Here is a 65,521-nt window from a genome sequence, read left to right as displayed (position 1 = left end):
CTTGGCTCGAGCTGCAGGGTCCTGGAGGCTGAGAGGGGCCACAGAGCTGTTCCCTGTGGGATAAACTGGGAATGAACCCACAGCCACGGCTGGAGTGGGATTCCCCAGCTGTGGAGCCTGGAGCTGTCCTTGCCCAGAGCTGTCCCTAGGGCCAGGAGTGCCCAATCCTGCAGATTTTCCATTAAATCCAACATTTCCCAGTTCTCTGTGCTGTGCTGAGCTCCCAGAGCTGTCCCTGGGGCCAGGAGAGCCCAATCCTGCAGATTTTCCATTCAATCCAACATTTCCCTGTTCTCTGTGCTCTGCTGAGCTCCCAGAGCTGTCCCTGGGGTCAGGAGAGCCCAATCCTGCAGATTTTCCATTCAATCCAACATTTCCCTGTTCTCTGTGGCAGGAGCTGCTCCAGGGAGTTCAGGGCTCGTCCAGGGAGCTTTGGGAGCTCCTCCAGGAGGCTGCACTTAATTAAAACTGCAGAAGGGAGCAATTAATTCGCCCGGGCTGGGCAGTCCTGCAGAGTGGAGCAGCTCCCCAATCTCCCTTTTATCTCGTCGCTGATCCAGAGCCATCAGCTCCGATCATTCTCCCGGCTTTGATGGGTTCATTTGGAAACCACCCCGACAACAACGGGATCGTTTCACTTTTCATTTAATTCGCCTCCCCTTCCCTCTCAGCGCTGCGGGAGTTGATGCTCCGACCTCGGAGGGTGCGGGTTGGGCACCAAGGCCGGGGAAAGGATGATTTGGGATGATTTGGGATGATTTGGGATGATTTGGGATGATTTGGGATGATTTGGGATGATTTGGGATGATTTGGGATGATTTAGGAGGATTTGGGATGATTTAGGAGGATTTGTGGCATTTCCAGGTGCTGCGGTGTGTCCCAGCCGTGCTGGTCGTTCCAGCACAGCAGAGTTTGGGGCCGGGAAAAGAAAAATGATGGATTTGTGGCTAGGTGGGAACTCCCTCAGCAATATTTCCTGGGCTGGCAGCGGCTTCTCGTGAAACATCCGCCACCTCCCGTGCTGTAAATCACCTTAGCAGGGGGAGCTGCCCTGATTTACACCAGATCCGGCCTTTATTCATTATTGAGGGCTGGAATGAATCCCCGCGGAGAAATCAGAGCAGTTCGGGAGGCTGGGATGGTTCCCTGCGAGTGTTTATCCGGCCCAGACAACTTCCAGAACTCGGAGAGACGAAAACATCGGGCTGAGGCGAGCGTGAGTAATTGAGGCTGGGGACGAGGAGGTGTAATTACAATTAGCTGCACAAGAGCGTTAATCACGGCGATAATCGCGCGTCAGCGCTTTCCAAAAGGGAAGGGAGCAGTGATGAAGTGGCCCCAGAACCGCTTTTGTGACAAAAACCCCGCGGGGGAGAGCAGGGGGGGACAGGAGGCGCAGTCCGGGTGTTTGGCACTGCTGTGCTCGGCCCCTCTCAGCCGGGAGCTCACCCTGGGTGAGTGTTTGACATTCCCACCCCGAATTCCCCTCCGTCCCAGAGCCCAGCTCCCAGGAAAGCCAGGGATGGGCTGTGGAACAACTTTTATCCGAGCTCCTCCAGACCTGGAGCCTCTCTGAGGGCCTGAGAGTGGAGAAAACACATTTGGGGAGCGGTGAAACCACCCGGGGACAGCGTGGGTGTCCCAGAGGATTTGGGAGCAGGGAAGGGAGGAGCTCTCGGAATCCTTCAGCTCTCAGAATCCTTCAGCCCCTCCCTCGAACGAGATATTTGGATGTGTTTCCATGGCAGCAGTCGAAGAGGGGTCCTTGTGGGGGTGTCTGAGCATTCCCAAGGGGACCTTTCCCTTTCCCTGGGAGCAGCCGCAGCTTTTTCACCGGGGCTTCAAAATGGGGAGAAAGGAAAAAGGGAGCGGCTGCCAGAACATCGGATAAAAGAGGAGGGAAAATAAAAAAACCCAACCCGGCTCACATGAAACAAGGTGGAGAGGGAGAAAGGGAAATCAAAAGAATAAATTTACTGTAACTGAAAGATTTACTGGAGGATTCATTAGGGTTACACCGAAGCTGGGCTCAGTTCCCCTCCTACTGACAGGAGGGAGTTTGGTGGTGGTGCAGCCTGGAAGGAGCGAGGACATCCCTCCCTTTCCCCTCTCCCTTTTCCCTCTCCCTTTCCCCTCTCCCTGTTCCCCTCTCCCTGTTCCCCTCTCCCTTTTCCCTCTCCCTTTCCCCTCTCCCTGTTCCCCTCTCCCTTTCCCCTCTCCCTGTTCCCTCTCCCTTTCCCCTCTCCCTTTCCCCTCTCCCTTTTCCCCTCTCCCTTTTCCCCTCTCCCTTCCCCTCTCCCTTTCCCCTCTCCCTTTTCCCCTCTCCCTTTTCCCCTCTCCCTTTTCCCCTCTCCCTTTTCCCCTCTCCCTTTTCCCCTCTCCCTTTTCCTCTCTCCCTTTCCTCTCTCCCTTTCCTCTCTCCCTTTCCCCTTCTCGCTTTCCCCTCTCCCTTTTCCCCTCTCCCTTTCCCCTCTCCCTTTCCTCTCTCCCTTTCCCCTCTCCCTTTCCCCTCTCCCTCTCCCCCAGCCCGGTGTGACCCTGCAGGTCTGGCTCTGTTAAACCCGGCTTAGCAGGGCCGAGCTGTGCCCTGCTGTGTCCCAGGGGACGGGGACATTCCAGCCCGGGGGCTCCCAGTGCAGATCCCGGGGAGAAGGGCAGGGTGGGGAAGAGGGGACAGCAAATTTGGGAAGAGGAGTCCCTGGCAGGAGGCTGAGCCTGAGGATTCCTGCTTTGCAGCAGCCACCAGGTGCTTTAATTTTCTCTCCTGTTTCTCAGCATAATTTCTATTATTTTCTGTCTGATCTACGCAAGGCAGGCCCCAGGATGGATTTCGGTGCCTGCGCTCTGTGACTGAACATTTCCCCGTGCCACGGGACGCTGATTTCATTTGGATTTCTAATTTATTTCACAACGCCGTGGAATAATTAGAATTATTAAAGCCAAACTGCTCTCTGCTGCCTGTTTCCATTAGGCAAAGCAGCTCAGGCTGTCAGGGCTGTGGGGGGCAGCAGAAGGTTTGGATTTTATCACCTCCCAACCTTTTGTCCTCCGTGACCTTTTCCTCTTTTTTTTTAGCTAAAATTAATATTGGTGCAGAAAACCAGAGGGTTTCTCACCACAGCAGCAAATTCCTGCTGGGGGAAGGATTTTCCTTTGGGAGGGTTTGGGGGATGCTCTGGCCGCCCTTTCCCAGCTAAATCAGTGGCTCTGCTGGGTTCTCCTTCCTGCCACAGCAGAATTTCCATGCTGGCAGCAGATGGAAAACCGGGCTGGAAGCCCAAGCCCTGTTCCCACCGAGGGCCAGGAGCTCTGGTCCCAATGGAACCAGAGCTGTTCCTCAACAAAAAATGGTAAAATCCAGCGCAAATGGTAAAAAACCATTTAAAAAACCATCCCGAGGCACAGCAGGGTGTGCTGGTGAAATCCTGACCTGGAGACGTGGAGGGTTCTACAAAGGGCTGGGATGGAACCGGGAAATTCCAGGGTTTTGTTGGAATAGATCGACAGATCCAAGTGAGAGCCTTCAGGGGAGGAGCAGGGAAGGATTCCCGGCCTGGGGAATCACGCAGGTGGATTTTCAGGGGGAGAACAATTCCTGGAATGGGATTGGGAAAATCAAAATCATGGTGGGGTCTGATCAGCTTCAAAACAGAAACATGGAGCCAGGGAAAATGGGAATTCCAAGGGAAGGGAATTCCTGGGGAAGGTTTGGGAAGGGAAGGTTTGGGAAGGTTTGGGAAGGTTTGGGAAGGGTCTTCTGGGTATTTTGGTATTAAAATTAAAAATTAATTTTGAGTTTAAAGCCGGCCAAGAGCGGCTCTGGAGCTCCCCTGCCCTTCCCGCCTTGGGCCGAGCCGCAGTGTGACAGAGCTCAGAGGTGATTTATGTATGACCAGAGCAGCCTCCAGTGGCTGCATCCGGGAACTTTTCCAGCCGCGCTCCCATCCCAGTGATCCCATCCCAGTGATCCCATCCCAGTGATCCCATCCCATCCCATTATCCCATCCCATCCCATCCCAGTCATCCCATCCCATTCCATTATCCCATCCCATTATCCCATCCCATCCCATCCCAGTGATCCCATCCCATCCCATCCCATCCCATCCCATCCCATCCCAGTGATCCCATCCCATCCCAGTGATCCCATCCCATCCCATCCCATCCCATCCCATCCCAGTGATCCCATCCCATCCCAGTGATCCCAGCCCAGCCCATTACCCCAGCCCACTGATCCCATCCCATCCCAAATTCCCATCCCATCCCATCCCATCCCATCCCATCCCATCCCATCCCATCCCATCCCATCCCATCCCATCCCATCCCATCCCATCCCATCCCATCCCATCCCATCCCATCCCATCCCATCCCATCCCATTATCCCATCCCACTGATCCCATCCCATCCCAAATTCCCATCCCAATCCCATCCCAGGGACTCCTGCAGCCCTGGCCCTGCTCTCAGGTCCCTGCCCAGCCCCTGCTCCCAAATCCTTTGGGTGTACCATGGAGCACCGGCGGTGACACAGCGGGCACAGCCAGGGGGTGACAGGACACAGAGCTGTCCTGTCCTGCAGCTGGCAGGGACAGGAGGTGGCAGGGCCCCTGGACATTCCTGTGACCTGTCCTGCAGCTGGCAGGGACAGGAGGTGACAGGGCCCCTGGACATTCCTGTGACCTGTCCTGCAGCTTCCCCGAGGGAACAGCTCCGAGGAAACGCTGCCAGGAGGAGGCAGAGATCTGGGCTGGCCTTTAAATCCTTCCCTGTGCCTCAGGGATTTGTTCTCGGGGGGGATTTTCCTTGCCAGGCCCTTCAGGAGCTGCTCAGGGGCACAGCAGGGAGGAGGTGACAGTGACACAGAGCCCAGGGGCTGGGACAGAGCAGGGAGCAGGGGACAGTGACACCGAGCCCAGGGGCTGGGAGCAGGTGACAGTGACACAGAGCCCAGGGGCTGGGACAGAGTAGGGAGCAGGTGACAGTGACACCGAGCCCAGGGGCTGGGAGCAGGTGACAGTGACACAGAGCCCCGGGGCTGGCCCAGCTCCAGGCTCTGCCTCGTGACTCCAAGGGCAGCAGCTCCAGGAGCTTCTCCGAGCGGATAAATCGGGGAACGGGGGGAGCAGAGGGCTCTGGGCCGTGCCTGAGCACAGAAATCCCCGATCTTTTCCTGGGTGCAGCTGAAATTTATCCGAGGAGCCCTCGTGGCTGTGCCGGGCCCTCCTGGCAGCTCCTCGGAGCGATCCTGGCGTTGTCACTGGAGGCAACGCTCTGCAGAACACTCATCCACCTCCTTTTCTGCCGTGTTGTGGGTTTTTTCTTTTATTTTAAATTCACATTTAACCTCCTGTGCCGGGGCTTGCAGGTGTTTGTGTTCAGAGACGTTTTCCACCCTGCTGGGCAGGCGATTCCCTGCGGAGGGCCGGGGCTCTGCTGGCTGCGCTGAAGTGTCTGACAGAGCTCAGGGATTCCCACCCAGCGCCCGATTTTTGGGGAGTGTGGCCGGGCAGGAGTGAAAACTCGGTTTTTCTGCAGGTAGGGATCACCAGCCGCATTTCCCAGCGTTCAGGACGGGTTTTTCCCAAGCTGGAAAATCCCACGGGCTCAGTGAGGACGGAGAAGCAGCCCCCGCCCAGGAACCCCCTGCTCAATCCTGGGATAATCCCGGGATTATATCCCAGGATAAACACGGGTCAACTGCAAAAAAAACCACAAACAAACAAAAACAAAAGGAGAAATTGCCGGGCTTCAATCGAGCAGGACTGGGGGAGGGCCCGCCGTAAATCCGGGGATGTTCAGCCTGAATAATTCATTTCCATTCTCCCTCGGTTGTTTTTCCCACCACACTCCCACTTCCCGATCTGAGTCAAACTTTTCTCCGGGAAGGCAGCGCTTCAAAGGGAAAGGGAGCAGATTCCGCCTGGAAAATGTTTAACTGAAACATTGCAGCACTTGTGAAACGAATGGTGGCGTTTAGAAGCTGTCAAAACAACAACAAAAAAGCTTCAGTCGTGAGCGAGTCCCCTCTTTTTTTCTTTTTTTTTTTTTTTTTTTTTTTTTTTTTTTTTTTTTTTTAATTTTTTTTTTATGTAGGGTTTTTTTCCCCCAGGGGAAAAAAAATATTCCCTGACTTCGACAGGAAATTGTAAATTGTCTTAATTTGGAATGGAACCATGGAACCACAGAACGAGGTGATCTTTAAGGTCCTTTCCGAGCCAAGCCACTCTGATTTGACATCCCCACATCAGCCCAAGGTTTATTTTCTTTGCAAACGGAGAAAACCTCAGCGAGCCCTGGATGCACAAAGGGAGGGGGAGGACGAGGCCAGCTGGAAAAAAATAAAAACCACAGAAAAACCTCGCCTGGAGACGGCTGCAGCTCCCCGGGGAGGGAATTCACGTTCTCAGCGCCGCTTTGGCAGCGTTTCCTCCTCTCGGCGGCTCCGGGAGGAGCGGAGGGGGACGGGCGCTGCCCGCGCTCTGGGGACGCTGCTGTTGTCGCTGTCGCTGCCGCGCGTGTCCCGCGGTCCCCTCCGCGCCCAGCCTGGCATAAACAACGCTGCCTCTGGCCATGTCATGCCTTAAAATAGATGTTCCTACATCAGCCTCTCTCCAGCGGCGGCGGCAGCAGCGAGACGCGGACATGGCCGACTGGAGCTGATCCCGCTCCGATCCTGCCCCGGCTCCCGGCGCTCGCCAAGGTACGCGCGGGGCTGGCCCGGCGCTCCCCGCCCTCCCGGGCTGGCCCGGAGCCTCGGCTCGGCTCCCTCCTGCGTCCCATGGGACCATCCCTGCATCCCGCACCGCTCCCTGCATCCCATGGGATCATTCCCTGCATCCTGCACCTCTCCTGCATCCCATGGGATCGGTTCTGCATCCCCCGGGGTCATCCCTGCATCCTGCACCTCTCCCTGCATCCCCCGGGGTCATCCCTGAATCCTGCACTGCTCCCCGCTCCCCCCGGGCCCTTCCCCCACCCCAGAGGACAATCCCCCCACCCCCCGGGTCCTTCCCCTCCTTCCCCTCCCTCCGGGCCGGGCTCAGGGCGGGGGGAGCAGCACGCAGCCCCCGGCTCTGCCCCCAGCCAGGGCCCGGGAGGGGCCAGGGGCGCTCGGGGGCTGCTCCAGCCCCGGTGTGGGGCAGAGGCTCCTCCCTGAGCCCCCCGGGGCTGGCAGGGGGGTTCCAAGGGCTGTTCCAGCCCCGGTGTGGGTCACAGCCTCTCCCCCGAGCCCCCCGGGGCTGGGGGCGGCCGCAGCCCGGGCCGGGGGATTTGTGTTTTTCCAGCCCAGCCGTGGTAAGAGGGGCTGGAATTCCGCCCCTCCAGCCCTCCCCACGCTCCAGCCGCTCCCCAGCCCCGGCCAAGGTCACCCAGCGCCCGAGGGGCCGGGGGGGCTCTGCGGGGCCGGGGGGCTCTGCCGGGCCAGGGGGGCTCTGCCGGGCCGGGGGGGCTCTGCCGGGCCGGGGGGCTCTGCCGGACCGGGGGGACTCTGCCGGGCCGGGGGGCTCTGCCGGGCCCGGGTTCCCAGCCCGGAGGAGCCCAGGGGGGGTCGGAGCAGGGAGGACGCCCCGGCCCTGGGCTGAGCTGTGCTGGGGACAGCGGTGACACCCGGGCAGGGCTGGCAGCGCCCCGGGGTGCCCGGCAGGGTCTGACCGCCCCCCCGGGCAGGGAAGGGACAGGGGGACATCGCTGGGTCCCTCTGGGCTCCCCCCGAGCTCCCCCCTGCCCTTGCCTGTCTTGTCCTCCGCGGTGCCAAGAAATGCCCGGAGGCTCCGGGGGCTCCTTCCTCCCAGGAGGAGGGAGCCGAGGAGGGACAGGAGCCTCGGGGCTGTCCCCGAGGAGGAACAGGAGCCTCGGGGGTGTCCCCGAGGAGGGACAGGAGCCTCGGGGGTGTCCCCGAGGAGGGACAGGCGGTGCCCGGCCGGGCCGGTCCGAGGTCGCTGCGCCCCCCCAGCCCCAGCCGGGCTCCAGGGCGGCAGCAGCGGGGTGAGAAGGAGAATTCGTCCTCCCGAGGGAGGGGCAGCAGCGAAGGCAGAGCAAAAAGGCCTCTCGGGGCACATCTGGCAGCAGGAGCTGCGCGGGGGAGGGTCCTTGCAGATGTGCGACAGCAGTGCCAAGGTTTGGGAGCGGTGCCAAGGTTTGGGAGCGGGGCTGTGCCCTGCAGGACCTTCCTTATGCCCCCAGTTAACCCTTCCCCAGCCAGAGCAGCCGTAGGTGCCCCGGGGCAGCTGCAGGCCGGTGCCCACGGAGGGTTAACCCTGCCCCGCCCTCCCTGCAGGGTTTTGTGCCGCCCTGGAGGCGCTGGGCCCCGGCCAGGCTGCCTGGTGCCATCTGGAATCCTCCACCTGCTCGGGGCTTTTCCTCCCCGCTGCTGGGGCCGTGCCCGGGCCTGGCCGCCGCTCCTGGCAGCGCCAGCTCCGAGCTGGCACCGTCCCCTGGCAGCAGAGGTGGCCCCAGTGCAGGGCAGCATCTCCTGCCAAGGCGGCCTCGGCCCAAGGTGGCGGGGCTGGAGCGAGAGCCGGGCCCGTGGGGACGCGGGGCTCTGGCACAGCCGGAGCCTCTCCCCAGCCCCGGCACAGCCGGAGCCTCTCCCCAGCCCTGGCACAGCCGGAGCCTCTCCCCAGCCCTGGCACAGCCGGAGCCTCTCCCCAGCCCTGGCACAGCCGGAGCCTCTCCCCAGCCCTGGCACAGCCGGAGCCTCTCCCCAGCAGTTTTCCTTTTCCCTCCTGGGGGGGCTTTGGGGAATGCTGGGCTGGTGCTGGGCTGGCGCTGGGTGGGCAGCCCGGCACCAGCAGGGTGAGACCCAGCTGCTCTGGGCTGTGTCTGCAGCAGAGACCCCAAACTGCAGCTCCAGAGAACCCCAAAATCCCCGAGGCTGGGAAGGCCCTCCAGGACCATCGAACCCGAGCTGTGCCCGGTGCCCTCCTTGTCCCCAGCCCCGAGCACCGAGTGCCACCTCCAGCTGTTCCTTGGTGACTCCAACCCCCCTGGGCACTTCCAAGGCCTGAACATCCTTTCCATGGAGAAATTCCTGCTGCTGTCCCCCCCTGCCCCTCCCCTGGCCCAGCCTGGGGCCGTTCCCTCTCCTCCTGTCCCTGTTCCTGGAGCAGATCCCAAATCCCCCCGGCTGTCCCCTCCTGGCAGGGGCTGTGCAGAGCCACAGGGTCCCCCCTGAGCCTCCTTTGCTCCAGGCTGAGCCCCTTCCCAGCTCCCTCAGGAATTCTCCAGCCCCTTCCCAGCTCCCTCAGGAATTCTCCAGCCCCTTCCCAGCTCCCTCAGGAATTCTCCAGCCCCTTTCCAGCTCCCCCAGCCCCTCCTGGTGCTCCAGCCCCTTTCCCATCCCCATCCCTCCCCCGGACGCCCCCAGCCCCCGGTGAGGAGCCGTTTTCTCCTGACAGCCTCTCCCCTCCTTCCCCACAGGACCGTGGGTGGCAGCAGCAGCAGGAGCGACCCCCAGCCCCCCGCCCGGCCCCCGCCGCCCCCCCAGGCATGCCGTGTGGCTCTGGGCGGCTCCCATGGCGTTCCTGTCCAGGCTCTACAGGAACAGCGGCCGCTCCCCGAGCCGCGCCCCGCGGGACGAGCGCGGGGGCCGCCCCATCCTCAGCGTGTTCGAGCTGGAGCGGCTGCTCTACACCGGCAAAACCGCCTGCAACCACGCCGACGAGGTGTGGCCCGGCCTCTACCTGGGCGACCAGTGAGTGTGGCTGGGCCAGCGCCGGCCCCTCCGGCCCTGCCGGGGTCGGAGGTGACACATGGAGGTCGCGGGTCGTGTCCGGATTTGGGCGTTTGTCATTTCTTACCTCCTTACACACTCAGAGCCGTGAGCTCTGAGTAGCAAGGTAGAGAAAGGGGGTAAAATGGAGCGCCTCTGACTCTTTGCAGGGTTATTTAAGTGTTAATCACCCAATAACGAGGTGACACCCGTATTATTTGTATTTCTGACCCGATAATGACCGCCCAAGGCCCGCAATGCAGGCATTTTTCACCCGGTTACAAAAAACCACCCAAACCCATGAAAGGGAAGGAGGAGGCAGGGAGGTCACAGCTGGGCACAGCTGGGTTGTCCTCGAGCTCTGAAATTGCCTTAAATCCCCAAATCCTCAAAGATCCACCAGGTTTTTACACCCAGCTCTCTCAGCCAGAAACCCCCTCCCCAGAGGAACAGGCTGGATGAGAGCACTGTCCCCTCAGGTCACAGCTCCAGCCTGTGTCCCGAGCTCCTTCTGTTCATCCAGGACGGCCTTTCCACCGTGCTGGGACACTTCTGGCGGTCTGAGGTGTCCCCTCTGTGCTGTGCCCGTGTCCCTGCAGAGACTGAGCTGGGACAGAGGGGGAGGAGGTGACAGGGCTGTGCAGGGAGGGCGTGCACGGAGCCAGGGCCGTGAGATCTCCATAAACCCCAACAACCCCAAAAATCCTGCCGGGTTTTCACACCCAGCCCTCTCATCCTGAAACCCCCATCCAGGACGGCCTTCCTGGGTGTGCTGGGACACTTCTGGTGCCCTGAGGTGTCCCCTCCCCGCTGTGCCCGCAGGGACATCGCGTCCAACCGGCGGGAGCTGCTGGCGCTGCGCATCACCCACGTGCTGAACGCCTCGCACTGCCGCTGGCGCGGCGGCGCCGAGCTCTACGAGGGCACGGGCATCCGCTACCTGGGCATCGAGGCGCACGACTCGCCCTCCTTCGACATGAGCCCCTACTTCTACCCCGCCGCTGACTTCATCCACCAGGCCCTCAACGAAGGTCCCCGGGAGGAGACGGAGGAGGGGCAGGGGGAGCTGCCCTGGGGAGGAGGGGAGATGAGGGGGTGAAGGGTGCTGGGAAAGGAAGGTGGGGATGGTGTCACCTCGTGGGATCAGCTTGAGGGTGTCCCATGGATGGGATCACCCCAGTGGTGTCCCCTGGATGGGATCACCTCGAGGGTGACCCCTCATGGGATCACCCTGATGGTGTCCCCTGGATGGGATGACTCCAATGATGTCCCCTCACAGGATGACCCCAATAATGTCCCCTCACAGGATGACCCCAGTGGTGTCCCCTCACAGGATGACCCCAGTGGTGTCCCCTGATGTCATCACCCCCTCCCCAGAGGACCAGGCTGCATGAGAGCACTGTCCCCTCAGGCCACACCCCCAGCCTGTGTCCCGAGCTCCTTCTGGCCCTCTCCTGTCCCTTTTGGGCCACCAGGACACGCTGACCCCTTTGCCACGGGGTGACCTCGGTGCCTCACAGCCCCTCCTGCCCCGCCAGGTGCTGCCCACCTGAGCCCTGGCCCCGGGTGCTGGGTGGGTTTGGAATTTGGGTTTTCCCGGCCGTGACACCGCCGCTGTGTCCCCGCAGGGAGGATCCTGGTGCACTGCGCCGTCGGGGTCAGCAGGTCGGCCACCCTGGTCCTCGCCTACCTCATGATCCGCCACCACATGCCCCTGGTGGAAGCCATAAAGACGGTCAAGGACCACCGCGGGATCATCCCCAACCGCGGCTTCCTGCGCCAGCTGGTGGCCCTGGACAACGCCCTGCGCCTCAAGAGGAGCTCCTGAGGGGCTCCTGGGGGTCACCCGCAGTCCCCCCAGCTCCGGGGGTCCCCCGTGGGCCAGGCCAGGCCCCCCACCCTCAGTTCTGCCCCGGGGAGGCCCAGCCATGGCCCCTCCCCGCCCGCTCGCCCCGCGCCGCCTCCGGAGGGACCCGGCCCCGCGTCCTCCGTCACCCTGCGGCCTCCAGGGAGCCTTCAAGGCTTTGTCACCCGCCCTGGCCTCTGTGTCCCCCCCTGCCAGGACACTGCAGCTCTGTGTGTCCCCCGTGGTGTGTCCCGTGTGCTCGTGGTGAGGTCTGGGCTCAGGCCAGCTCCTGTCCTTGTGTTTGGGTGTTGTCCGTGCCTCGTGTCCCCCTGTGAAAATAAAGGCAGTGCTAAGGAAGAGCCTGGGCACGCCTCGTGGGCTTGGGGACAGCCCAGGCTGGCATCTGCCACAGCCCTGGGGGACAGAGCGGCACCCGAGCGCTCGGGGTCGAGATGGAGCCGAGTGCCCCCAAATTCTCAGTCCAGGGGTCAAACCTGAGCCCCCAATCTGTGCCCAAACCTGAGCCCCCACTCAGTGCCCAACCTCCAAAGTGGAGCCCCCAATCTGTGCCCAAAGCTGAGCCCCTGCTCACGTCCTGTCCTGGGGTTGCCCCCTCTTTTTCCCAGCAGTGGGGACAAAGGGGGGCTCCTGGCTGGATCAGAGCTGGGCTGGCAGTGGCAGGGTCACCCAGCCTGGCTGGCACAGGCTGGGATGAACTGGGATAACCCTGGGGACATCCCGGGGCTGGCACAGGCTGGGATGAACCAGGATAACCCTGGGGACATCCTGGGATTGGCACAGGCTGGGATGAACCGGGATAACCCTCGGGACACACCCCAGGCTGAGATGGAGCTGGGATGAACCGGGATAACCCTCGGGACACACCCCAGGCCCGGGACAGGTTGGGGATTCGATGTGGGGATGTGTGGGCCCGGATCAGGAGGAATCCCCGTCTCCACGGGTGTTTTGGGGACTGGGCTGAGCTCCCGGCTGTTTCCAGGCAGGATTTCCCAGCCGTGGCATTTCACAGCCGCCCTCAGGCTCGGTGTCACCTCCCACGGCAGCCCCGCGCCGTCTGCCTGCAGCAATTCCGGCTGCAGGAGGAGCCGGGGGTGCCGCTGTGCCTTCCACAGACCGTGAGTGCGGCCGGGAGAGCGGGCGGGATTGGGGAATTCCCGGCGGGACTGGAGAATTCCCGGTGGGATTGGAGGATTCCCGGTGGGATTGGAGGATTCCCGGCAGGATTGGAGAATTCCCGGTGGGATTGGAGGATTCCCGGTGGGATTGGGCATTCCCGCATTCCCTCCGCCCGCAGGTGCCCGCTGAAGGGCTGGGTGTGCCCTGCGTGTGCCCCGTGTGCAGCAAAGCCGCGGCGGGGCCGGGGCAGCCCCGAGCCGGCATCGGGATCCTCCTGGAGCCGCACACCCAGCAGGATCCAGAGGGATCCACTGGGATCCACTGGGATGTTCCCAGCCTAGGAATTACTCTGCTTTTAACGTGTGGCAGAGAAGATGACGTCAGCAGTGACATCACACATCCACGGCCCATTTCCGGGTTTGCATTTTTCGCTGTTTTTGACGTGTGACAAAGAGTATGACATCAGCAGTGACATCCCACACCCGTGGCCCATTTTCGGGTTTGCGTTTCCCGCTGTTTTTGACGTCTGACGTTAAAGATGACGTCGCGGTGACGTCAGGACCCCCCGGCGGTCAGATGGGGCTGTGCCGTGTCGTAACGCAGGGCGCACACGTCACGCAGCCGCGTGAGCTCCCATTCATCATCTCCATGAACCGGAAGGATCGCGGCACCGCTCCCCGCGCCCCGCCCTACCCCCGCGCCACCGCTCTGCCGCTCACGGCGACACCGCTGTCCCCACCGAGCCGTGCCCGTGCCGTGTGTCACCGCCCCGCCGAACCGCTCCGCCCGTTCCTCCCGGCCCCGTTCTCCTTCTTTCCGCCCCGCACCGCCGCTCCGCCGCGCACCGGGGCCCGTAATTAGCCATGCTAATTTATGCACACAAAGCCACGCCCCCGCCGCTGCCGGCTTTACGGCAACCGGGAGGATTTGCGACAGCGCGTGGTGCGGGTGACGGGACCGGGGGAGCGCGGGGGTCCCTGAGGGGGACCCGAGGGTCTTTGAGGTGTCCCGGTGGCGCTCCGGGGTCCCTGAGAGGGTCCCGGGTGTCCCTGAGGGGGTCCCGGGGGAGCGCGGGGGTCCCTGAGAGGTCCCGGGGGTCCCTGAGGGGGTCCCGGGTGTGCTCCGGGGTCCCTGCGGGGGTCCCTGCGGTGTCCCGGGGCTGCCCGGCGCTCCCCGCTGCCCGCAGGGCGCTGCTGCCCCCGGCCATGTGTCGGTAGCGCGGTTCTGGCGGAGCTCCCTTTCCATGGAGGGCAGCGGCCCCAGCCCGGAGCCCTGGGCCGGGCGGGCGCTGCCGGAGCCCGCGGCGCTGGCGGCGCTGCTGGACGCGGCCGATCCGCGCTGCCCGCCCGGGCCCGCGGCGCTGGCGGAGCTGGCGGCGGCTCTGGGCGCCTCGGCGGCCCCGCCGCGCCGGGAGCGGGACGGAGCCGAGCCCCGCGGGCAGGACGCGGCGGGGGCAGCCGCGGCGGAGCGGGCGGAGCGCGCTGGGTCCCTGTTCCTGCTGCTGCTGCAGAAGCTGGAGGCTGCCCGGGGCTGCCCCGTGCCCCGCACCGTGCTGGGACACGCGTTCATCTTCGCCGTCACGCACAAGGACGAGCGGCCCTGGAGCACGGCGAGGAGCCGGGCAGTGGCCCGGGAGCTGCTGGAGCGCCTGGTCCGGGCTGCGGGCTGCGCGTCCGTGGAGGAGTTCCTGCAGGGAAAGGACGAGGATGAGCAAGGAGGATTCGGAGCGGTGATGGGGCTGCTGAAGCAGGAGTTAACCAAGTGAGTGGGGAGTGAGGAGTGTTGGGAGGGTCCCTGTTGGAAATATTGGGACGCTCAGGAGATGATAAATGCAAAGCCTGGAGCTTTACAGATGCCCAGCAGTGAAGGGTGTTGGGGGATGACTGTCAGTGTTTGCTGCCAGCTGAGAGCCTGGAGCGCAGGGGGAATGAGCATTCCGCCTTCCCTGAGCCGTGTTTGTCCCTGCAGGGACACCTGGAAGTGCAATCCCGCCTCCAAAGTCGTGTTCAGCTGGGCGCTGCTGCGTGTCCGCCGGCCCTGGCTGTGCCCGCACCTGGAGCGGGTCCTGCCGCCCGCGCTGCTCCTCTCCGACGACTTCCAGGAGGAGAACAAAGTGCTGGGCGTGCGCTGCCTGCACCACATCGTCCTCAACGTGGTGAGGGGCAGGGCAGGGCAGTGTGTGAAGGGAGGGTCAATCACAGAACTGAGCTGGGAGGGACCTGCGGGGATCCGGGTCGCTCCCCTGGCCCTGCACAGACCCCCGGTCTCATCCATGAGAGCGTTCCTGGAGCTCCGGCACCCTCGGGGGGAAGAACCTTTCCCTAAAACCCAACCTGACCCTGCCCTGACCCTGCTCCAGCCGTTCCCTCCTGTGGGTCAGGTTCCTAACTTCTTCCTGGTGCAGGGCAGGGTTTAACCTGCATTTACAGCAGCTCCTCACCCGTCCCAGGCCGTGCTTTCCTCGGGTTTTTGTGCTGCCCGGGGTAACTGTGGGTCTGTGTCCCAGCTTTGGGAAGGACATGCTTTCCTCGGGTTTTTGTGCTGCCCAGGGTAACTGTGGGTCCATATCCCAGGCTTTGGGAAGGCCGTGCTTTCCTCGGGTTTTTGTGCTGCCCGGGGTAACTGTGGGTCCATGTCCCAGGCTTTAGGAAGGCCGTGCTTTCCTCAGGTTTTTGTGCTGCCCAGGGTAACTGTGGGTCTGTGTCCCAGGCTTTGGGAAGGCCGTGCTTTCCTCGGGTTTTTGTGCTGCCCAGGGTAACTGTGTCCTGCTGTCTGTTGTCGCAGCCAGGGGCGGATCTGTGCCAGTTCAACAGGGCCCAGGTGGTGTTCCACGCCCTCTACAACCACCTCTACTCCCGGGAGGCTCCTCTCATCCAGGTGGGACAGCTGCACTCGGTTCTGGGGCCCTGGGGCAGTGGCAGCCCCTCGGTTTGAGGCGGGAGGCTGAGCCTGGGCCCTGTCACAGCCCAGCCAGGCTGTCACCAGCCTGTGGGACAAAGTAACTGGGTAGATTCCAGAAAACATCCCAGAGGGAAGAGCTCTTACCTCCTGCCCCATTCCAGGTGGGCAGGGAGGAGCTTTGAAGCACTCAGCCCAGCCGTGGGTGGCCACAGGGTGGGATTTGCTGTTTTTTGGAGAGAACACGGGCTCAGATTCCCCCTCTGTCCCCCATCCAGGCAGTGCTGCTGTGCCTGCTGGACCTGCTGCCCGTCATGGAGCGATGCCAGCGGCACCAGGGCCACGGCAGAGCCACGGGCCCCTGGGACCAGGTGCTGCAGCTGGTGCTGACCCACATGGAGGCCGAGCATCGGCTGGCACTGCGCAGGGTGTACGCAGGGACCCTGCCAGCCTTCGTCACCAGGTGGGACTGAGGGGACACCGGGGGGTGTCACCTTCCTGAGGGGGTGAGAGCTGTGCCCACCTTCCTGAGGGGGTGAGAGCTGTGCCTGGGGCTGTGCCCACCTTCCTGAGGGGTGAGAGCTGTACCTGGAGCTGTGCCCACCTTCCTGAGGGGTGAGAGCTGTGCCTGGGGCTGTGCCCACCTTCCTGAGGGGTGAGAGCTGTGCCTGGGGCTGTGCCCACCTTCCTAAGGGGGTGAGAGCACAGGGACAGGCCCTGGGTGTCCAAGGGTGAGCTCTCCCTCCTCAAGCTGTTTTTGGGATCCAGGGGTACCTGTCCTCCCTCCTCAGGACGTGTTTGTGCCTCCAGGCTCGGCATCCTCATCGTGAGGCACCTGAAGAGGCTGGAGCGAGTCATCCTGGGCTACCTGGAGGTCTCTGATGGCCCCGAGGAGGAGGCCAGGCTGGGAATCCTGGAGACTCTGCAGCGCACCATAGAGCACGCCTGGCCCAGGTACCTCTCTGGGGGGATTACACCCACAAAAACTCTCTTGGAAGCCTGTCCTGACATGGATGTTTCATTCCTATTCTAAATGTTTCCACTTTAAGACCCAAAGTTACTTTTTGTTAAGGAAAAAGGCCCTGAAATCCCAAGGGAAAATCTGTCCTGGGAAGTCCTCAGTGTTAAAATCTGTCCTCACTCACTATTACTGAAAAAGCTGGCTCCAGAATGAAGCTGGGCCTTATTTTGATCCGACTTAAGCATGAATTAAATCCAAGTGGAGTGAATCCTGTGCTGTGGCCTGGGCCGTGCACATTCCCTCCACCCTCCCGAGCTTCCCGCGTGCCCGGGGCTGTCCTGGCACCGATCCCGCCCCACGCCAGCCCAGGCCGTGCTGTCCCCGTGCCAGGGAAGGGTTTGGAACGAGGTTTTTCCCTTTCAGGATGCCCTGCAGGCTGCCCGTGCTGCTGCAGGCGCTGCTGAGGCTGATCTGGGACGTGCACACGGAGCGGGGCCCGACCCCCGAGCCCGTCAGAGCCGCGCTGCTGCAGGGAGCCACGCAGAGCCTGATCCTGCTGGACCGCTGCTGCCACGGGCAGGTAAAGGTGAGCCAGGGCAGGTAAAGGTGAGACAGGGCAGGTAAAGGTGAGCCAGGGCTCCCTGCTGCTGCCACGGCCACGTCAAGGTGAGGCAGGGCAGGTAAAGGTGAGGCAGGGCAGGTAAAGGTGAGACAGGGATGGGTGAAGGTGAGCCAGGGCTCCCTGCTGCTGCCACGGCCGCGTCAAGGTGAGACAGGGCAGGTAAAGGTGAGCCAGGGCAGGTAAAGGTGAGACAGGGATGGGTCCAGGTGAGCCAGGGCAGGTAAAGGTGAGACAGGGATGGGTCCAGGTGAGCCAGGGCAGGTAAAGGTGAGACAGGGATGGGTCCAGGTGAGCCAGGGCAGGTAAAGGTGAGACAGGGATGGGTGAAGGGGAGCCAGGGCTCCCTGCCAGGGCCAGGTCAAGGTGAGGCAAGACCGGGTGAAGGTGAGATAGCGATGGGCGAAGGAGAGCCGAGGCCAGGCAAAGGTGAGCCAGGGCTCCCTGCTGCCTACCAGCACCCTCCTCCCTCTCAGTCCAGCAGGAATTTGAATTTCCCCCCTCCCCAGCACCAGCAATAAGTGACTCCATAGCTGTGGAGGGGGCTCAGCCCGGGCTCTGCTCTGCAGAGGGCAGGGGACACCAGGGCTGCGTGCAGGGCACTGGGGACGTGCTGTTCTCGCTGCAGGTGCTGCTGCAGGGGCTGCAGGGCAGCTGCCAGGAGAGCCGGGTGCAGGAGTGCCTCAGGAAGGTGCAGGAGAGCACCTGACGTGCCTGATGCTGCTCATCCCTTTTGTACAATAAAATCCTTGTATTTATTGAAGAGTTCTGTCGTTCTTGTCCCACCTGTGAGCCCTACACGCCCCCCAGACACGTCCAAGGGCCCCCAGGGCCACGTGAGGTTTCTCAGCCTTCCAGCAGAGCCCCCAGGCCCCTCCTGGAGCAGGGTGTGGGCTGAGCTCTTTGTGCTTGCAGGGGAGGTGGGGATGTTCCTTCCGCTGTACAAACTCCCTGCATTGCCTGGGCTCGGGCAGAACCCCCCTGCTCCTGCAGGAAATGTGCAGTGCAAAACTCCTGTGCAGGGGTGGCAGGTGGGGACAGATCCTGGAGCCTGGGGACACCTGAGTGCTGGCAGTCAGTACAGAACGGGAGCAGGGAGGGCTCAGGCTGCTTTTGTCTTGGTGCTGGGCTCTGTTTCCTCCTCGTACTCTATCTCAATGTGGGGACGTTTCCTCCTGGCTGGGCCCTTCAGGGGCGTTTTCCCTTTGGATTTGGAGTGGGAGGCTTTCTTCTCCACTTCCTCCTCCTGCTCCTCTTCACTGCTTGTCTCCAACTTATCCATGTCCTGAGGAAGGATTGGGTGAGCAGAGGTGTCAGGGCAGGGTGTGTAACTGAACCTCCTCTCCCCCACACCCCCTCCAGCACGGTCCCATTCCACAACCCCTGGCTCCAGAGCAGCCGGGCTGGGCTCCCACTGCACAATTCCCTCCCACAGCTCTGATTTTACTCCTCTTTCCCATCCCCACAGGCACCCAAGGGTGCCCGGGCAGCTCAGGCTCAGTTTGTGCCTGTGCTTCACCCACCTCGAAGTCGCTGAGCTCGCTGTCCTCTGCTTCCACAAACTCCCTTTTATCCTGCAAGGAACAGGCAGGGCTGAGCACAGCAGTGTCACAAAGAGCCACCAAGGCCACCACAGGCTGCTTCTGAGCTGGCCTGAGTTGTTCTCAGCCAGCAGGAAGCACAGCCCAGCTCAGGGCTGGAAGCTTTACCTCATCATCATCATCTTCCTCCTCCCCCTCTGCCTCAGACTCGCTCTCGCTCTCCGCATCCTGCTGCTGCAGGGCCTTGTCAAAGGCGTGGATGGGGAAGTTGTAAATGTCTCCATACTGAAAGGAAAAATGGGATTTTCTGTAAATCATAGAAAAAAGAAGGACTTTGGGCTGGGGGGCACTGACAGCCCGCACGGGCAGCACCAGCCTGAGGCGTGGATCAGCCCCTTCCTGCAGGGATGAGGGGAGCCCCGGAGTTTTGGGGCTCCCCGGAGTTCTGGGCACCCCCAGAGCCCCCGTGAGCCCCGTGTGGCCCTCACCGTGTCCTGCTTCAGCCTCTCCAGCAGCTCCTTCTCGATGGCGTTGTCCAGCTGGGCAGCGATCAGGGCTTTCTCCTGAACACAGAGCAGAGGGGTGAGGACAGGGCAGCGGGGACAGGGGCACGAGGGGACAGGGGCACGAGGGGACAGGGGCAGTGACAGGAAGGGACAGGGGCAGTCACTGGGGACAGGAGCAGTCACTGGGACAGGAGCAGTCACTGGGACAGGGGCAGTCACTGGGGACAGGAGCAGTGGCAGGAGGGGACAGGAGCAGTCACTGGGACAGGAGCAGTGACGGGAGGTGACAGGAGCAGTCATTAGGGACAGGAGCAATCACTGGGGACAGCAACAGTGGCAGGAGGTGACAGGAGCAGTAGCAGGAGGTGACACAGACCAGTCCCTGGGGACAGGAGCAGTCACTGGGGACAGGAGGTGACACAGAGCAGTCATTGGGACAGGAGGTGACACAGAGCAGTCCCTGGGGACAGGAGCAGTCCCTGGGACAGGAGCAGGCCTCACCTCTCGCCTGTTCTCGCGCCTCTCGATCTTCCTGCGCAGCGGGACCAGCTTCCTCCTGCAGGGAACAGGCACTGGTGTGTCCCACCTCTGGCAGCAGCAGCCAGCAGCTGGAGCACCCCAGATGTGTGCAATGCCCTGGGGGCACCCCTGGGTGCCTCAGGATGAGGAAGATCTAAAGCTGTGGGCGTCCAAAGGGTGGGGAAGGGTCTGGAGGGGCCACAGGAGGAGCAGCTCCCCCGAGGGACAGCTCTGCTCTCTGGGACAGGGACAGGGACAGGGGATGGCTGAGCTGTGCCAGGGCAGGCTCAGGCTGGAATTCAGGGCAAGGTTCTTCCCCACAGGGTGCTGGGCACAGCCCCGAGGCTGCCGGAGCTCCCAGATGGACACTGCTCCCTGTGGGGCTGCTGGGGGGTCTGTGCAGGGCCAGGATTTGGGATCAGTGACCCCTGAGGGTCCCTCCCAGCTCAGGACATTCCCCCAGTGCATTCACACAGGGGAATCCTGCAGCTTATCCACACCAGAGCCATCTAAAGCACATTCACAACCAGAGCCATCTAAAGCACATTCACACGGGATTCCTGCAGCTCATCCACCTAAAGCCCCTCAGGAAAACGGGACCAGCTCCGTGTGCCAGCAGTGCCAGTGGCTCAGCAGAGGGGCAGAAGGTCCCTGTGGTCCCTGCCGTGCCCTGCCCGTGTCCCTTCCTGTCCCTTACTGTCTCTTACTGTCCCTTCCTGTCCCTTACTGTCTCTTGAGGGTCAGCTTGCGGATGCGGATCAGGTACTGTGTGATCTTGGTGAACCTCTGCTTGCACTTGTGGCGCAGGAAGCGGGGCCAGTAGATGAGGTTCTCGTCGATCTCCTCCAGAGCCTTCTCGTAGTTCTTGCTCAGCAGCACCTGCGGGGACCGGGGAAGGGGTGGGTGACAGGGCAGGACAGAAAAGGGACATTTGGGAGCGGCTGCATCGCTCCCAGAGTCACGGAACCATTAAGGAAAAGCCCTCCAAGGTCCTTTGTCCCCAGCCCTGAGCACTGAGTGCCACCTCCTGTCCTTCCCTGAGCAGCCTCTCCATGGAGAAATTCCTGCTGCTGTCCGACCTGAGCCTCCCCTGGCCCAGTTCCCTCTCCCAGGACACCTTCCCTGCCCTCTGTGGGGACACCAGAGCTGCTGGCACCGCTGTGTCCCCACTGGCACTGCCCTGTCCCCGCTGTCACTGCCCTGTCCCTGTTGTCACCCCTGTGTCCCCGCTGTCACTGCCCTGTCCCCGCTGGCACTGCCATGTCCCCGCTGTCCCCGCCCTGTCCCCGCTGTCCCCACCCTGTCCCCGAGCTCACCCGCTCCCAGAGGCGCCGCGGGAACGCCGCCCTCTCGATGGTTTTCATGTAGAGGTAGCAGCGACCTGGCAAAGGGAACAAACAACCCCTGAGCCCTGCCCAGAGCCGGGCTGTCCCCGCAGTGCCACCCACGCAGTGCCACCCACGCAGTGCCACCCACGCAGTGCCACCCACGGGCTGGCCGGACCCCAGACCCACCCAGGGTGGGCAGGCCCTCCCAGACCAAACCCAGCCCTTGATCCCCACCCAGAGCACCGAGGGCACAGCCGGGCACTGCCGAGGGCACAGCCGGGCACCGCCGAGGGGCAGAGCCGGGCACTGCCGAGGGGCACAGCCGGGCACTGCCGAGGGCACAGCCGGGCAATGCCGAGGGCACAGCCGGGCACTGCCGAGGGGCACAGCCGGGCACTGCCGAGGGGCACAGCCGGGCACTGCCGAGGGCACAGCCGGGCACTGCCGAGGGGCACAGCCGGGCACTGCCGAGGGGCACAGCCGGGCACTGCTGAGGGGCACAGCCGGGCACTGCCGAGGGGCACAGCCGGGCACTGCCGAGGGGCACAGCCGGGCACTGCTGAGGGGCACAGCCGGGCACTGCCGAGGGGCACAGCCGGGCACTGCCGAGGGGCACATGCAGGCACTGCCGAGGGCACAGCCGGGCACTGCCGAGGGGCACACGCGGGCACTGCCGAGGGCACAGCCGGGCACTGCCGTGTCACCCGCGGGGACGGGGACCCCCAGCCCCTTCCCCAGCCCCTCTCCCCGAGGGCAGCCCCTGCTCCCACCTCTCTCCTCGCGGACCGTGGCGTACTGGCTGTTGGCCAGCGGGCAGGAGGAGCGGTTGCACAGCCCGGTGAGGTTGAACTCGTTCCGGCAGAAGTTCTGAGTCTTGGTGCTGCACAAACGGGCGGGGGAATCAGTGAGGGCAGGGCGGGAGGAGCTCGCTGCTCCCGCAGCTCAGCCCATCCCCTGTGGCTCTCACACGCGGCCGGGGGGCGCAGAGGTGGCGCTGGGGGGTTTGGGGGTACCCGAGCGTGTCCCCCCCGCTCCTTCCCCTTTGGGACCCTCCCAAACTCCCCCAAACTCCCCCAAACTCACGTCATCTTGTAGGAGCAGAACTGCCTGTTCCCCAGCATGCTCCACACCACCTGCGGGGACACATAGCGCCTGAGCCTCCGTGACACCGCTCACGGGCCCCTGTCCCCCCTGTCCCCTCTGTCCCCTCCGGCGCGGCTGTGGCGGGGCAGACCCCGCAAACAGCGGGGAGGGAGATCCCTCCATCGGGGAGGAGATCGGGGCATCTGCCGTGCCCCGAGAGGCGCAGGCACAGCAGAACCGCTGCTGCCAAGGCCCCATTGTCACCCCCCGGTCCTTGTGCCCCCCCCAGCCACAGGGACAGGGACAGGGACAGCGACCCCCGGCCACGTGGGGCGGGCGCGCGGCCGGGCGCTCGACACGGCGCCGAAAGAACGCTCGGACTCACATCGTCCGAATGCATGGTGGCGGTGATGACAGAGGTGGCAGCGGTGACACAGAGGACAGTGGCGGTGACAGCGGTGGCGGTGACAGCGGGGACTGACGGTGCTGAGGGACTCGGCCGCGCGGTCTAGGGCGCCGCCATTACAGGAAAGGGCGGGGCTCGCGAAGTCTCGCGAGAGCGGCGGCCCCGGGGGCGGGGAAAAGGGCGGGGAATGGAGCGGAGAAATGGCGGGAAAAGGGCGGGGAAAGGGCGGGAAAGGGCGGGGAAAGGGCGGGGAAAGGGCGGGAAAAGGGCGGGAAAAGGGCGGGAAAGGGCGGGAAAGGGCGGGAAAGGGCGGGAAAGGGCGGGAAGGAGAGAAGGAGAGAAGGAGAGAAGGAGAGAAGGAGAGAAGGAGAGAAGGAGAGAAGGAGAGAAGGAGAGAAGGAGAGAAGGAGAGAAGGAGAGAAGGAGAGAAGGAGAGAAGGAGAGAAGGGGAGAAGGGAAGGGCAGGGGAGGGCAGGGGAGAGCAGGGGAGTGTCCCCGGTCCCTGCAGCTCTCTCTGGAGCCTCTCGGGAGTGTCCTGGAGCTCTCCCTGCGTCAGCAGGGGTGGGCTGAGGGCTGCCAGGGAGGTTTGTCCTCACCGCCAGCTCCCAGCAGGGCTGATCCCTCCTCGAGCACCGGGATTCCTGCCTGGATCAGGGCACTGGACTGGGATTTCGGAGCTCTGGGATTTCAGAGCTCTGGGATTCTGGAACACCCAGATTTCAGAGCACCAGGATTTCAGAGCTCTGGTATTCCTGCTGGATTGGGGCAGTGGCCTGGGAATTTGGAGCTCTGGGATTTCAGGGCACAGGGATTTCAGAGCTCTGGGATTCTGGAGCACCAGGATTTCTGCCTGGGTCAGGGCACCTGGCTCAGGATTCTGGAGCTCTGGGATTCCTGCCCGGATCGAGGCACCTGGCCCAGGAGCTCTGGGGGATGTTGGGACCAACAGGTTGTGCTCCCTCCTCAGCTCAGGGCTGCCTCCTGCTCTCCGTGGCTTTTCCCGGTGCTGTTCTCCTCCTCCAGGGGCCAGGGGACATTCCCAGCCAGGCTGGTTCCCCCCAGGCAGAGCTGGGTGGGAAATCCCCCCATGCCTGGCGAGGTTTTGCCGTGGGGGCTCTCCCTTTCCTCCCATCATTTCTGTTCTCCTTAACTTCTGACTCTGGACTCCGTGATTTCCCTTTTAAACCCCAACCCGACGCCATCCTTCATCCAGGACATGGAGATTTACTGCAGGGAGAGGGAATAAATCCTGAATTTATTCACCTTTCCTCCTCTGGCACATAAATCTGCCGCTGGGGCCGTTTATCTGCCTCCTGCAGGCCCCAACCCCACCACCAATAACGGCGGATGAGAATATCCCGCCCGGGAATTCCCTGGGGAGCGTTCGAGCGGGAGCTGGAGCCTCTAAATGGATTTCAGGAGCGGAGAATCGAAGGGTCGGGGCTGGAATTTGCTCTCCCGGTGTCGGAGCCGAGGCGGGGCCTGAGCGGTGCAGCAGCACCATCTGCTGCGGGCGCCCGGGGCTGCGGGGCCGGGAGAGATCCCAGCTCTCCTTCAGCCTGCGGAGACCTTCCCCTTTGTTCTTTCCTCCCCGTTTTTCTTAATTTAATCCTTTCTCTGGAGTTATCTGTTCTGTTTGCTCCCTCCTTGGGAGGTTTCCTTTCCCTCTGCCTCGTTGCTCCCCAGGCAGCTCAGGATCACCCAGATCTCTCTGCAGACGCTTTCCCCAAAATATTTCCAGTTCTGAGCCAGCAGGAGGGAGGGGATCGATTTTAATCCCCAACCCGTTCTGGCTCGCTGCTCTGTCTTTCTCGCTTTCTTTCCCTTGGATTTTTATCCTTCTTTTTCTCTGTTTTCCCATCTCTCATTACTTTTATCTTTTTCTCTTTTTTCTTTCCTTTTCCTTATTTTCTTCTTCCTCTTTTCTCTTGCCCTTTCTCCTCACCCCTTTCCTCTTTTGACTTTTCAATTTTTGAGTTCTTATCCACTAACCCCCTTCCTCTTCCCCTTCCTCTTCCCCTTCCTCTTCCCCTTCCTCTTCCCCTTCCTCTTCCCCTTCCTCTTCCCCTTCCTCTTCCCCTTCCTCTTCCCCTTCCTCTTCCCCTTCCTCTTCCCCTTCCTCTTCCCCTTCCTCTTTTTCTTCCCCTTCCTCTTTCTCATCCTCTTCCCCTTCCCCTTCCCCTTCCCAATTTCCTTTTCCCTTTCAGGACCTGGGACAGCTCCGGCTCCGCCCCCGCCGCCGGTGGGCGTGTCCCGTGCGTCCCTGGGCGTGTCCCATGCGTCCCTGGGCGTGTCCCGTGCGTCCCTGGGCGTGTCCCGTGCGTCCCTGGGCGTGGTCCGTGCGTCCCTGGGCGTGTCCCGTGCGTCCCTGGGCGTGTCCCCGTCCCCGCTATAACCGCGCATGCGCGGCCGCCCCCTCACAGCCGGTCCAACATGGCGGCGGTGCGGGCGCTGCGCGGGGCCGTGAACGGCGCCGGGCCCGGCGGGCCCCGCGAGCAGGCGGCGGCGCTGACCCGCGATTTCCTGTCCCAGCCGCGCCTCAGTGAGTGCGGGCCCCGCGGGGGACCCGGGGGGCTGCGGGGAGGGGGAGCGGCCCCGCTCGGCCGCCGCAGCCCCGCGCTGGCCCAGCCGCTCAGAGCAGCCTGGGCTCGGGCTGTAATTAACCACCGTAATTAACGCCGGGAGAGGGGGGATTGGGCAGCGCGCTGGTGACACGGCCTGTCCCATGCCGTCCTGAAGAGCCGGGGTTTGTACCGGGAGCTGGAGGTGGTGGGGCTGGGCTGGAATCTGTGCTTGAACGCTGAATTGAGAAATCGGGTGAAAAAAGGGAAACGCGGGGCGTTGGTAAAATCCCTTTGTGGATTTCTCCTTTGGGAGAAATCAGGGTGTGTGGAGGTGTTTTTTTCTGGCAGCAGTTACATAAAATGGCTTTAGCTGTGCCCTCGATAGCCGCAGGAGCTGCAGGGGTCACGGATCCTTGGGCAATACCCGTCAGGTTTGGGAGCCAAATCCATCCCTGCAGTTCCTGCTCTGAGCACAGGCTCCTGTCGGGGTCGCAGCCAAGGTGACCCCGGGATTTTCCATGTGCATTCCGCTTTTCCCTGAGCTGCCATCGGGCTGGGGCTGCAGAACGTTCCGGGATGGGTTTGGTGTGTCCTGGAGCTGGTGTGGGAGGAGGATTGAGGAAGGAGAGCTCATGAGGCAGTCACGGGGTGAGAGGCCTCACTCAGGGTCAGCTTTTCCATGGCCTGTGGGCTGCAAACCCCGGGGGGAGGCTCTGGGTGGGTGCAGCCCCTCGGGGGCGGCTCTGGGCTGATCCAGACCCCTCAGGGGGGGCTCTGGGCTGATCCAGACCCCTCAGGGGGGGCTCTGGGCTGATCCAGACCCCTCAGGGGGGGCTCTGGGCTGATCCAGACCCCTCAGGGGGGGCTCTGGGCTGATCCAGACCCCTCAGGGGGGGCTCTGGGCTGATCCAGACCCCTCAGGGGGGGCTCTGGGCTGATCCAGACCCCTCAGGGGGGGCTCTGGGCTGATCCAGACCCCTCAGGGGGGCTCTGGGCTGATTCCCGAGCTGATTCCTCTCCTGGATAATCCTGGCTGCCTCTCCCTGCCCAAGGGGCAGTGAAGGGGCAGGGCTCTGTCTCAGGATTTTAGAAGGATTTCAGGAGCAAACCTGAGGGGTTGAGTTTAACCCCAGCCCCCTGAGCCCGGAGCAGTTTGTTTATTGCCTTTAAGAGCTCACATTGTAACAGTTTCAGCCTTTTTATTGCAGGGTAAACACGGGGCTGTTGACAGTGCACACAGCACCGGGGCAGCTGCCAGGCCTGGGGTGGAAGGGAGGCCCTGGTGATTCCCTGGTGATCCCTGCTGGGATTTCTGATCCTCCCTGGGCTCTGCCAGGCCCTGGTGATTCCCTGGTGATCCCTGCTGGGCTCTGTGCTCCTGCCTGGGCTCTGGGTGCCCCCACACTCTGATTTCCCCCCTGGCACAGCCGTGGCTGCTCCTCGTGACCCTGAGGCAGCTCTGACTCAGGATCTCCTCCCTCTGCGGGTCAGGCGATGCCTTTTCCCTGAGCTGACGGCAAAATCCTCACTTGGAGTCACAGAACCATGGAAGGGTTTGGGCTGGAGGGGACTGGGAGCCCGTCCAGTGCCACCCCTGCCTTGGGGACACCTCCTGCTGTCCCGGGGTGTTCCAGCCTGAGCAGGGAACTCCTGTCACGGAGGAGAAAACCCCAGGATCCCGTCAGTGTCACCTCCAGGCAGCAGGAGAAGTGCTGGACACCAAATCCTGTCCCTAATAAACAGAAATGAGCCCCAAATCTGAGCCTGGTGATGGGAATGGGGTGGAAATCAGGCTGTGGGATATTCCTGAGGCAGTGCCTGACTCCTGCCTGGTGCTTTTTGCAGCTTACAAAACCGTGTCGGGTGTGAACGGGCCCCTGGTCATCCTGGACCAGGTCAAGGTAAATTCTCTGCTGTGCATGAAGCTCTGGGGAGGGAGAAGGTGGGAAAGGTGAAATCCTGACTGCTGGGAAACCCCCCAGAGCCATTCTGGAACAATCCTGACTGCTGGAAATCCCTCAGAGCCATTCTAGAACAATCCTGACTGCTGGGAAACCCCCCAGAGCCATTCTGGAACAATCCTGACTGCTGGGAAATCCCTCAGAGCCATTCTGGAACAATCCTGACTGCTGGGAAACCCCCCAGAGCCATTCCAGTACAATCCTGACTGCTGGGAAACCCCCCAGAGCCATTCTGGAACAATCCTGACTGCTGGGAAACCCCCCAGAGCCATTCTAGAACAATCCTGACTGCTGGGATAAAGGGGATTCCTCTGGGAAGGAAAGGAAACAGAGTCTGGTTTTACCAACCCCTGGAACATTGATTAAATCCCAGTGAAAGGAGCCTGTTTGCTTTGTTCCCAACCCCTCTGTTTCCACACCAGTGCTCTGGAAGAGGAAGCTGTGCACACCCCTGGCTTCTTTTCAGGCTGCTCTTAAAGGGCAAAGCTGCTGCAGGTTTTTCTTCTTCTCAGAGGCTGCACTGGGGCTTTCTGCCACTGTTGGGAACTAGAACTGATTCTGGCAGCTCCAACCATGCAAATATTGATTATATTCCTATAAAAATATTGATTATTCCCATAAAAACAGCTTTAACCTGGGGGGTTTCACACCCTGGGGAGGAGTTTGGTTCTGATATTCAATTATCCATAAAACCCGAGTGTTTTCTGTGGTTGGGGGTGTTGATTTTTGTTTTCTGGCCGGGGTTTGATGCCTGTGCCCCCCCAGTTCCCCAGGTACGCTGAGATCGTGCACCTGACCCTGCCCGACGGCACCCGGCGCAGCGGGCAGGTCCTGGAGGTCAGCGGCTCCAAGGCTGTGGTTCAGGTAGGAGCACAGGCTCTTTCCTCATCGTTTGTTCATCAGGATGAGCCCTGAACCGAACCAGACCTGTCTGGAGATGCGTTCTCTTTGAAAGAAAACAACAAATCGCCTGCTTGTTCCAAGTGCAGGTGGCGTCAGTAATTTGAGGAGATTTCTGATAGTGCAATGTGACATTTTCATTCCCCCCTCCCTGGGTCCCTTTCCGCCCTCCCTGGGTCCATTCTCATCCCCACTGGATTTATTTCCACCCTCCCTGGGTTCCTTTGCTGTTGGATTAAAGGAATTCCCTTTATTAAATCCCCTTTATTAAAAAGGAATCCCCAAATTAAAGGAATTTGCAGTATTGGATTCCAGATCAGCCCTGTGCTGGTGTTTCTCCTAAAAAGCTGTTTCCTGTTCATGTTATTTTATGTGAAGAGCTTGGCAGGGGAAAACACTTGAGATCAAAGGAGTTGCACCAGGTTTGGTGGCTGCTGCTGATACAATTCATGAATTTCTTTAAAAGCAGAGTTCTGTGGTGTTTTCTACGCTCTTGGAGCCCTTCACAGAGCAGCTGCTGTTGGTGCCCTGGGGCTGCAGCAGCGTTCAGGAGCTGCTCTGAAGCTCAGAGCTCTGTGCTGTGCCTGGTTTTGATTTTCCTGCTGCCTTTGCAGGTGTTTGAGGGCACCTCAGGGATCGATGCCAAGAAAACCTCGTGTGAGTTCACGGGGGACATCCTGCGCACGCCGGTCTCGGAGGACATGCTGGGTGAGGGCTCACCTGGGGATGGCAGGGACAGATTTATCCACAGTGAGCTGTTTGCACAATAATTCTCATTTTTGTTGCTGTTCCCTGCAGGCAGAGTGTTCAATGGATCAGGGAAACCCATCGACAGAGGCCCCATTGTGTTGGCTGAGGATTTCCTGGACATTATGGGTTTGTTCTTAATCCTTTTCTGAAGGGGAGGAAAGTCAAACCTGGTGTGTTTCACCTTTCTGGATTTACATATTGGGTTTAGAACACAGGCTTTAACCTGGGAGGAGCTTAATCTCATTTTTGAGTACGTATATATCATCATATTCTAATTAAATTACCCAGTGCAGGGAGATGAGGGAGCAGAACACTTCCTGCAATGTTTGGAGGCTGCTCTTTATTATTTGTAGATTTAATTCTACAACACCTCGAGGTGAAATGCTGATAACCTGGCAGGGTTTTAAATCATTCTTACCACTGACATGAACATTGAACACCAGAGTCTGGGGGTGTGAAGGGCTCAGGGGTGACCAGGTGTCATTGTTTGGTGTCACAGTGGGGTTTGTCCAGGGAGTAACGTTGTGTTCTCTCCTAAAATCCCCCAGGCCAGCCCATCAACCCCCAGTGTCGGATCTACCCAGAGGAGATGATCCAGACTGGCATTTCAGCCATAGATGGCATGAACAGCATTGCCAGGGGCCAGAAAATCCCCATTTTCTCAGCTGCTGGGCTGCCCCACAACGAGGTGAGGCCCCAGAGCTGCTCTGAACCTGGGGGGAGTCAAAACCCAATTTAATTCTGGGCTGTGGAACAGCACCAAAGGCCAATCCTGGAACGTTTCTTGCCTAGATTGCAGCTCAGATCTGTCGCCAGGCTGGCTTGGTGAAGAAGTCCAAGGATGTGATGGATTACAGCGAGGAGAACTTTGCCATTGTCTTTGCTGCCATGGGGGTGAGCCCACAGGGCTGGGGGGATCAGGGACAGTGTGAGAGGGGCTGGTCTGAGCAGCTTTTGTGAGCGTGGAATTAAAGAAAGGATGGAAACCCCAAGGGCTGGAAGGGCTGGGATCTGCCTCTGGGGCTGCCTGCCCCATCCTGGAAGTGTCCAAGGGTGGGTGAGGCTCGGAGCACCCTGGGGTGGTGGGAGGGGTCCCTGCCCATGGCACTGGGGGGGTTTTGGGGGCTCCTTCCCACCCAAACCATTCCGTGAGTCCAACACAGCGTGGCTGATCAGGGTGGAGTGTCTCAGACTGGAACTCCACAAGCTGCTCCCTCTGGGAGTGCAGAGGAGCCTGATGGAGGGAGATCTTTGCTGTGGGTTGTTAATGAGCTCATCAGCCCTTAATTGGATGTGAAATGTGCCAATCTAAACCCAGAACTGTGCTTCAGGTGAACATGGAAACCGCTCGCTTCTTCAAGTCCGACTTCGAGGAGAACGGCTCCATGGACAACGTGTGCCTGTTCCTGAACCTGGCCAACGACCCCACGTGAGGGGACACCCCTGGCAGGGGACAGGCTGGGGGGGACACCCCTGGCAGGGGACAGGCTGAGGGGACAGGCTGGGGGAGCAGGGCAGCTGTGGGGACGGGCTGGGGGGGACAGGCTGGGGGAGCAGGGCAGCTGTGGGGACGGGCTGGGGGGGACAGGCTGGGGGAGCAGGGCAGCCGGAGGGGACAGGCTGGGGGAGCAGGGGAGCCAGGGGGACGGGGCTCGCTGGCCCTGCGGGTGCTGTGTGGGAGGGCGTGGTGGCTGCAGCGGTGCAGGTGGGGCTGCAGGTGGGGCAGGGGTGCAGGGTGGAGCTGCAGGTGGGGCAGTGGTGAAGCAGCTCCAGCTGAAATGGTGCTGATGGTGCTCCAGCTGCAACGCCAGTGCAGTTCCAGCTGCCAGTGCCAGCGCTGCAGCCACAGTGCCGGTGCTGCAGCTGCAGTGCCAGTGCTGCAGCCACAATGCAGGCGCTGCAGGGGTGCCCGGCTGTGCCCTGCAGCCGTGCTGAGGCAGGGCTGTGTTGCAGCATCGAGCGCATCATCACGCCGCGCCTGGCGCTGACCACAGCCGAGTTCCTGGCGTACCAGTGCGAGAAGCACGTGCTGGTCATCCTGACAGACATGAGCTCCTACGCTGAGGCTCTCAGAGAGGTGCGTGCTCATTAGGGTGCTAATTAACACGTTAATTGGCAGAAGGGGGTGGTGTGAAGTGAGGAGCGAAGCTGCTGCCCAAGCTGTTGGAATTAATGTTCATTGGGATGGTTGGGAACAGCCAGTGAGGGTTCAGCTGGTCCTTGCCTGGCTGGGTTTGTTTCCCAGATGCCAGTTCCACCCCTGGCAGTGCCCAAGGCCAGGTGGGACAGGGCTGGGAGCAGCCTGGGACAGGGGGAGGTGTCCCTGCCATGGCACAGGTGGCACTGGATGATATTTAAATTTCCAAACCACCCCATAATTCCACGGATCAGCAGTTTGAGACCCTGATTCTGCATTTGCCCTGTCCTGTCACCCATGGCTGTGCTGCCAAACACCTCAGGGGGCTCTGTGTGGCTGCACCGGGCAGGAAGAGGTGCCTGAAGCACCCCAAACCTGGGCATTCAGCGCCTCCCTGGGCAGGATGTGACCCCTGGCCGTGTTTGGTGGCTGTGCAGGTGTCAGCAGCCCGCGAGGAGGTGCCCGGGCGCCGAGGCTTCCCCGGGTACATGTACACCGACCTGGCCACCATCTACGAGCGCGCGGGGCGCGTGGAGGGCAGGAACGGCTCCATCACGCAGATCCCCATCCTCACCATGCCCAACGACGGTGAGTCACTGCCAGGGCCCTCCCAGGGCTGCCCTGGGGGCACACAGACACACACCAGCCCCGTGGCCTTGAGGTTGCCTTAGTGCTCCAGGTTTTGGCTGCTTTCTCCTCAAAATGCTTTGCCCTTTTGAGGCCCGACCCAAGAGCGCTTGGGATTTGTGAGGGAATAATTGCTGGAGTCACCTGGCAACAGAAAGCTGCAGCTCAGTGCTAAGATGGATATAAAAGGGCTGAAAACATTCAAACCATTTATTTTTTTTTTCCCCCACAGATATTACTCATCCCATCCCTGACTTGACTGGGTACATCACCGAGGGGCAGATCTACGTGGACAGGCAGCTGCACAACAGGCAGGTGCGTGCCTCGCTGCTCACAAGGTGCTCAGGGTTATTCCCGTTTTTTAATGACTCCTGTTAATTGCTGGCTGGTGTTTTCCCCCCAGATTTACCCCCCCATCAACGTCCTGCCCTCGCTGTCCCGGCTGATGAAGTCGGCCATTGGCGAGGGGATGACCAGGAAGGACCACGCCGACGTGTCCAACCAGCTGGTGGGTGGAGAGTCCCTCTGGGGTGGGGGCTGCCTTCCTTGGGCTGCCCAGCTGGGATCCAGAACATTCCTGAGGCTGCTTTAGTGCCTTCAGTTAGAGGCTGTGGGTTTGAACAGGTTAGAGAGGAGGGAACAGCTGAACTGTGGGGGGTTCACCTGGAGGAGCTCCAGGGAGAGCTCAGAGCCCCTGCCAGGGCCTGAAGGGGCTCCAGGAGAGCTGGAGAGGGACTGGGGACAAGAGATGGAGGGACAGGACACAGGGAATGGCTTCCCACTGGGAAAGGGGAGATTGGGGTGGGATTTTGGGCAGGAATTCCTGGCTGGGCTGGAATTCCAGAGGAGCTGTGGCTGCCCCTGGATCCCTGGCAGTGCCCAGGGCCAGGCTGGGATATCCTGGCCCGGTGGGAGGCGTCAGGGCGTGGCAGGGCTGGGATGAGCTGATTTGGGTCCTGGCAGCCCCTCCTGACCCCTTTCCCCTCGCAGTACGCCTGCTACGCCATCGGCAAGGACGTGCAGGCCATGAAGGCCGTGGTGGGCGAGGAGGCGCTGACCTCGGACGATCTGCTGTACCTGGAGTTCCTGCAGAAGTTTGAGAAGAACTTCATCGCTCAGGGTGAGGCTCCCAGCGGGTGCCAGCGGGGCAGGGCCGTGCCAGGGCTGCCCGTGGCACTCCCTGTCCTTCTGTCTGTCCCTCTGTCTGTCCCCTCAGGGCCCTACGAGAACCGCACCGTGTACGAGACCCTGGACATCGGCTGGCAGCTGCTCAGGATCTTCCCCAAGGAGATGCTCAAGAGGATCCCCCAGACCACGCTGGCCGAGTTCTACCCCCGGGATGCCAAGCACTAGCCCGGCCGCCCGCGCCCTGCTTCGCCAGACGCTGGTTTGGTTTCCTTTTCCCTGTGTTAGTGTTTCCCTGTCGCCCTCCCAGCTCCAGCCAGCAGCAGGTGACATCCGCTGAGAGCAGTTTGGAAAATGTCCCTTCTCCCCCAGCCTGCGTCTCCAGGAGGGTGTTGAGGCCAGCTCGAAAAATGTGCAATAGCCACCGTGAGGTTTGGGCTTTGAAATGAGGCTTTTGTGGGGTTTTCGTGGCCAGAAATTGCAAATCTTCACTTCCAAACCGTGGGTTAGAAAACACGGGAGAGGAAATGTGACTCGCAGGATTCCTTGGTGAAAAATGCGAGTTTTTAACCAGGGCTGCACATTCTGGAAGGTTTGTGTGAACTGAGGACAGGGGGGTGGCACTGGGGACTTCCCCACCAGCAAAGGTGGGAAAGTCCTTGTCCTTTCAGAGGACAAAGGCCAGTGAGGTGCTACCTGAGAGCAGCAGGATAAAGCTCAATTACTGAATTACAGCTTTTAAATTGAAGTTTGCAGAGTAAATTCCCTCCTTCACCCTTTTTTTTTTGGTTGAATTCTGGAGATGCCAAACAGGACCAGCAGCTCAGCAGTGTCACCACAGCTGTTGGTGCTTGTGCTGCTGCTCCAGGGGATCCAGAGAGGTGAAACCCACCCCAAAACCTGCCTCAGCTTTTAAACCACGGCCTGCCCTGCACCAGGCACAGGAGCTGATAAAAAAGGCAGCTTTTATTGTGAGAAAGGATATTCCAAACCTGCTCCAGGTGTGCCGGGCCGTGCCGTGGCTGGGGCTGTTGTGGTTTTGCACTCCAGGCACGGATTTGCCTCAGCCCTGGGCTCAGCATTCCCGCTCTGCAGCCTGGCTGGGCAATTCCGTGTTGTTCCCTCTGCAGCGGGTTCAGCCGAGGCTGCTGCCCGCCGCCGCTGCTGCTGGCACAATTCCACAATTCCACGCTTCTTCCAGGCTTCCCTGTAGTCTGAGCTCTGCTCTGGCTCACCAGAGCATGTTGCACCTCCCTGCACGCCTTCAGGCCCGTCTGGGAAGGTGCTAACATGACTGGAATGTGCTAATTCCAGCTTTCCCTGACGTCCCCGTGTGTGCAGTTCTCTGGTTTGTTCCGTGTTCTCTGTGGCTGCGACAGCTCCTTGATTCCAGTGCATTCCACCCAAAGCTGTGCCCAGTCTCTTTTTTTCCTGAGGTCAGGATGGGAGGGCGGAAGCGTTGGCATGAAAATACTTTAATGTAGAGAATCTCTAAATAAATTAAATATGGAAGGTGTTGAACAAACTGCATTCTAAGGGTGAAAAATCACTTGGGCTCTTGGGCTGGGGTGTCCCTGTCCCCAGGGATCCTGGGAATGGGATTGAGGGTCCCTGGAGCTGTGGCTGAGGAGGAGGAGGGTCTGACCTTCAGCCTCACCTGGCAGTCACGGGGAAAGGCTTTGCAGGAATGTGCAGGGAATGTGACCCCTCTGTCCTCACATCCTCCCTCCCCACGGGCAGTGGGTGCTGGGGGAGGCTTGGAAACCTTAAAGTGAAGGAAATGATCTTTATTCCCTGGTTTGGTTGGGATTTGGGGCATGATCAGCAGAGGGGAGGGGGGTCAGGGTGACCCCGACCCCCTCCCCTCCCCTGGGCAGGGCCCCCCGGGGTTAGGACAGAGCCTGGCCCAGGTGGGGACAGCCTGAGCCTGGCACAGGGCCCTGGAAAAGGGGAATGGGCAAACAAACCTGGGAATGGCCAAACTCAGGAATGACCAAACCAAACCCGGGAATGACCAAACCAAACCTGGGAATGACCAAACCAAACCCAGGAATGACCAAACCCGGGAATGACCAAAGCCAGGAATGGGCAAACAAACCTGGGAATGGCAAACCCGGGAATGACCAAACCAAACCCGGGAATGGCAAACCCGGGAATGACCAAACCAAACCCGGGAATGGCAAACCCGGGAATGACCAAACCAAACTCAGGAATGACCAAACCCGGGAATGACCAAACCAAACTCAGGAATGACCAAACCCGGGAATGACCAAAGCCAGGAACGGCAGCCCAGCCTTGGTTCCCCTTCCCTGCAGGCCCTGGGGCTCAGCCCAGGGTTCCCCCGAGGAGCTGCTCGGTGCTGCGGGATGCACAGAGGCCCTGGGGCTGTCCCTGTGTCCCCTGGCAGTGTCCCCTGGCAGTGTCCCCTGGCAGTGCCACGGCAGCTCCTGGCACGGCTCGGCCCGGCCCGGGGGCAGCAGGTACCGGCTCACAGCCCGTGCTGCTCTCCCAGCTGCCGCCGCCGGACGGTTCCAGGCCGGCTGCTTTTTTAATTCAGATTTTTTTATCCCATAATGAGTAACGAGCACCGCCCGGGGGCTCCGCGCCTCGCCGAGGGCTGGCAGCCGGTGCCTGCCACGGGCACACGCCAGCTGTCCCCTGGCTGGGGCGGGGAGGGGACAGCGCCGGGCGGGTCCTTGCCTGCCCCGGGGCTCGGGGCCGGTGGCAGATGCGAGGCAGGGCCGGCTCCAGGCTGGTGGGCAGAGCTGCGGGCGCTCATTTGCACATCAAAAGCGGCTTTGAGCACCAGACCCGGCCCTGCGAGCGCGGGGTGGCTCCGATCGGTTCTGCGTCCCGGGCAGCGCCGCGGACGGGCTGGGGCTGGGTTGGGTTTGGGATTTGGGTTCGGTTTCGATTTGGGTTTGGGGTTCGGTTTGGGTTTGGGGCTGGCTCTGCCCTCCACACAGCCACACACCCGCGCGGTGCCGCCGCGGCGTTTTAAGGAGATGCAAATCGGCTTTTCCCCGTCTCGGGGCTCATTTGCATGCGGTCATTAATCCAACGATCCCGCGGCAGCTGCAGCGGGGCTGGGGCAGCGCAGGGAGCCCCGGGCCGGGGGATGCTCCAGCCGGGCTCCTGCTCCTTTTGCCCCCCAAACCTGAGCCCGCGGTGTCCCCGGTGGTCCCGGAGCCACCCCGGTGGTGCCGAGGGAGCCCTGGCCTCACCCGGGGCTGATTTCCCCCGGGATTACCCGGCCTCGCTGCTGCTCTCCCGGTTCCCATCCCGTGCCAGGTCCGTGCCAGGGAGAGCACAAGGCTGGCACGGCTCTGCCTCAGCAGCAGCTTCAGGAGGGAGCAGAGCTGGGATCAGCCCTGGGTTTGGGAGAAGCGGGGGGCTCAGGCTGGATTATCCCGCCCTCCCCGATCCACCCCATCCCTGCTTTTCCATGCTCGGGCTATCCCCGCTGCGGAGCAGAGATAACTCGGGAAAAAGCAGGGCCAGGTGCAAGCTGTCCCCAGAGGGGACCCTGGCGGGCTGTGATAAATTCGGGGGGCTGGAAAATCCCCGGAACGCCGCCGAGCACCCGAGAGAGGCTGGGGAAGTTTTAAAAAATTTATTTATAAATAAAAACATAAAATTAACCAGTAGTTTACATCAGTCACCAGAAAGAACATACAAAAAAAACGACAAAAAAAGAGAAAACCTGCAGAAAAATAATTCTCTGTCGGGGCTGGGGCTCCCAGGCGGAGCACGCAGCCGGAATGCGGCAGCACACGGAGCGGAGCTGTGCGAAGGCAGCACGGAGGCCTCTGGAGGTCACACCACAGAGCTGGGGACACGCTGGGGACACGCCTGGGGACACGCCTGGGGACACGCCTGGGGACAGGGACGGCGCCGCCGGGGCAGCGGCAGCGGGGATGGCCGCGCTGGGGCGAGCTCGGGAAGGGCTCTGCTCGCCCGCCCGGGCCGGGGCTGTGCCCTGGGGATGCCCGAGGTCCCCGCCGGCCCCGGTCCTGCGGCGGGGCCGGGCGGGGCCGGGCAGGGCCGGGCGGGGCTCGGCCCCGGCTGCGCCCGCGGGAACCGGAGCGCGGCTTTTACCGGTGGGGCGAGGGTGGGGATCGGCTGGGCAGTGCCAGGACAGGCTGGGCAGTGCCAGGTTCAGCTGGGCAATGCCAGGAGCTGGGCAGTGCCAGGACAGATTAGGCAGTGCCAGGAGTGGCTGGGCAGTGCCAGGACAGGCTGGGCAGTGCCAGGTTCAGCTGGGCAATGCCAGGAGCTGGGCAGTGCCAGGTTCAGCTGGGCAGTGCCAGGAGTGGTTGGGCAGTACCAGGAGTGGTTGGGCAGTACCAGGACAGGCTCGGCAGCGCCAGGACAGATTAGGCAATTCCAGGAGTGCCTGGGCAGTGCCAGGCCCAGCTGGGCAGTGCCAGGCCCAGCCAGGAGCCCTGGGGCAGTGGTTTGGGGTGCTCAGGGCCGGGCACAGAAGGCACAGACTGGTTCCTGTGTGCCCCTTTCCGGGCTGGAATGGCGCGAGGGACGCGGAATTTTGCACAGCTTGGAGCCCTTGGCCGAATTGGCGGCGTTGGGATTGTGCAAGAACCCCCTCTGTGAGCCCTGGAATGGGGCAGTGGGTCAAGAATTGCAGCAAAATTCTCATTGCACTGGCACGGGGGGCGCGGGCTGGAGCCCCCACCCCACAAACCGGGCCCTGCTGGTTCCCTCCCCAGCCAGGGGGACACGAGGGTCACCAGCAGCGCCACCTCATCATCCGTGGAGCCACTCGCCGGTGGCAGGAGGATGTTTTAAGAGCTGGGGTAGAGATTAAGGTGGAAGTGGCTGTTTTGGGTGTCCTCTCCAGCTTCCCTTGGCGGATCCCGCGGGATCCGGGCCCGGGAGGAGATAAGGCAGCCGGGGGTCCCGGGGGGGACAGCCCCAGCGAGTGCGAGGCCGTGGGGTGAACACAAACCCCGCCCTTGGTCAGGCCGTGGCGGGGACGTTCCTGTGAATCCTCGGATCCGGGAAAAGGGACGGAGTCCTTGTCCGTGAGAGCTGGGAATGGCGGGCAGGGAGGGCTGGGAGTGCTGTGGGTGCAGTGCAGGGTGGGCTGTGCTCGGACTGAGCGGGGATTCCGGGGTTGGGGCTGGGGCTGTGTGCGGGTGGGACCTTCCTGAGGCCCGCAGGGGCTGGCAGGGGGCATGTGGCAGTGGCAGGAGGTGGCTCTGTGCTCCCACGGCGCTGGGAGTGGCGCCGACGGAGGGTGAGGAGGAGGAGTGGGAGCTTCCTCCAGGGCGCTGGGGCAGATTCCTGTCACAGGCAGTCGGCAGGACTGTGCTGTGCCACCCCTGGGGCTGTGCCATCCCCGGGGCTGTGCCACCCCCGGGGCTGGGCACACACTGGGACAGATTCCTGTCACCATCAGTGGCAGGACTGTGCTGTGCCATCTCTGGGGCTGTGCCAGGCCGGGCTCCCCCGAGCCTGGCACGGAGCATCCCCTGGGCACGGATGGCAGGGAATTCCCTGGAGCCCTGGTCCCCGGGGCAGAGGGGGCGGTGTCGGGGCAGGGGAGCTGCGGGCACGTCACCATTGGCACGAGTGGCTTGGTCACCTCTGGAACACGACGGGCGGCGCAGGGACGGGGGGACACGGCTCAGCTCGGCTGTACAGGGGGCCCGGGGCTCTCCCGGGCTGCGAGGAGGGGCCGGCGGTGGAGATGTCGAGCAGATCTGGGCTCAGATCTCAGCTTAGATCCTGGCTCAGATCTCAGTGCAGATCCCGGCTCAGATCTCGGCTCAGATCTCGGCTCAGATCTGGCTCAGATCTCAGCACAGATCTGGGTGCAAATCTCGGCTCAGATCTCAGCTCAGATTTCAGTGCAGATCTGGCTCAGATCCTGGCTCAGATCCTGGCTCAGATCCCGGCTCAGATCTGGCTCAGATCCTGGGTCAGATCTCAGCTCAGATCTGGCTCAGATCTCGGTGGCGATGATGTCCTCGTAGGGGACGTCGGCGCCGGGGATCTCCAGCTCGATGGGCTCCTTGCCATCCTCGCCCGCCGCCAGCTGCTGCAGCATCTTCTCCAGGCTCTGGTTCCTCTTGTACATGTGCAGGTAGCTCTGCTGCAGCTGCTTCTGGTAGTGGATCACCTTCTCCTTCTCCTCCTTCCACGTCTGCCGCTCGTGCTGGAAGCTGCAGCTCATCTGCTCGTTGTTGTCACGCTCGGCCTTCAGCTCTGCCCGCAGCCGCTCCAGCTGCCCCTGCAGGGCCTGGGCATCGTCCCCGCCCGGCCGGGGCCCCTGGCGGGCCTCGCTGAGCTGCTCCCGCAGCGCGGCCAGCTCGGAGCGCAGCTCCAGGATCTCCTGCTCCAGCAGGTTCACCTTCTCCCGCAGCAGCTCCGACTCATTCTTCTTGCGCTGCAGCTCGTTCTCGCACACCTCCAGCTCCATGGCCTTGGTGCGCAGCGACACCTCCAGCTCCTGCGCCTTCACCTCCAGCCCCTCCATCTTCAGCCTCAGCTCCTTCAGCTGCGCCTTCAGGCTCAGGATCTCCGTGGTCTTGGTGGTGAGCTCGGTCTGCGACTCCTTCAGCTGCTGCTTCAGCAGGGAGATCTCCCCGGATTTCTGGCACACCTGGGGGGAGTGAACGCCCGGGTTAGGGCTGGACAGGGGGCACCCCGTGTGAGCTGGGCACAGCTGGGGCACGTGGAGACCCCGAATTTAACTGATTCACGAGTATCTATTGCTGATTTAATTAGAATTATTTATAGTTAACATTACTAATACCTCGTGTTGGAATTTCCAGCAGATTAACGGTGTTTGCTCAGCCATTCCAGGGAGTGAGCAAATTAAGCATTGAGCGGAAGGTTTTACTACTCCCTAACAAACAGCCAAGGCCAGCCCGAGCAGTTCCTATTTCCTTGTGGGAAGGCAGCTTTACTGCTCCTGTGGGGCAGCAAAAGCCCGAGCTGGGGGCCGGGAATGCGGAGTTATTTCAGTGCCTGAGGGGTTTTGTGCTGTGCTGTTCCCTGGGTGAGGGGAAGGGTTCAGAGGGGCAGGGAGAGCCTCAGCCCAGCTCCCCTGGGCACAGCCTGGGGCTCTGCGGGGATTCCACACCCATCTCCTACAGCCTGGGGGTCTCCTGGGATTCCACATCCATCTCCTACAGCCTGGGGGTCTCCTGGGATTCCACATCCACCTCCTACAGCCTGGGGGTCTCCTGGGATTCCACATCCACCTCCTACAGCCTGGGGGTCTCCTGGGATTCCACACCCATCTCCTACAGCCTGGGGGTCTCCTGGGATTCCACACCCATCTCCTACAGCCTGGGACGCCCCTGCTGGGTGCAGGGAGATGGGAAGGGCTGGGGGCTTTGGAACCCTCCCCCCTGTGCCCCTCACCTCCCACTGCGTCTCCTCCAGCGCCGGGGCGAAGCTGGTCTTCTCCTTCTCGTAGGACCTCAGCTTGGTCTCCAGCAGGTTCTGCTCCTTCATGAGCTTCTCCAGCTCCTCCCGCAGCTGCTGCTTCTCCTGCTGCAGCTGGAACACCTGCAGGTGCAGCACCTGCTGCGTCCGCTGCGTTTTCTGCGAGGTCTGCTTCAGCTTGCTGTTGCACTTCTGCTTCAGCCCCTCCAGCTCCTCCTTGCAGCGCCGCTGCTTCTCCTCGTAGGCCTGGCAGGAGCTGATCTCCTTCTCCTCGAAGCTTGACTGCAGCTCCTGCAGCTCCCCCTCCCTCTCCAGCAGCTTCTGCTCCAGCTCCTGCACGGTGCAGTCGTCGGTGGCGAGGGGCGAGCGCACACAGGCGCTCTTCTCGCCGGGGTGGTGGTGCTGGGGGGCCTTGCCGGGGTTCAGGATCTTGTTGCCGCCGTCGGAGAAGGACATGGCCTTGAGGCTCATCATGTTGCTGTCCTGGATGACGGCGCACTGCAGGATGTTGTGGGCAGAGCCCCCGAAGCGGCTCAGGGGGCCCATGGGGGTGACCAGGGGCTCCAGCTGGTAGCTGCTGCTGGTGCTGTGCGTGGGCAGGCTGGACATGGAGTTGCGGCCGGAGTCGGAGAGGCCCCCCGAGCACGGCAGCGGCCGCAGCTCCTGCTCCTTGCCCTTCTCCGGGGGGTGCAGCTGCGGGCCCAGGGGCCCCCCGGCCTCGGGGGACGGGTGCAGGATGGCCCCGGAGCGCGGCAGCACCGGCTTGAAGGCCGTGGGGCGAGGCAGCGGCTTCTCCCCGGCCTGCCAGGGGAGAGCAGAGCCCGTCAGCGCCCACCCGAGCCGATCCTCGGTGCCCTCACACCCCCTCCGCCCCCCGGGACGGCACCCCCGCGGTGGGACAGCGCCCGTGGCCCCTGAGGGCTCAGGGGATGCTCGGGGGATGCTCAGGGGATGCTCAGAGGATGTTTGGGGGATGCTCGGGGGATGCTCGGGGGATGCTCAGGGGATGCTCGGGGGATGCTCAGGGGATGCTCGGGGGATGCTTGGGGGATGCTCGGGGGATGCTCAGGGGATGCTTAGGGGGATGCTCGGGGGATGCTCAGGGGGATGCTCAGGGGGATGCTGCTGGCTAAAACTGCTTTGGGAATGAAAGGATCCAACCTCCCAAGAGCAGAGGGTGGCAGAGGCCCCCGGCTGCCCCTGTTTCCCCTGATCTGCCTCACAGCCCCGTGGCGGGACCTGCAGGGAACTTTGGGGACAGACAGGACATCCCCCCACTGCCAGAGCCGCTTTTCCCCCTCACTCACCACTTCCAGCTGGCCGGGGAAGGGCATCAGCTTCTGCGGCGTGGGCGTGCCGAAGTCCAGCCCGCTGGTCCCGGCGGGCGCGCCCAGCTCGCCGCCCCCCAGGGCGGTGTAGTCCGGCCGCTGCTGCGAGCCGTGCGCCTTCTGGCTGACCTTGATGTAAAAGAAATCTTCATTTTTGCTGCTCTTGGAGCCGGCCTTGTGGCCCGGGTCCTGCGAGAAGCCGAAGCGCAGCAGCCCGTCCGAGTAGCGGTTGAGCTTCTTGAGGTGCGAGGATTTGCGGAGCCGGTACTGCGAGGCGCGGCAGTGCTTGCTGTGGAAGCTGTGGCCCGAGATGAGGCTGCTGACGCTGCCCATGCTGCTCCCGGATCATAGCAGAGCCCTCGGGGCGGCCGGGGGCGCCGAGCCTGCGGACACGGGGACACGGGGTCAGCACGGAGGAGCCACCCGCGGGTGGTGGCAGAGCTCGGGTTTGGGGGTTTGGGGGCTGAGATTTTCAGGCTCTCTGTTCTAACAGGCCCTGACCCTCAAGCAATCCCTCCATTTCAGAAGCCTCTTCCACCTGAGGCCGTGGGAGAGGCTTCCAGAACCGAGCGGTGGCACCGGGCTGCTGTGGGGCTGATGTTTCTGGGGCTCAGAGGTCTCAGCCTGCTGGCAGCTGCTGACTTTTTTCCCCGAGGGAAAATCTCTCAAGAAAGCTTCTTCCTCCCAGCGCTTCTCTTAACCCGCCTGCAAAGGGGCTCCGCGAGGCTTAATTAGCGTTAATGGCTCTGGGCACTCGAGGGGATGAGAGGCGCTGTGAGTGCCGCGGTCGGGGCGCTCTGCTCACCCGCTTCGTTGGGAGGGGGAAAACAGAAATAAAATAAAATAAAATAAAATAAAATAAAATAAAATAAAATAAAATAAAATAAAATAAAATAAAATAAAATAAAATAAAATAAAATAAAATAAAATAAAATAAAATAAAATAAAATAAAATAAAATAAAATAAAATAAACCCCGGCCCCTGGTGGCCTCCGCCACTTGGCTCTGATGGGGATGCGGATCCACCTCGGTAATTAGGGCCGAGCTGGGAGAAGGGGGAGGGCACGTCGGTAGAACGAGCCGGATCCTGCTCTGTGCTGTGCCTGGAGCAGCTCAGAGCTCCCGCGGGGCGCTCCAGCCCTCTCCAGAGCTCCCCAGACCGAGTTCCCGCGGTCCAAGCAGGAATCTGGGGGTTAAAATGGGGGTGGGAGAGGCCTGGAGGGGTGCAGGGGTGCAGGAACGCTGTGCCGGGGCCTCCTCCCTGCCCCATCCTCAGTCCCAGAGTCAGTTCTCATTTTCCCATTTCTCTTCACCCACTCCTCTCTTTTCCCACTCCTCTCTTTTCCCACTCCTCTCTTTTCCCTCTCCTCTTTCCCCTCTCGGCTCCCGCTGCTCCCGGGACGGTCACAGCTCCCGGGGGATCACCGGGGCAGCCCCTGGGGGGAGCGTGGGGGGTCCTGGGGGCAGCTCCCCGCCAGCAACAGGGGCAGAGCCCACGGGATCGGGGGAGAACACGTGGATTCACCCACTCGGGCTTGTGAGCGGCATCTCCTGCTGGCAGCCGTGCCCGCCCCGCACGTGGGAGCCGCTCGCCCGCCCGGCGCCTCCTTCCCCCGCGGGCGGCACCGATTCCACCTCACCCCCTCAGCTCTTCCCCTTCCCCACCGCAGCTCCCCCGCGCCTCCCCGGGCCGGTCAGGAGCCCTCAGTTCCTCCCGGGCCTCGGGGTGCTGCTCTGCTCCCTCCTGCCGGTCCTGTTCTCCCCCCTCCTCCCCTCTGGAATGCCAGCGCTTCCTCCTCCTTCCCCCCCGAGCTCTCGCCCACTCCTTCTCCCTCCTGGATTATTTATTATTCATCCTCGCCGTGCAGATGCTCCCACACATTTAGGTGTTTGTTGGGAGGCGCACGGAGAAGGCAGAGCAGCTGCCGAGAGCCCGGCTCGGGGCTCAGCCTCCTTCCCCTTCCCCCGAGCGCTGCCAGGGGCTGTGGCCCTGTCCCACTGAGTTTGGGGACAGCGGGAATGCGGCCCTGGGGGGAAACCGGGCATCTCCATGGTGAAAAGCGCTACCTCGGCTCAGTGCAGAGCTCTGAGTGCAGCATCCGCACTGAGCTGGGCTTGGGAGCTGCACCAAACCCGGCCTGAGCCCCCAGGACCCCAAACGCTGCTGAACCCCCCGGGCTGAGGAGACAAAGCCGCCCTGGGCTCTGTGAGTGCCTGCCCGGCTCTGCTCCAGCTCCTGCTGCTCTCCCCGCATCCTCCTGGGCCAGGCTCTCCAAACTCTGCTCCTTTTGCTCCTCAGACCCTGCCGGTTTTCCTCTCCAAACCCTGCCTGTTTCCCCCTCCAAAACCTGCTCTTTTTGCCCTCCAAACCCTGTTCCTTTTACTCCCCAAACCCTGCTCTTTTTGCTCCTCAAACCCTGCTCTTTAAGTCTCCAAACCCTGCCGGTTTTCCTCTCCAAACCCTGCTCTTTTTGCTCCCCGAACAAAGAGCAGCCCCCAGGGCCCGCAGAGCCCCGGGCGCAGCGCACCGAGCCCCCAGCCCGTGCCCGAGCCCCTCCCGGCGCTGCCGGGGCTGGATTCAGCCCCAACCCGGGCAGGCGCCGGCTCTCGGTGCTCCTTTGTGCCTCGGGGCCCCACAACGAGCCCTTCATTCACTGCCGCTCATTGTCCCGGCTCATTCAGGGCCGCTTTGACCGCGGGCCGGCGTGAATGGAGCACAAAGCGCTCCCCGTGCGTCCCGCCCCGCTCTGCCATCAGCCGGGGAGGGGGACACTCGTCGAGAAGAATAACCCGCCTCGATTACACGTTCCAGGCACTCGAAGGGCGCGGGAGTCCATCACACTCCGCGCCGTGCCAGCGAGCACCGGGACAATCCGCGCCCGCCGCCCGCCGGGGGAGCCCGCGGTGGCGGGGCCGGGTGGGCTCCGTGCCAGGGTGGCACTGCCACTGTCCCCTGCCAGCTGGGCATCCCTGCAGGCCTGCGGGGAAGGTGAGACCGCTCAATAGAAAAAAAAAAGAAGGCCCAAAAAAAAAATTTAAAAGGCAATTTGCATCGCAGCGGCGGCACCGGGTCCTGCGGGAGGGTGGTTCGGGTCAGGGTCACTTGTGTCACCCTTGCTCCTGCTGGGAAGGGCAGAAACGATCGCTGAATTCAGCAGCGGCTTCGGGAAGGAGCCGCGGGCACCCGAGGAGCGATCGGGACGCGGGTCCCGCCCGGGCTGTGCCAGCGAGCGCCGCGCCGGGCGGGCGGGGAAAGCAACCCCGGGGGAACCGGGGCAAGGCCGGGGAGAGCACCCCTGGGCCGGCGAGAGCATCCCCGGGGGGACCGGGGCCGGGCCGGGGAGAGCAACCCCGGGGGGACCGGGACAGGGCCGGGGCTCCGAGCTGCGCTGGGGCACGGCGGGAGGGGTTTCTGCGGCTCCCGGTGATTCACAGCCCGGCTCCGGGGCTGGGGAAGGGCCGCGCTGCCCCGGGGCCGAGCGGGGGGAGGCTCCCGGCCCTGCCCGGGGACGATTGCTCAACCCGGTGTCAGCAGCGTCCCGTGACTCCCCAGCAGAGCCTCCCGTTCGCTCCCTGCGGCCTCAGCCCAGCAAATCCCGGCCTGGGGAAGGGATCTGCTCCTCTCCCCTCTGCCTCGCAGCCCCCCGGGGACGTGCGAGTGACACAAGCGCTGGGAGGCTCCAGCAGCTGCGGGATCCCCCGGGATCCTGCAGGGATCCTGCAGGGATCCTGCAGGGATCGCAGCCCTGGGGAGAGCCAGGCGTGAGGAGAGGGCTGGGAATGGCACTGGGGAAGGTTCTGTCCCCGGAGGGTGCTGGGCTCTGCCCAGGGGGGCCCCGAGGCTGCCGGAGCCCCAGGGATGAGATTATCGGGGGTCCGTGCAGGGCCAGGGGAGGGGCTCTGATCCCCGCGGGTCCCTCCCAGCCCAGGACACTCTGTGATTCTGTGATTAACCCTCTGCAATGCCCCCAGATCGTGAGTGATGACCTGAACCTCCCTTGCTCCGTCTCCTCCTGCCTGCCAGCCCGGCCGGCCTCGGAACGGAGTCCCCAAAATCTGTTCGGGAATCTGCTGCTCCCAGGCCAGCGCTGGAGCTGACCCTGCGTGTGCCCCGAGCCAGGAGGGGTTTCTGGGGCCCAACCCCGAGCCAGGAGGGGTTTCTGCGGCCCAAACCCCCCGACTTCTCCCCACGCAGCTGCGGAGAGCTCCAGAGCCCAGAAAATCGCTGCATTTTGGGGAGCTGGGCTGGGAACAGCCCCGGCTCCTCCTGACCCCGGGCAGGGGCTGCTCCCCTCTGGCTCCATGGGCTGGACGCTCCCTCCTGGGTTCAGGGCAGCCGGGAATGCCCCAGGGGCTCGGGGATTCCTGTTCCTCCCACCTCCAGCCCCTTCCCCTCCTCCTGACACCAACATTTGTGTGAATGAACCCCCAGCCCTGCCTGTGCCCTGCCCACAGAGCAGAACCCGAGTTCCTCCTCGCTCTTTTTTGGGTTAAATCCACCCCAGGCCCCCCCAGCTCGCAGCCCCGGCCCCACCACGAGCCGGACCCCCCTGTGCCCCCCGAGCTGCCCGGCCCCGGTCCCGGTGCTGCCGCCGGGCTTCGGGAGCGCGGTGATTCACGGAGCACCCACACGAGCCGCGTCAGCCACGCTGGGTACAAAGGGAACGCGTGTGAGACACCGTTAAATATTCCTGGGGCGGAGAGCAAGATCCTTTCAGCTCCCGTAATTCCTCCCAGCATCTGGCTTTTCGCGCTAATGAGCGACTGAGACGGCAATTAGAGCCCGGCTAATTGGCAGCGCAGAAATGCCGCTGGCTGCTCGGGGACACCTGAAGGGTGGCGGTGACACTGCGTCCAGCCCGGGGAGAATTCACCGAACCTGGGGGATAAATTCACCCAGCCCGGGGAGTGAATTCACCCAGCCCGGGCAGTGAATTCACCCAGCCCGGGGAATGAATTCACCCAGCCCGGGCACTGAATTCACCCAGCCCGGGGAGAATTCACCCAGCCCGGGCAGTGAATTCACGCCCCTCCCGTGCCAGGCACCCTCGGCCCGCGGGGAACAGCCACGGCACCAAATCTGGGGGACAGTTTGAGAGGCTGTGGGTGCCAGCGGGTCCCCGAGGGGACCAGAGCTGCAGGTGAGGGGCGGCCCCTCCTGCCCGCCCCCCCCCGCTCGGGCTGCGATATTTTGGGAGCCGTCTGGGGCTGGCAGGTGGTGCCGGGGTGGTGACAGCTGAGCTCGGCTTTCACTCGGGAGCCGCCAGGGCCCTGCTCACGCTGCTGTTCCCGACCCTGCCCGCGCAATCTGCCGGGCTGGGAGCTCCGGGCGGCTCGGGGATGGATCCTGGGACTCCTGCCCGGCTCCGGGCGGCTTGGGGATGGATCCCGGGGCTCCTGCCCGGATCCGGGGGGCTCGGGGATGGATCCTGGAGCTCCTGCCTGGCTCCGGGGGGCTCGGGGATGGATCCGGGAGCTCCTGCCCGGCTCCGGGGGGCTCGGGGATGGAGCCCGGAGCTCCTGCCTGTGCCGTGCCGAGCCTGGCAAGGCCGGGCATCCCACACTCCTCCCGCACTCTGTCCCCGCGGTCTGCCCTGTGGAAAGGCTTTGTCTGCCCGGCTAAAAATAGCAGGGACTTCGTGTAACTCGAAGGGAGCCTGAAATGCTTCTCCTGCCAGCTTTGAGCTTCCACGTGGCTCCATCCCCTGAATTATGGATAAAACCGGGCTGAGGGGCAGCAAACCCATCTCCCTCCATCCACCAAACCCCCAAAAGCTGCAGGAAACGCCTGGGCCGAGGCTCTTTGTGCTGCACAACCCCCCAGGCACGCGGAGGGGAGCAGCATCCTCCCCGTGCACAGGCAAAATTTAGCAGCGGTGCTCAGGCTGCCATGGAGACGGGGCCGTGTTTGCAATCCCCGCGCCTTTTATTGTCTCTCCCCCTCTCCCCGAGCGGCTGAGAAGCAGCCAGGAGCAGCAGGGCTGGCACTGCCCCCCTGGCACTGCCTCCCTGGCACTGTCCCCCTGGCGCTGTCCCCCTGCTCCTGGTGCCCTCCTGGCACTGCCCCCCTGGCGCTGTCCCCCTGGCACTGTCCCCTGCTCCTGGTGCCCCCCTGGTGCTGTCCCCCCTGCTCCTGGTGCCCGCCTGGGTCCCCTCTCTGTCCCCTCACCCCTCTCAGGGCTGCTTTGGGCACCCCCTGCCCGTCTCTGGGCACCATGAAGGAAATTTGGGCTGCTCTCGCTGGGCCTTGCTGGGTTCAGACGGGCACCGAGAGGGGCACGGAGCCACCCCTGCTGTTCCCTCCTGCCTGGACGGGAACAGGGGGGACAGGGGCGGAAATTGGGCTGGTTTGGGGCTTTTTCCTAAAGCCAAGGGCTGGGCACTGCCCGAGAAACAGGAGGGGAGTAGCTGGCCCTGGCAGCAGCTGAAAGCCCCAAATCTCCATCCCCAGCCTGAGGAAAACCAGAGCCTCTCCCAGGCAGGGCCTAAAGGTCCTCCTCAAACTGAACCCCAGATCTGGGCTGGGCTCTGCTGTGGTTCCTCCTGGGCTGCCCCTCCCTGTCTGTGGCACCAGTTACACCCCAGATTGTCTAAATTTGGGGATTTTTGTGCCCCTGCCTGGTGCTCAGAGCTGGGAAAAGGCGAAAAGTGCTCGCTGATGAGGAGCCAAGCTCAGCCCTCCTGTGAGGAGCATCTGCTGCCTCTGTCTCCTCACCCCCGGCTCCTCTCCTGCTTCCCAGAGTGTCACATCCCATCCCAACGCTCCAAAGCAGCAGCAGAACGGGGAAAAAAAGGAAAAAAAGAAAAAAAAGAAAAAAAAGAAAAAAAAGGCAGATTCAGTTCTGGCTTCCTGTTTTGCTCTTCCTCTCTCTCGCAGGCTTGGCCCGTGGTGAAATCCACCCCTTTAATGCCTGGCTGCCAAAGAGAGCAGCTCTCCCAACGGGGAAATGTGCATCGAAGTTGCAGGGAATATTTAATTAACCTTTCAAGGAGCTCTTCCCTCAGTGGCTGGCGGAGATGTCACTGGATTGTTCCGAGGGCTGAGGGCAGGACTGGGGAGGAGCAGGAGGAGGAAAAGGGGCAGGTAAAGATCCAAACCTGGATCCCGAGCTGGGACCTTGGGGCTTGGCTTGGGCAAGGAGCCAAATCCCCCAATCCCCTAAATCCACAGCCCTGCATCCAGGAAAGCTGGGAGAACCCCCAGGGAACGCTCGGGGTGGCAGCAGGGACACTTGGGAGGCCTCTCCTCCTCCAGGAAGCTCTGGCTGCATCCCCCCATCTCCCAGGCCTTGGGGGTTCTCCCTTCTCCCCAGGTCAGAGCTTGGGGGGCGAGGCTCTCCCATAAATTAAAAATGTCCTTCTGGCAGGGGCTGCCTTCTGCTGCTGCCACGAGGGGATCAACGGGAATATCAATTCCGTAATTATTTCAGCAGGAAAAGTTCTGCCTGTGAGGAAGAGGAGGCAGAGGAGGAAGGTCTGGCTGGGAGTGCTGCAGGGGGAGGCAGAGCCGCAGGTTCTCTGCTGCAGGAATCCCAGAGCAGCCCCTTCCCCGGGATGCGGCTCCCCAAATCCCGGGAAGAAAAAGAAAATCCGGGAACGCCCGGAGCCTCCCTGCTGGCACGGGCTTCTCCCGGGGCAGGGAGCGAGCACAGCCCCGGCAGCGGCGCAGGGAATGCGCCACGTGCCCGATCTTTGTGCATTCCCTGCTATTTTTAACTAATCCCGAATGGAAACGCCGCTCGCAGCCGCGGCCTCGCTCCTTCCCCGCTGCTCCGCCTGACCCGGTGCTCTCGGATAAATCTCCCCGAGGGCAGCTGGCGAACGCGGGACACCGAATAAATCAGGGCAGGGGGTGGATTGGAGACCTCCCAAGAGCCGGGAATATTTATAAACACGCCGGGCAGGGCTCAGGGGGGACAGGGAAAATAAAAAACCCCTCCAGGTTTCCTGTGGGGGCTGAGCTCTCCCTGAGCGTGCGGGGTGAGGGTCCCACGGCTCTGCCAGGGGCCGTGCGGGGCCGCGGCCGCGGCTCTGCCAGGCCGGGCTGCTCCCGGAGCAGCGTTAGGAGCAGTTTTAGGAGCAGTTTTAGCAGCAGTTTCGCAGCCGCTTTAGCAGCACTTCCCGGAATAGCTGCGGTGCTACTACGGTTTCACACTTGGCCACGCAGCGCTGCCGGTGGCCCCGGGTGACTCGGTGGCCCGGGAAGGGGCCCTGCAGCTCGGCTCTGCCTCTCGGGGGTTTTTGGGATGGTCCCAAGGATCAGATTCGTGCCCCAGCCTCGGCCGGGCCCTGCTCTGGCCCTGCTCTGAGCTGCCATCTCTGCGTGCCGCGGATGCCTCACCTGCGCCTCACCTGCGCCTCACCTGCGCCTCACCTGAGCGTGACTGGGCCTGCCCACTGCACACTGAGCCCTCCCGAGAGGGGAACAGAGGGATCTGGGGCCGGGCAGGGAGCAGGAGGTGCAGGAGCAGCGGCAGCTCCCTGGACAGACCCTTGTCCCCTCCACTGCCACCTTGTCCCCGTTGTGCCCCGCACACCTGACACGGGAGGCGGGCCCGGGCAGCCCCCGGGCCGGGGCGGCTCTGGGGGCTCTGCAGGGGCTCGGGGCTGTTCTGGAGCTCTCGTTCCGCTGCCTGAGCCTCGCCTGCCTTCGCCTCCCCCCGCTGGGCAGCGCTGCTGGCGGGGAGCGGTGACTCACGGGTGGGTGGCACCGAGCGGCCCCGGCCCGGGCCCGCGGCCCCGCCGGTCCAGGGGGGGCTGGCCCGGGCCCGGGCACGGCGGGGGCTGCCAGGGCCGGGGGTTCCGCAGCGGGAGCAGCCCCGGGGCCGCGATTGTGTCGCCGAGCGCCCTCCTGCAGCTGCCGGTAATGACCCCCAACGTTAATTGCCCCCAACGTTAATTGCCCCCAGCGCCGGTGGCGGGGGTTTGGCACTCGCAGGTCTTTGTGGCGCTCATTAACGGCCCCGGTGATTAACCGGGCCCGGGCCGGGCGGCTCCGCAGCCCCGGGAAGAGCCTGGCTGGGACACAGGGGCGAGCTGGACACTGCAGGGGACAGAGGGTGACACTGGGAAAGCCTGGCTGGGGACACAGAGTACAGAGGGTGACACTGGGAAAGCCTGGCTGGGGACACAGAGTACAGAGGGTGACACTGGGAAAGCCTGGCTGGGGCACAGGGGACGGAGTGTGACACCTCTGGCTGGGGCACAGGGGTGAGCTGGACACTCCAAGGGACAGATGTGCCACTGGCCGGGGCTGGCGTGGGAGGCAGGGCTGGGCAGGGATCCCTGCAGCTTCCCGGGAAAGGTGAATCCGTGTCTGGAGCCGCGGTTGATAACGGGGGAGGGTTGGTGTTGGTTTTTTTTTTCCTGCTCGTTTTCCTCTCGCCGCAGCCTCCGGTGAGGAAAACGAGCTCTGGGGAGGGGTTTGGGCAGCCATGGGAACTCCCCTGGAAACGCTCGGGCCTGCTCCAAAAACGGGCCCAGCACCGGTCCCTGCTGGGGAGGAGAAGGGCACGGGGAGAGCAGCAGGGACAGAACCCCCCCTGGCCGGGGGTGCCCGGGGCTCGGCGCTGCCGGACGGGTCAGCCACGGGGGGTGGTGGCAGAAGGGGACAGCAGGAAACCGATCCCAAACGGCCCAGGAGAACGGGAGGGACAGCGGGGACGCGGCTGTGCCACCCCTGCAGCCGGGACCCGGGCCAGGGGCACATCCCTGGGGGGAGGGATCAGCACTGGGGGGTCCCGCACGACCCCGGGGGCTCTTCTGGGTGTGGGACCCTCCTGCCACAAGGGGAGGGGGCCCGAGCCGTGGGAAGGGACAGCAGGGACAGCCCAGGCCGTGTCCGGCCCCTCCAGAGATGTCACCGTGCAAAGAACGCTCGGGTGGCCGAGCCGGGGTGGGAATGTCGCATGCCAGGACGGGAATGTCGCGTGCCGGTGCGGGAATGTCGCATGCCAGGACCTGTCCCCGTGCTCGGTGCCCCCGCGGAGCCCCGGGCTGCGCAGAGCTGTCCCCGAGCTCTCGGTGTCACCGGGGGTGAGCGGTGGCCGCTCTCCAGCGCTGCTTTTCCAGGCGGGATCCACCCCCGGCTCTCCCCGCGGGAGCTGCGCGGCCTCCGGGCAGCGCTGCCCTCCCTCCCACGCCTTCCCCGGGCCGCAGAGCCGGGCTCGGAGCGAGGGCAGCCCCTCGGAGCCCCGCCAGCGGCGCTGCCGCAGCCAGGTGCGGGTGGCATTTCCCGCACGGGTCCCCGCGCCAGGCGCAGCCCCCGCGTTTGTTCATCCCCTCCCTCCCACCCACCCACCCGGGCCTGCCCGCGCAGCTCCAGCGGCGGAGAATTCCTGCGGGAGCAGCAGCCCCTTCCCGGGATGGCTCCGAGCTGATGACAACAAACCAAAGGCATCCGCTCCTTCCCTTCCTTCCCCTCTTCCCGGGGCTCTGTAACCCGAGGCAGCCGCACCGAGGTGCTGAACAGGCAGAATTTTCTCGCTGCCGTGTGAAAAGAAGTTTTCCAGACTTCAGAGGGAAGCGAAAAGCCAGAGCTGAGCCCCGGGGGAGCCTCGGGCGGGCAGAGAGCGGAGGGAGCCGGGAACGGGGCCGAGTCCGGCCTCACTCCCGGGCCGATCCCGGCCCTTTGTGACCGAGCCCGAGCCCCGTCCCCGATCCCCGAGCCCCGTCCCCGCGGCAGTGCGGGGCATCCCCGGGGCCGCCGTGCCCGGCGGGGGGGTCACCCCGAAGCCATCGCGCTGTGGGGAGCCCCGACCGCGCATCTCAGCCCCTCCGGGTCCCCTCGGTGTCCCCGGTGTCCCGTCAGCGTCCCCGCAGCTCCCCTGGCAGCGTCCCCCGGTGCCGCCAGCGCTTCCCCCGCGCGTCCCCTCCGTGTCCCTGCCCGGAGCCCCCCGGGTGTCCCCGCGGTGTCCCCCGTGCCCACCTCGGGTGGCCGCTGGCTCCTCGGCGCGGCGCGGGGCTCCGCGGGGCTCCCGGAGCCGGCCCGGCCGCAGCATCCCCGGCGCGGCGGCGGAGGAGGAGCCTCGGCCCCGCGCCCGCGCACCGGGCCCGCCCCGGCGCGGCCCCCGGCTTTGTGCGCCGGCCCCCGGCCCCTCCTCTGCGCCCCCGGCCCCTCCTCTGGGCCGGGGCTCGGGAGAGAGCGAGGTTTGCTGCTGGCTGTGCGGCAGATACTGCGGGAGAGGGGAGAGGGAAGAGGTGCATTTGTGGATGTGTGGATTTGTGGATGTGTGGATTTGTGCATTTGTGCGTTTGTGAATTTGTGTATTTGGACTCTCCCGGCGCTGGGGCTGGGGCCGGCGCCCTGGGAAGCTCCGCGGGATCGGAGCCCAGAGCCCGGGGGAAGCAGCCAGAGCGGGGCACCCGCCCGGCCGGGGAAGGTCCGGGCTGAAGTTCCTGTTCTGCTGGATCCGGAGCGAGCACTTGGAGCAGAAATCCCGGCCTGGGGTGTGCACAGCACAGCCGGAACCGGTGGCACCGACAGGGACACGGTCCCCGGGCCCCGGAGCACCGGCAGCGCCCTCGGTGGGGCTGGGGACTGCTGGGCCGGGGGGGCCCGGCCCCTCCCGGGCTCGTCGGAGTGCGAGGGACGCTCTAAGGGAGCCCTGAACGTCCCGGCCGGATCAGTTCAGGCCGGGCCCCGCTCGGGCTGTGCTTGCCCGCAGTGAGCTCTGCCCTGCCGCTGCTGCCCGAGGCATTTTGCGGTGTCCGCGCCGTGCCCGCGGCTCCCGGGCAGGCTGGGGCCAGGCTGGGGGCGCAGGGACCTCCCCACCTCCCTCCCGTCCCTGCTCAGAGCCCGGGGGGCTGCTCGCCTCTCCCCCCTCACCTGCCCGGGCTCTCCCTGCCCGCAGCTCTCCCGCCCGCGCTGACGCAGCGCTCAGGAATCCTCCGGGCAGCCGGCGGCGCATCTGGGCCTGTCCCGGCACGGAACGGCACGGCCGGAACGCGGGAGGGAGGATGGCCCGGGCCGGGACAGGATCCCAGTGCAGCTCAGGATCCCAACACAGGATCCCTGTCCCAGCACAGGATCCCAGTGCAGCACAGGATCCCCGTTCCAGCACAGGATCCCAGTGCAGCACAGGATCCCCATTCCAGCACAGGATCCCCCATTTTTTGGAACGAGAGGACTCCAGGCCTCAGGAACAGGGTCTAACCCAGTCTCGCACTGGGCTGCTGGGTGGGATTGGGATCATGGTACCCCACGGCATTGGGATCATGGATGGTGTCCCACAGCATTGGGATCACGGTGTCCCACGGCATTGGGATCATGGTGTCCCACGGGATTGGGATCATGGTGTCCCGCGGATGGAGCTGCAGCCCGGGCAGGCTGGCGGAGCTCAGCTCTGGGGTTTGCTCCTCTGCCCCGCTGGGAGCGGAGCCATCACCGCAGGAAGGGGCGGGAGGGGTGACCCCAAATCCCGCCCTCCGCCCCCCGTGTTTGACAGGAGCGGGACGGTCCTGGGGGGTGGAGCCGGGGTGAGGTCTGGGTGATTTCTGTGATTCCTGTGACTGATTTCTGTGACTGATTCCCGTGATTTCCCGTGATTTCTGTGATTTCTGACTGATTCCCGTGCTTTCCGTGACTCGTGGCGCTGTCTCTCGGCACACGGGATCCACCCCCTGCCTTTTTTGGGCGCCGTTTCCTGGCGGCTCCCTCGGTGCCTGCGCCGGGCTGAGCAGCGCTCCCGCAATCCCTGCGAGAGCAGCGGCGGCGATCTGAGATTGCCGGAGCTCCGGAGGGAACGGGAGGGAGAGGAGGGAGAGGGGAGGAAGGGATGGAGGAGAAGGAGAAGGAGAAGGAGAAGGAGAAGGAGAAGGAGAAGGAGAAGGAGAAGGAGAAGGAGAAGGAGAAGGAGAAGGAGAAGGAGAAGGAGAAGGAGAAGGAGAAGGAGGAGAAGGGAGGGAGGAGGAGGAGACAAAAGAGGAGGAGGAGGAGTAGAGGGAAGAGAATGAGGAGGAGGAGAAGGAGGAGAAGAAGAAAAAGGAGAGGGAGAGGGGGATTTGTTTCCCTGGAGAGAATTCGGGCAGGGAAATGTTCCCGGGCCCCGCTCAGCCCCGGCAGCTCCGGGTGGGCAGCGAGTCCCTCCCTCACCCCTTCCACCCCTCCCTCCTCCATCACCCCGGACGCAGCCCTAAGTGGATTTGCATGGATGCAGGGAATAAAATCCCTCATATTTTAGTACAAAGGAAAAGCAGAAATGACAAAGACAGAATTTCTCCCCTCTCCTCTTTTATTTCCCCTCTTTTTTTACCACGACCAGATTATTTACAAATCCGTTGAAATTGGATAGAACTCGGTTCGTGCTCGTTTGCTGCTCGGGGAGGGAATTACAAGATAATCAGATCAGTGATAAAAGCAAGAAGTAGGTGTGTGTTTAATGACTTTTTCCCCCACAGAGCCATGAAGGAAGATTGGAGGAGTGAGGCAAAGGCTGGGAAAGGAAACAAAACCTCCAAAGGCTCTGCGGGGCTGGAGGGCTCTGAAGGCAGGGAAATCAATATTACCTGGATTTTTCCAGGTGGATTTGAAACAGATCCAGGCCCTGGATGTGAGGTGGGAAGTGCTGGGGGACAGGGAAGGGACAATCCCCAGAGCTGGGGTCACACGGGGGTGTCACAGCTCTCCTGGTTTGGAGGGTGGGTTGTGCTTCCCAAAACCACAGGGGCGGGAATTTCCCTTCCAAGTGGAGAGAAAGGAGTTTTATCTGGGAGGTGAAGTGCTCCAAAACCCTGCTCCAAAACCCTGCTCCAAAACCCTGCTCCAAAATCCTGCTCCAAAATCCCGCTCCTGGTCTGGGGAGGGAGCTGAGGGCTGGAATCTCAGTGGAGGAAGGTGGGAAGGTGAGGGGGGATCCCAAAGACAGGGGGGAGCTGGAGCTGGATGCCACAGCTGGGGCGAGAATTGGGAATATCAGCAGGTCAAATATCCCAAACTCTCTCATCCCAGCCCTGGTTTCACAGCTGGGGTTATTTTTGGGTTATAATTTATAACCCAATTTATAATTGGGAATATCATTGAATGAGATATTATCCCAAACTCTGTCACCCCAACCCAGGTGCTCTGGAGCAGAAGTTTATTCTCCTTTTCAGAGAGAAAAGTTTTCTCTCGTTTTCCTCCTCAGTCTTTTCCTCCCCCAGCTCCTCCTCCTCCTCCCCCTGCTCTCATTACTCACCGCTTATGCAATTCTTATCTCCCGAGCAGCAAAAGCCGTTCCTGGGCAGGAGCGAGCCCGGCTGACTCTGCCTGCCTGGGATTCCCCCCCAGGACGGCTCGGGGCGCTCTCCTGCTGCTTTCCAGGGAAAAAAAACCGAGGGAAAAGGGCCTGGATATCCCCAGGGGGGTTCAAGGCTCTGCTCTTCGCTTCTGCTCCATCGGCCTCCAGATCCAAATCCTCCTCAATAATTCAGCAGAGCTGCTGCACTCCGAGAGTGAATAATTCAGAGCTGGAGGAGGGAGCGGGGTTCTGCCAGCCTCGGGAGCAGGGGCTGCTGCAGCCCCTCCCAGGGCAGAGCTTCCCTTCCCTTCCCTTCCCTTCCCTTCCCTTCCCTTCCCTTCCCTTCCCTTCCCTTCCCTTCCCTTCCCTTCCCTTCCCTTCCCTTCCCTTCCCTTCCCTTCCCTTCCCTTCCCTTCCCTTCCCTTCCCTTCCCTTCCCTTCCCTTCCCTTCCCTTCCCTTCCTTCCCTTCCCTTCCCTTCCCTTCCCTTCCCTTCCCTTCCCTTCCCTTCCCTTCCCTTCCCTTCCCTTCCCTTCCCTTCCCTTCCCTTCCCTTCCCTTCCCTTCCCTTCCCTTCCCTTCCCTTCCCTTCCCTTCCCTTCCCTTCCCTTCCCTTCCCAAACCTTCCCAAACCTTCCCAAACCTTCCCAAACCTTCCCAAACCTTCCCAAACCTTCCCTTCCCAAACCTTCCCTTCCCAAACCTTCCCTTCCCAAACCTTCCCTTCCCTCTGCCCCGGGATTCTCCTAGTGGGAAAGGTGGAGGGGCTGGGGACTTGGAAGGGAGAAAGTCCCACCTGGAAGGGAGGGAAATCCCACTAAGCTGGAGGAGAGCTCGGGAAAAATGAGGATTTCTCCAACAAAAGGGCTGGAATTGGGTTCAAAGGCCCCTCGGGGATGATTTGGGGAGCTCGGGGCGGGAGCACCCCGAGTTTCCTGCGGGATCTGGGGCAGGCAGAGCCTCTCTGGGGGCTCTGGGACCCTCCGGGGTTTCTTTATTTCCCTCTCCGGGCTGTGAAAAACCCATTTGGCTGCGCTGTTGCAAATTCGAAGCCCTTAAACCAACTTAAATCACTGCTAAAGAGGAGCAGTAATTCCGGGATTTATTGAGCCAGGGGCTGCATAAACACGGATTTGAGGCGGTCTCACTAAATCAGAGCCAGGCCGGCAGCAGATTTTCCTCTCTGCTTATTCTCCAGAGCCCTTTAAGCCGGTTTCAGGTTGATTTAAGCCCAGCCTGGGCCGGGGGAGGCAGGAGAGCTGAAATTCCCATCCCTGGGAAAGCAGGGACGCTCCAAACTTGCCCAGCCCAGTCCCAACCTGGACCTGCACCTTTATTCAATAAAACCAGACCCAAAATCTTCTAAGAAAATGCCATTTCCCCCCCAAAATCCCATCCCAGGACTAGTTTTTACCCTGGAAAAGTGGTTTTTTACTCTGGTAAGTGGGTTTTAGTCTGGAAAAGTGGGGATTTTTCTCCGAATAAGCAATTTTTACTCTGGATAAGCGGGGTTTCCCCTTTACATCTGGAAGGAGGAAGAGCTGAGGGTCGGCCCGCTCTGCCCTTCCTCATCCCGGCTTTTCCCGGCTGGAATGAGCTCGGACCCGAATCCCGGCTCCGCTGCAGGACCCGCCTCGCCCGCCAGAGGCTGCTGGTGCTGTTTGGAACCGTCCCTGATTCCAACCTCATCCTCTGCCGGATTTCAGCCTCATCCTCTCCTGGATTCCAACCTCATCCTCTGCCGGATTCCAGTCTCATCCTCTGCTGAATCCCAGCCTCATCCTTTCCTGAATCCCGGCCTCATCCTCCCCTCAATCCCAGCCTCATCCTTTCCTGAATCCCAGCCTCATCCTCTGCTGAATCCCAGCCTCATCCTTTCCTGAATCCCGGCCTCATCCTCCCCTCAATCCCAGCCTCATCCTTTCCTGAATCCCAGCCTCATCCTTTCCTGAATCCCAGCCTCATCCTCTGCTGAATCCCAGCCTCATTCTCTCCCAGATTCCAGCCTCATCCTCTCCCAAATTCCAGCTTCATCCTCTGCTGAATCCTGCCTGCAAGGGATCCACCCTGCCTGGGATCCATCCCAACAGGATCCATCCCGCTGGGAGCCAAGGCGGGGATATTTGGGTGTCTGAGGATATTTTGGGTGTCTGAGGATATTTTGGGTGTCTGAGGATATTTTGGGTGTCTGAGGATATTTTGGGCTGGAACTCCCTGGCAAGACCCCCCGAGCCTTTGTTCTGCCCTCTTGCATTGGTTGAACCCCCAAGGAAAGGCCCCGTGGAGGTTTGGGAGCTCCATCCTCCCCAAAATCACGGGAAAAGCGGGATCAGGGTCAGGGAAGAAGGGAGGAAGGGAGCGAGGAAGGGAGCGAGGGAGGGAGGGAGGGAGGGAGGGAGGGAGGAAGGAAGGGAGGAAGGAAGGAAGGGAGGAAGGAAGGAAGGAAGGAAGGAAGGAAGGAAGGAAGGAAGGAAGGAAGGAAGGAAGGAAGGAAGGAAGGAAGGAAGGAAGGAAGGAAGGAAGGAAGGAAGGAAGGAAGGAAGGAAGGAAGGAAGGAAGGAAGGAAGGAAGGAAGGAAGGAAGGAAGGAAGGAAGGAAGGAAGGAAGGAAGGAAGGAAGGAAGGAAGGAAGGAAGGAAGGAAGGAAGGAAGGAAGGAAGGAAGGAAGGAAGGAAGGAAGGAAGGAAGGAAGGAAGGAAGGAAGGAAGGAAGGAAGGAAGGAAGGAAGGAAGGAAGGAAGGAAGGAAGGAAGGAAGGAAGGAAGGAAGGAAGGAAGGAAGGAAGGAAGGAAGGAAGGAAGGAAGGAAGGAAGGAAGGAAGGAAGGAAGGAAGGAAGGAAGGAAGGAAGGAATCGCAGCCTGGAGGGGATTCCCAAGCCCAGCTCTGTTCAGGAGGAGCCGGGAATGTTCCTGCCGGGAGATTTATGGGATGTTTAACTGCTCTCCCCTCCCCGGGGGTGTTTATTGGCATTTCTTGGGATAACTCCAGCTGTTCGGGAGCCTTCCCGTGCCATTAATGCCCTCCCAGGATTAATTAGGGCTCGAGCCAAGGGTTTGCTCTGGGAAAACTCCTCCGAGGGCTCCTGGCCAAAGCGGGAAGAGATTCCTTAGGGGAGCAAAGGGAAGTTTGATATCCTGACGTTTTCACCCCAAATCCCCAAATTTGGGGTGATTTCTGACAGCAGAGTGACCCCGGTGGCTTCAGAGGGAAGTGCCCTGCGGCTGTGGTGGCACCTGGGGCAAGGCCACCCCTCCTGGAGGGACAGAGCCGCCTCCCATCCTGGAAATCTGGGAATTTCCTGCCTGGAATTCTCTCCCGCTGTGCAGGAGCAGCGGTTTTGCAGTGGGGAGAGCAGGGATTGCTGCTCCTGATTTTCCCCCATATTTTCCACCCTTCCCTCTCCACCCTGCACATTTTGATCCCGTTTTTCCTCCCTTATCCCCACAAGTTCCCGGGCAGAATCCACAGGCAGTGGGATTATGGATTCCTCCCTCCTGGAGAAAAGGGGTGGTTTTTTTGTTTTTTTTTTTTTTTAATATTTTTTACAAGGCTTTTATCCTCCCGATAATAAATTAAACTCCCATTTTCGCTCCTGCTCGCTCCTCGCCCTTGAATTCCCCCTTTTCACCTGAGTGGAATTTTCGCTGGAGGTGTTTAATGCCCCTCTAATCCCCGCACTCCCAGGGGGGCACCAAAGCTGCTTTACAAACCCATAAATCCAGCAGGATAAAAGTGCATTTTCATTATTCCTGCTGCCGTGAAAGTCCCAAAAAAAACCCCCGTGGCCTAATGTGATGCAGTCAATAACAAATTTGCTTAATGGCCCCACTTATCCTGGAAAAGCGCCTGGAAAGGGATTTGTGGGGATGGGGGGAGCACCCCGAGGGTGGGGGTGTCAGTGGGGGTCTCCCAGAGTGGGGTTGGGGTCACCCAGATGGGTCTGAGGGGCGCCCAGATGGGTTTGGGGTCCCCCAGCTGGGTTTGGGGTCACTCAACCAGGTTTGGGGTCACCCAGTGCGGTTTCAGGGACACTCGGTGGGGTCTGGGGTTGCCCTGATGGATTTGGGGTCATCCAGTGGGGTCTGGGGGTCACCCAGTGGGGTCTGGGGTCACCCAGCCGGGTTTGGGATCACCCCGATGGATTTGGGGTCACCCAGCCGGGTTTGGGGTTGCTGTTCCCCCCTCAGGGCAGCTCCATCCCCTCTCCCTCCCTCTCCCTTCCCTGGATTTCCCCCAGCTCCGCCCGGGCCGTGTCCCGTCTCTGGGATCTTTCCCGGGATCTTTCCAGGGATCTTCCCCGGGATCTCTCCCGGAATCCTGGGAAGCGCCGCCGCCGGGCCCGGGGCCAGCCGGGCTTTTGGGAATTGGGGAATTGGGGAATTGCGGGCTCGGGCAGCGCTAGGGGGCAGGAGTCAGTCGCGCACAGGGAGGGATGCGCTGCTCCGGCCCTGGGATCGCGCTCCGGGCTGGGATCGCGCCAGCCCAGGGCCAGGAGGCGCCTCGGGGGCCAAAATCCTCCTCCGGCCGGGCTCCGGAGCTCCCGTCCCGATCGAGGGTGCGGGAATGGGGATTCGGGATTCGGGATTCGGGATTCAGAATTGGGGATTTGGGATTTGGGATTCGGGATTCGGGGTTTGGGATTCGGGATTCGGGATTCGGGATTTGGGGTTTGGGATTCGGGGTTTGGGATTCGGGATTTTGGATCCTGATTTTATCCTCCAGGTCCTCCCTGGGCGCCGGGCGAGGAGGATCCGGAGGTGCCCCCGGGGTCGGGGACGTGGGGACGCAGCTGCAGCCCGGCCCCGGCCGGAGGGCACTGGAGAACATCTGGGCAGGGCAGGACGCGCAGCTGCTCCCTGCAGGAACATCTGGAGACCTCCTCCCCTGGATCCGGGATGTGCAGCCACAGACCCCACACCCGGCCCTGCCCTGCCCTCCCTCCCCTCCCTGCCCTCCCCTCCCTGCCCTCCCTGCCCCCGCTGGGCTCGGCGCGGCCGGGGAGCGGCCGCCGCTGCTTTGATTGACTCGCAGATCAATTAAAGCAGCGCGCGGACAGATGGAGGGCTCGGATCCTGAATTTTCCCCCCGATCTCCTCCTCTCTCGCTCTCCGGGGGCCTTTCAGGTTAATTGCCCTGATCTCTCTCTGCCTTTTTGCGCCGGCCCTCGAGGACTGTCTGGCAAATCCTGCCCTCGGCGGGCGCTGAACCCGGGCCGGGAGGAGGAGGAGGAGGAGGCAGAATTGATTTGCTCCATCAGGCAGCAGCAGCTCCTGTCACTGTTTAATTCTCGGTTCAAGCCCCGTGGAGAATGCAAACGGCTCCGCTGCTCGGCCAATTTACAGCCCTGACAAGCTGCGAAACAACGAAACAACCAAACGACGAAAAGACGAAACGACGAAAAGACGAAAAGACGAAAAGACGTCTTTGTTAGCGCCGGGCGGGCCGGGGGGCCCCGAGGGCGGCGGAGGAGACACGGGGAGGAGGAGGAGGAGGAGGAGAAGGAGAAGGAGAAGGAGAAGGAGAAGGAGAAGGAGAAGGAGAAGGAGAAGGAGAAGGAGAAGGAGAAGGAGAAGGAGAAGGAGAAGGAGAAGGAGAAGGAGAAGGAGAAGGAGAAGGAGAAGGAGAAGAAAGAAGAGGATGCTGTCTCTTCTGAGCTCACTCTGCCCGCACTGCCCCTCTCTCCAGCCCCTCCCGCCCCTCCCGAGGGGCTCTGGAAGGGCTGAGGGTGGGAATCGCCCTCGGCGGCGTCGGAGCTGTGCTGGAGTTGTGGTCAGCGGGAGGGGCTGCAGGCACCGAGCCCCCCACAGCTGCAGAACGACCAGAGCAGAGCCAAACCACACAATCCCCAATTTTAGGTGTTTTAGGTGGCTCCTTTGGGGTTTGGAGAGTTGGAGAAGAGCGTGGGTGCTCGGTTCGAGCAGGAATCCTCCTGCAGCCACCCAGGGAGGGAGGAGGGAGGAGCTGGGGACGTGTCCAGCTAAATGACTTTTAAAATAATTGAATCCCAGCGTTTCTTACTCAAAACCTTTCTGCCCCAAGGCTCCAGCACTTCTCCTGGCCTGGGAGCATCCAGAGCCCCCGTTAATGTGATCAGGCTGCAGCAACCCCAGGCTGGAGCCAGGGCCTGAGAGCGAGGTTAAGTAAATTATCTCCCAATAATGACAAATCAATTATGGGTGCTGCGCGCGAGGAGGATCCACCTGTGTCCGAAAATCACCAAAATGCACCCAAAACACCCCGGGAGTGATCCAAGCACAGAGAGAGGGAATGGATGGATCCTCACCCTGCTGCTGGTGAAACCAAAAAACAGGGAAACAAACCCAGAACCATTCTCGGTGTTGATGAAGTGATTTTATGACGAGATTTTTGCTTTTCTTTATGTCTTTTTTCTGCCTTTTTTTCTGCCTTTTTTTCTGCCTTTTTTTCTGCCTTTTTCCTGCCTTTTTCCTGCCATGAGCCCGGCTGGGAGGCGAGGTTGGGGCTGGGATCTGCTCCCAGCACACGGAGCTCAGCCCAGAGCTGGGGCTCGGGTTTGGGGTGCTGGGGAGGGGCCGGGAGGCTGCTGTGACATCTGTGTGACACTGGTGACATCTGCCACCCATGGCTGGGCGGAACAGATCCGCAGGGCCCTGGGGAGGGGCTGGGAATCGCTGCCAAGGGCAGGGATGGCCTCGTTTGCCACCAGCCCTGGTGGCTTTGTGGGGTCACCTCGTGCCCCCCACCCTCCCCCTGCCCCTTTGGGGACCCCAATTCCCGCTGTGCCATTTTTGTGCCAGGTGGGCGTCCCTGATTTGGGGACATCAGTGGTGCTGACAGCACTGATGGGGACTTCTCATCAAGCAATTAAATTAGAAAAAAAAACTAAAACAAAAACAACAAGAAACCAAAAAAGGGCCCAGCTTGTTCTGAAGCACAAAGGCAGCAGCAGCATAAATTACCGTGTGCAGCTTTGGATGTTTACTCCAGGGATTCCCAGGGGGGATAATTAGGGAAGAGGCACCGGGAGATGCTGCCACATCCCTGGCCCGGTCAGAACCCCTGGATGAGGCAGAGCATCGGGGAGGGGAGGGCTGATCCCTGCTCTGCCCCGGGCTCGGGGCCTGTGATCTCCCGGCTGGACTGATCCTCGTTAGCTGGGATCCCAATTAGCTGCCCGTGATCGGGGCTGGAGCAGTTCTGAGCAGGGATTGGGATCGGGATGCAAATGAATCCCTTCACCCTGCTTTCCTCCCACAGGATGGGATTTGTGGGATTTTTCCCTTCCCCAAGCCCCAGGACACGGATTTGGGCTTTAATTCACTTTTTCTCAGTTATTGATGAGGAAATTCCCCCCTCTGGTTCATCCTGAGCTGCCGGGATTTGGGGTCAGGAGCTGATTCCCATTTTTCCTCTGGGAATTTGCTTTTCCCATTAGGACTGACCTGGAGCCGCTGTTCCCACAACCCAGAGGGGCTTTAAGGAGCCCCTTGGGGGTCCCGTCCCTGTGGGCTGGACCTGCTCCTGTGCCCCCGTGGCTCCTGCAGAGCCCCAGGATTGGATTTCCTGGTGGAATTCCTGCAGGGAATTGCCCCCAGCAGGGACTCATTGCATCTTTGTCCTTATCCCAGACAGGTTCCAGGAGGAGCAGAGGAGCAGAGGCGATGCTGGGCGGGATCACTCCCAGCTCCAGGCCCTGGGGTGGCCTGGAGAGCGGGAATTCTGCTGGGAACGGGCTGGGAATGGGCTCAGCTCCTGCCCTGTTCCCTTGAGCACAGAATCCTGGAATGGTTTGGGTTGGGAGGGACCTCAAAGCCACCCTGAAGGACACCTCCCACCATCCCAGGCTGCTCCAACCCGGCCTTGAGCATTCCAGGACATTCCTTGAACACTCCAGGACATTCCTTGGGCACTCCAGGCTTGGATCAGCCACAGCTCCCCTGGAAAAGCCATTCCCAGAGAGATCCCTCACAGGGTTAAGCCTTGAGGCAGGCGGGATCCGAATGCAAAAAGCCCAGTGCTTCCCAGGGTTGGTTTTTTAATTTTTTTTTTTGTTGTTGTTTTATTCTTTTTAATTACCATCCTCCGGCACATTTTAATTTGAGGCATCAAAGGCAGGCGACAGAGCCGTGCCGTACCTGCGGCGGCCGGGCGCGTGCCTGTCACCGCAGCCCTTGCTGGGGACAAACAAACCCCCTCCTCTTTGTTCTCCGCCGCCGTTCCTCTCCCAGCATTAATTTCTCCTCTGAAATAAAAAATAAAATTACACATTAAAAAAAAATCCGCGCGATTTGGCGCTTCGCGGGAAGAAAAAAACGACAAAAAGGTGGCGTTTAGGGGATTAAAAAGAAAATAACTCCTTTCTTTCAACTGAATTACAAAGCACTTGTGCTGCTCTGTACCTGAGCAGCCGGAGGAGAGGAGCAGGTGGGGTTTGGTGGAGGATCGGAGGCGGGGATGGAGTGGCTGCGCTCCAGGGGAGGCGGGAAATGTCCCCAAGTGTCCCCAGATGTCCCTGCTGGGGGTGGTCACGGCTGTCCTGGGGCTGTGGCACAGCTGGGGCACAGAGGCCCAGGAGAGCAGGGATGGGGAATCATGGAAGGGAATCGTGGAATTACAGGATGGAATCGTGGAATCACAGAAGAGAATCACGGGATCACAGAAGAGAATTGTGTAATTGTGTAAGGGAATTGTGGAATCCACAGGAGAGAATTCTGGAATCGTGGAATCCCAGGAGGGAATCGTGGAATCACGGAAGGGAATAATGGAATTCCAGGAGAGAATTGTGGAATCATGGAAGGGAATCGTGGAATCACAGAAGGGAATCACGGAATCACAGGAGGGAATTACAGAATCCCAGAAGGGAATCGTGGAATTGCTGAGGCTGGAAAACTCTCCAAGGTCACCCAGTCTGACCGTGTCCCCAGCCCAGAGCTCTGAGTGCCACAGGACCCCCTTGGAGCCTTTCCCGAGCTTTTCCAGAGGCCGGGATCCGGCGTTTTCCGAGCTCAGGGCGGTGTTTGTTCCTTCCCCGCCCTGAGAAGCTGCTGGGCGAGGTTTGGCTGTGCTGAGCCCCTCTGCTCCCAAAACTTCCATCCATGGAATGGCTCCAGTGGGAGCAGGATCCCGGCCTTGGGGCTCACAATTCCCACTGCGCTTCCCAGAACTTCCATCCATGGAATGGATGAACAGTCCAGGCCTTTGGGCTTGCCATTCCCATTGTGCTTCCCAGATTTTCCATCCCATGGAATGGATGAACAGTCCAGGCCTTTGGGCTCACCATTCCCATTGTGCTTCCCAGATTTTCCATCCCTTGGAAGTGGGAGCAGGATCCCGGCCTTGGGGCTCCCCATTCCCACCACACTTCCCAGATTTTCCATCCCCTGGAATGGCTCAAACGGGAGCACAATCCCGGCCTTGAGGCTCCCCATTCCCACCACACTTCCCAGAGCGGCCCCGATCCCTCCCGAGCCCTTCCCGCGGCGCCGAGCGTGGCCGGAGCCGCTGGAATTCCGCCAGCGCCGGGATGGATCATCCCCTTTATTGCTGTCAGGGTGCTCGTAAGTGCCTCCATCCATCATTCCCGGCGCTTTCCCGGCTGGAATGAGCGCCCAGGTGCCAATCCCAGCTCCAGAGCCTCTCCTTTCCTCCGGTTCCTTCCTCCCCTCCTGTTTCAGTGCCGCCTTAACGAGCGTTCCTTGCGCAGGCGACAATGAAGCCACGGCCAATTAAGCAGAATTAAGGAAATTAAGGCAAGGCCCCTGTCAGGTGTCCTCGTCAAAGCCTCGTGGGTAATTCCAGCGATAAAGGGGATTCCAGCTGGAGTGGCCGGCTCCATAAAACTCCCACCGGCTCCATAAAACCCCCGCCGAGCCAAGAGGCGTTCTGGGATCCTGGGATCACGGAGGCGAGAGCAGGGAAGGATTTGAATTTAAAATCCCGGCTTTAATGAGTCCAGGCTGAACTGGGGGAGATCC

The 65,521-nt window shown here is 61.9% G+C and overlaps 5 protein-coding genes and 1 non-coding gene across 10 annotated transcripts; 3 read left to right on the top strand and 3 right to left on the bottom strand.

The window, feature by feature from the left end:
- Positions 1–6,253: 6,253 nt before the first annotated feature.
- On the top strand, positions 6,254–11,909 carry LOC134562650 (dual specificity protein phosphatase 26-like). Its single transcript, XM_063420144.1, has 4 exons — positions 6,254–6,694; positions 9,412–9,685; positions 10,526–10,734; positions 11,332–11,909. Exons 2-4 carry the CDS (start codon positions 9,507–9,509, stop codon positions 11,529–11,531), a joined length of 588 nt encoding a protein of 195 aa, XP_063276214.1. The 5' UTR covers positions 6,254–6,694; positions 9,412–9,506; the 3' UTR covers positions 11,532–11,909.
- Positions 11,910–13,256: 1,347 nt separating this feature from the next.
- Positions 13,257–13,349, bottom strand: LOC134562672 (small nucleolar RNA U13). Its single transcript, XR_010083237.1, has one exon. It is a non-coding gene; the product is annotated as a small nucleolar RNA U13 (small nucleolar RNA).
- Positions 13,350–13,597: 248 nt separating this feature from the next.
- Positions 13,598–17,922, top strand: LOC134562646 (TELO2-interacting protein 2-like). 4 transcript variants are annotated; one of them, XM_063420139.1, is made up of 7 exons: positions 13,598–14,447; positions 14,655–14,841; positions 15,471–15,563; positions 15,863–16,047; positions 16,395–16,538; positions 16,969–17,125; positions 17,793–17,922. In XM_063420139.1, exons 1-7 carry the CDS (start codon positions 13,930–13,932, stop codon positions 17,871–17,873), a joined length of 1,365 nt encoding a protein of 454 aa, XP_063276209.1. In that variant the 5' UTR covers positions 13,598–13,929; the 3' UTR covers positions 17,874–17,922. The 4 variants fall into 4 exon arrangements, 3 of the variants coding, with proteins under 3 accessions (XP_063276209.1, XP_063276208.1, XP_063276210.1); XM_063420138.1 differs by having other exon boundaries at positions 16,969–17,131; XR_010083228.1 differs by lacking the exon at positions 17,793–17,922 and adding an exon at positions 17,456–17,778 and having other exon boundaries at positions 13,599–14,447; positions 16,969–17,211.
- On the bottom strand, positions 17,896–22,677 carry LOC134562649 (protein MAK16 homolog). Its single transcript, XM_063420143.1, has 10 exons — positions 22,527–22,677; positions 22,142–22,191; positions 21,829–21,938; positions 21,047–21,111; positions 20,458–20,609; positions 19,713–19,767; positions 19,194–19,268; positions 18,874–18,990; positions 18,688–18,738; positions 17,896–18,449 (listed from the first exon to the last, which is right to left on the bottom strand). The coding sequence occupies exons 1-10, from the start codon at positions 22,539–22,541 to the stop codon at positions 18,267–18,269; spliced, it is 873 nt and encodes a 290-aa protein (XP_063276213.1). The 5' UTR covers positions 22,542–22,677; the 3' UTR covers positions 17,896–18,266.
- Positions 22,678–24,931: 2,254 nt separating this feature from the next.
- On the top strand, positions 24,932–34,136 carry ATP6V1B2 (ATPase H+ transporting V1 subunit B2). Its single transcript, XM_063420034.1, has 14 exons — positions 24,932–25,089; positions 26,957–27,012; positions 27,838–27,936; positions 28,587–28,680; positions 28,771–28,848; positions 29,271–29,410; positions 29,515–29,616; positions 30,054–30,151; positions 30,676–30,799; positions 31,297–31,447; positions 31,719–31,801; positions 31,890–31,994; positions 32,477–32,606; positions 32,703–34,136. The coding sequence occupies exons 1-14, from the start codon at positions 24,981–24,983 to the stop codon at positions 32,837–32,839; spliced, it is 1,506 nt and encodes a 501-aa protein (XP_063276104.1). The 5' UTR covers positions 24,932–24,980; the 3' UTR covers positions 32,840–34,136.
- Positions 34,137–36,834: 2,698 nt separating this feature from the next.
- LZTS1 (leucine zipper tumor suppressor 1) lies at positions 36,835–52,412 on the bottom strand. 2 transcript variants are annotated; one of them, XM_063420095.1, is made up of 4 exons: positions 52,283–52,412; positions 41,335–41,738; positions 40,004–40,828; positions 36,835–39,236 (listed from the first exon to the last, which is right to left on the bottom strand). In XM_063420095.1, the coding sequence occupies exons 2-4, from the start codon at positions 41,686–41,688 to the stop codon at positions 38,577–38,579; spliced, it is 1,839 nt and encodes a 612-aa protein (XP_063276165.1). In that variant the 5' UTR covers positions 41,689–41,738; positions 52,283–52,412; the 3' UTR covers positions 36,835–38,576. The 2 variants fall into 2 exon arrangements, with proteins under 2 accessions (XP_063276165.1, XP_063276164.1); XM_063420094.1 differs by lacking the exon at positions 52,283–52,412 and adding an exon at positions 51,656–51,812.
- Between the last annotated feature and the right edge of the window lie 13,109 nt (positions 52,413–65,521).

This window comes from Prinia subflava, chromosome 29 (genome assembly GCF_021018805.1).
Source record: "Prinia subflava isolate CZ2003 ecotype Zambia chromosome 29, Cam_Psub_1.2, whole genome shotgun sequence".
Taxonomy (NCBI): Eukaryota; Metazoa; Chordata; class Aves; order Passeriformes; family Cisticolidae; genus Prinia; species Prinia subflava.
The sequence above is the reverse complement of the archived record's forward strand: the minus strand, read 5'-3'. Positions and strand labels throughout refer to the sequence as shown.

Bases quoted from the DNA above. Each gene is read 5' to 3' on its own strand.
- LOC134562650 (XM_063420144.1), top strand. From the start codon at position 9,507: ATGGCGTTCCTGTCCAGGCTCTACAGGAACAGCGGCCGCTCCCCGAGC. The intron at 9,686-10,525 runs GTGAGTGTGGCT...CTGTGCCCGCAG, and splicing joins GGCCTCTACCTGGGCGACCA to GGACATCGCGTCCAACCGGC. The intron at 10,735-11,331 runs GTCCCCGGGAGG...GTGTCCCCGCAG, and splicing joins CCACCAGGCCCTCAACGAAG to GGAGGATCCTGGTGCACTGC.
- LOC134562646 (XM_063420138.1), top strand. From the start codon at position 13,930: ATGGAGGGCAGCGGCCCCAGCCCGGAGCCCTGGGCCGGGCGGGCGCTG. The intron at 16,048-16,394 runs GTGGGACTGAGG...TTGTGCCTCCAG, and splicing joins CTGCCAGCCTTCGTCACCAG to GCTCGGCATCCTCATCGTGA. The intron at 16,539-16,968 runs GTACCTCTCTGG...TTTCCCTTTCAG, and splicing joins ATAGAGCACGCCTGGCCCAG to GATGCCCTGCAGGCTGCCCG.
- LOC134562649 (XM_063420143.1), bottom strand. The intron at 19,768-20,457 runs GTAAGGGACAGG...TGTTCCCTGCAG, and splicing joins AAGCTGACCCTCAAGAGACA to GAGGAAGCTGGTCCCGCTGC. The intron at 18,739-18,873 runs GTAAAGCTTCCA...TGTTCCTTGCAG, and splicing joins AGGAAGATGATGATGATGAG to GATAAAAGGGAGTTTGTGGA.
- ATP6V1B2 (XM_063420034.1), top strand. From the start codon at position 24,981: ATGGCGGCGGTGCGGGCGCTGCGCGGGGCCGTGAACGGCGCCGGGCCC. The intron at 28,681-28,770 runs GTGAGGGCTCAC...TGTTCCCTGCAG, and splicing joins GGTCTCGGAGGACATGCTGG to GCAGAGTGTTCAATGGATCA. The intron at 31,448-31,718 runs GTGAGTCACTGC...TTTCCCCCACAG, and splicing joins CCTCACCATGCCCAACGACG to ATATTACTCATCCCATCCCT.
- LZTS1 (XM_063420095.1), bottom strand. From the start codon at position 41,688: ATGGGCAGCGTCAGCAGCCTCATCTCGGGCCACAGCTTCCACAGCAAG. The intron at 40,829-41,334 runs GTGAGTGAGGGG...CTCCCCTGGCAG, and splicing joins TCCCCGGCCAGCTGGAAGTG to GCCGGGGAGAAGCCGCTGCC. The intron at 39,237-40,003 runs GTGAGGGGCACA...CACTCCCCCCAG, and splicing joins TGGAGGAGACGCAGTGGGAG to GTGTGCCAGAAATCCGGGGA.